General features: G+C 36.3%; 4 protein-coding genes and 1 long non-coding RNA gene across 7 annotated transcripts; 3 read left to right on the top strand and 2 right to left on the bottom strand.

Moving 5' to 3' along the window:
- Nucleotides 1-999: 999 nt before the first annotated feature.
- Nucleotides 1,000-2,697, top strand: LOC109071895. The gene is made up of 3 exons (XR_006153894.1): nucleotides 1,000-1,028; nucleotides 1,168-1,908; nucleotides 2,303-2,697. It is a non-coding gene; the product is annotated as an uncharacterized LOC109071895 (long non-coding RNA).
- A 7,902-nt stretch (nucleotides 2,698-10,599) lies between these two features.
- Nucleotides 10,600-13,364, top strand: gpr78a (G protein-coupled receptor 78a). The gene is made up of 3 exons (XM_019088207.2): nucleotides 10,600-11,615; nucleotides 11,703-11,816; nucleotides 12,675-13,364. Exons 1-3 carry the CDS (start codon nucleotides 10,945-10,947, stop codon nucleotides 12,880-12,882), a joined length of 993 nt encoding a protein of 330 aa, XP_018943752.1. The 5' UTR covers nucleotides 10,600-10,944; the 3' UTR covers nucleotides 12,883-13,364.
- Nucleotides 13,365-14,131: 767 nt separating this feature from the next.
- Nucleotides 14,132-25,043, top strand: cpz (carboxypeptidase Z). 3 transcript variants are annotated; one of them, XM_042716603.1, is made up of 11 exons: nucleotides 14,132-14,746; nucleotides 15,539-15,568; nucleotides 17,059-17,433; nucleotides 17,716-17,931; nucleotides 18,323-18,558; nucleotides 19,685-19,846; nucleotides 20,119-20,280; nucleotides 20,361-20,496; nucleotides 23,379-23,518; nucleotides 24,193-24,292; nucleotides 24,400-25,043. In XM_042716603.1, exons 1-11 carry the CDS (start codon nucleotides 14,605-14,607, stop codon nucleotides 24,744-24,746), a joined length of 2,046 nt encoding a protein of 681 aa, XP_042572537.1. In that variant the 5' UTR covers nucleotides 14,132-14,604; the 3' UTR covers nucleotides 24,747-25,043. The 3 variants fall into 3 exon arrangements, with proteins under 3 accessions (XP_042572537.1, XP_042572538.1, XP_042572539.1); XM_042716604.1 differs by having other exon boundaries at nucleotides 14,133-14,746; nucleotides 18,323-18,519; XM_042716605.1 differs by having other exon boundaries at nucleotides 14,635-14,746; nucleotides 17,064-17,433.
- A 39,259-nt stretch (nucleotides 25,044-64,302) lies between these two features.
- Nucleotides 64,303-66,430, bottom strand: hmx4 (H6 family homeobox 4). The gene is made up of 2 exons (XM_042716606.1): nucleotides 65,897-66,430; nucleotides 64,303-65,795 (listed from the first exon to the last, which is right to left on the bottom strand). The coding sequence occupies exons 1-2, from the start codon at nucleotides 66,099-66,101 to the stop codon at nucleotides 65,278-65,280; spliced, it is 723 nt and encodes a 240-aa protein (XP_042572540.1). The 5' UTR covers nucleotides 66,102-66,430; the 3' UTR covers nucleotides 64,303-65,277.
- Nucleotides 66,431-67,963: 1,533 nt separating this feature from the next.
- hmx1 (H6 family homeobox 1) lies at nucleotides 67,964-69,908 on the bottom strand. Its single transcript, XM_019088197.2, has 2 exons — nucleotides 69,126-69,908; nucleotides 67,964-68,577 (listed from the first exon to the last, which is right to left on the bottom strand). Exons 1-2 carry the CDS (start codon nucleotides 69,394-69,396, stop codon nucleotides 67,985-67,987), a joined length of 864 nt encoding a protein of 287 aa, XP_018943742.2. The 5' UTR covers nucleotides 69,397-69,908; the 3' UTR covers nucleotides 67,964-67,984.
- Nucleotides 69,909-72,089: the final 2,181 nt, after the last annotated feature.

Consider the following 72,089-nt stretch of genomic DNA (forward strand, 5'->3'; position numbering starts at 1 on the left):
AACTAAACACTTGAGGGATGTAGAGTATACAACTATCTTCAACGTCAAATGTAGTCCAATGGCCTGTAGTTTGAGACACCTGATCTAGACTGTAAATATATCCCTTTATCTCTGGTATCTTCCTTTTACAGCAGTTTTTTTTTTCTTATTTATTTTTCCCTTTTGTCAATACCAGCCACTATTTTCAGACGTTATTTGTTTTCAACAATTGAGGCCACCCTGTGGTGTTCTGATGAAATTCTAGACAATGGGCCTGGTTCGCTGATAATTTTGTATGAATACACAGCAGGTGTGTACACTGCACACATACTGTATTTGTTATGTTCCTTGTAATGTTGATGATTTCGACTTATTCTAAAAAAGAATGTAGTGTATGCCCACAGCTAGTAATTTGCATAAAACACACTCCATCCATGTCTGTAAATGCTTTCTGCTCTCTCTCCTGTTTGCTCATGCTCTCTCTCTCATGTATTACTCATGCTTGAGCTTCAGCAGCTACAAATTTTGTCATTTCATTTTTATTTATTGTTATTTGGAAAAGCAATACTTTGCTTAGTTATTCTATTTATGATAATATACACTTACAATTCAAAAGTTGGGGTGCGGGGGGTAGTCTCTTAAACTCACTAAGGCAGGATATTTGATCAATACAGTAAAAACAGTAATAATTTAAAATATTACTATAATTTAAAATATTTTTTGTTTTTATGTTAAAAATGTTATCTATTCCAGTAACGCAACATTTCTTATCAATGTTGAACACAGTTGCTTCATATTTTTGTAGATAACGTTACGTAATTTTATTTTAGAAATCCGTAATGAATAGAAGTTTCCAAAGGACAGCATTAAAAAAAAAAAAAAAAAAAAAAAAAAAAAAGAAATCTTTTGTGTTAGAAATACCATTACTTTCACTTTTGATCAATTTAATGCATCCTTGCTCAATAAAAGTATTAATTTCTTTCAGACAAACAGATTGCACTGAAAACTTTTGAATGGTGACCGTCAGCAAACACAGCGGGAACGCAAGGGTAAGTCAGTATAACAGCATGTTTATTGAAGGCAGGGGCAGGAGAAGACAATACACTAGTGAGATGGGAAGTATCCAGGTAGCGTACTGGGTAGAGCAGCTTAGCTTGGTGGAGTCATGTGTCCCTTCCTTTCTTCCAGGTGGGATCACTGGAGCAGAGGATTGTGGGAGCACTGGAGAACATGGAGTCAATCACTGGAGATCTGGCAGGTAAGAAACCATAGACTTGGCTGGGTGAGTAACACATCATAACTGCAAGACCAGACAATGAGAGTGTGGAGTGAGCGTGAACTTTTAGGGAGCTTGATTGCCAGTGACAGGTGAGGAGAATCCACTGATAGATTTCAGGTGTGAGTGATTAACAAGGGAGTGCAGGTGAGTGGTAAGAGGGATGCTGGGAAATGCCGTGCAGAGGCGGCTCAACTGGTGACTGTGACAGTGACAAATTATTATTTTTTTTTTATTAAATTTTTGTAGATATGGTTTCAGTTGGTTTTGCATTTTATTGTAATTTAGTATACATTTCAGTGTGAACATATTAATTAATCATTATTTATGCGTGAAAATGTGTACAAACGGTTAGTAAATAAGACCCAATGTCTAAGCGTATGTTGTTGTCCACTGTTGAATTTTCCTCATAACCTCAGAGGAACAGACTTTTAATCACTCACTCCTTCAGAGTTCTATTTCGGGAGGCTGAAGTAAGCACATGTGACCATTTATGCAGCCTGCCTCGCTAGAGAGTTTGCACACAGACTGATAGGGGAGAGGGAACTGCAGAGAGTGCTTTTGCACAATTGTACTCTGGCAATTACTCACTGAATCCCAGCTCCACAGAGACACTCACTAAACACTATAACAAATGGAGCATCTAAGCCAAGGTAAATCACCTTTGAAGCTAATCTGGACACATGTTATGTAAAACCATTATGAAAAATGAAATAGCAAAGGTGATGGAGATGATGAAACCAAGCAAACAGGGTGTGTTGTATTTTCCGGGCTGAAAACTGGCAGTGTTTGAAAATTTCAAATAGCAGACACATTTTTTCTTAGCACTCACCAAGATTAAAGGCCTTCCAGAAAGCATATTATATGTTTTTCACATACTTTTCCCACATATTTTATCTCTAATGCTTTATATGAAGGTATTTCTGTCTGTCTTTCAATGTTTCTGTTTTCCTTTTCTGTCATTCTGCATTATCTCCTTTTGTCCTTGTCCAGGAATGTTTTTCCAACAGCATTCTTCACATTCGTTCAATTAATTCTACTCTACAGATCTGCCAGCAGATGGAAAGAGGAAGAGAGCACTTGCTTTGTTTTTTATTTATGTCACTCCAGCAGTAGCAGACCAACCGTCTCTCAGAGCAGCAGGTGCTTGTGGGTGATAAGAACTACCTGTCAACTGGTTCACTCTCACCTGTCACACTCAGACTGCTGTGGAGTGCTAGATACAGTCAGACCGCTGCAGTGTGTGTGTGGGTGTGCACATCGAATGAGTAATACATGTATTAAATAAAATGAAAGCAAATAATAAAATCATTGCTTTAATTAATACCTCAATTCAGGTTCATTATATTTATTTTCATTAGTTATTTTCATTAAATTTTAGTTTCATTAAATAATTAAAGAGAAATAAAATCTAACATTTTTAGTTTCACAGAGTTACAATAAAAATTGACATTAGTTTATGCATTAGTCAGTATGATCACTATATTACAGCTTTTATTAACCTTAAACTTATTTTAGTTCAGTGTGCTAGCTAATGTTGACAGATAAACTTTTTTTTTTATGTATGAGTGAATGTAGAATTGAATATTGAATATTGTTTATTTATGGTTCATGTTCACTAAAAATAAAGGTTCCGAAAGAGGATTTGGCAGTGATGCCATAGAAAAACCATTTTCGGTTCTAAAAGAATTGTGAACAGTTAAAAAAAGAACCATATTTTCATAGTGTGAAGAACATTTTAATAATCAAGACACTTTTTCCACTTTAAAGAACCCTTTGTGCAATGGAAAGTTTCCATAGATGTTAAAGGAACTTCATGGAATGACTGATACGAATAAAGAACTTTTATTTTTAAGAGTGTAATGTAATTAACTAATGCTAACAAATGAAACCTTAAAGGGATACTCCACCCCAAAATGAAAATTTTGTCATTGTCCACCCTGAACATGAAAACTCTGTCATCATTTACCCTCATGTTGTTCTAAACCTGTAGAACAAAAGATATGTTGAAGATTGTTGGTAACCAAACATTATCAGTTCCCAGTTTCAGTATGGACAAAAAATACAATGCAAGTCAATGGGAACCAAAACCAGCAATCTTAAAAGTAATAGTCCTACCCATTCCATCTGTATAGTGCATTATTGTATGTTGGTTGTAAGTATTGGAGTCTATGGAGGGACTGAAATAATCCTGTGGAGCCAGCACTGATTACAGAGGTGCTGTTCGCATAAAAAACATTGCTGGGGGGCTTACACAATTCCATTATAAACAAGGCAAAATTAAGCTAAGTGGCTTGTAAAAACGGGGAGAAATGGTTTAAGGCAGGGTAAAAATGACTTAGTCACACGGATTAAATTAAGAGCCCAAGTAAATAAATATAAACCGCAACTTGCTGTTATGAATACATATAGTTGCAGTAAATTTGGGGAAGTTATGATGAAATTATAATAAAACATGCCTTTCTGCTGTAAAAATGGAATAAATATTATGTGCTTTAAAATCGACAGATAATAAAGTGTTGATAATATCTTACTGTATGATGTCAATAGATATTATGTTAGGAAACTTTTGACTTTGGGGTGTGCGTGTACTCATGAGTCATAATGAGTTGGATTTTGAGTGAACGTCCCCAACCATTTGAACACACACACGCACACACACGCACACACACACACACACACACACACACACACACACACACACACACACACACACACACACACACACACACACACAAATGGAAAGCCCAAAATCGAAAAAAGGGGAAACAAGTTCATTGCAAAACAAATTCCAGTCATTTTCGTGTAATAAGTTGCTAACAAAGGAATTAAACAGGAAGTATAGCCCATAGCAGTGAACTCCTTCAAACCCCAGAGTGCTTGAGATGCTGGAAAATTAATGGGATTTTTGTGTAGGAGTAGCGTATTTCACAACAGGCTTTGGGTTCACTCCAGGCTAGCCTGGCTCAGGGTCCACTTTCACTCAGTGTGATTAAATCTTATTTTGTGTTATTTCATCAGCATTATTCTTGCAAACTTACCCTCTGAGATGATACCAATCAGCCTCAACTTTCAGGCATAAACAATCTGGAAGTGTTTTCAGCCACCATAGTCACACGAGATGTTAATCAGCACCCACAACATTATGTAGCAAACAAGATAAGAAATGCAAACAAGGCAGTTTTACTGAGAAAAACATGTAGTACAACATATAGATACTTACACTATCAGTTAGTGACAGAATACATCCTATAGTTGTCTAATATTGAATTTGAATAATTTATGGAATGTTTTTATTGCCTCTTTCTTTACATTTTATGACCTGGTATTTTTACCTGTATGTTAGATATCAAATCTGTTAAGGTAATTTAGAGTTGTCGTCTGTGGGAAAGATGCTGTTTAGGGTGTCTAATAATATTACACATGATGAACAATACAGGTGCAACCCTTTTATATACAGGAACAGAGGAAACTGTTTCCCATCCTTCCCTCAAACTTCTCCAAACTTTAAGGGGTGGATATTATAGAGTTAAAGCATTTGAAACTAATACTTACCATTAATATTTAATCTTTAAAAACACAATTACAAATTGATATGAGTAAACATGCCTACACACATGAAATCACACAAGAACAAGAACTGCACGCAATGAGCCCAGTTCTAGACTCAGCTGAACTTCCAGCGACAGCAGTTTTAGTGAATTATTTACTAAAGCCTGCAGTGCGGAGGAAAATGCGTGTTGTTTTTAAGCGGTTTGTGTACCTAAGTGTTCAGATTTCAGTATCTGATTCTTTATTGTTCTTTAAGGCAGTAACCTTTCCTTTACACAAAAGGTTCTTTTCAGTGGAAAAGGGTTCTTCCGATTATTAAAGTGATCTTTACACCAAAAAAAAAAAAAAAAAAAAAAAAAAAAACCAAAAAAAAAAAAAAGGTTCTTAATTGCATATTAGAAGTGACCTTCATTCATCTTTTGGAACACAAATTAAGATATTTTTGATGAAATCAAAATGCAACTACAATTTTCAAGGCCCAGAAAGGTAGTAAGTGTAACGGGGCTGACGAGTCGTGAGACATGCAAATCCATGTGCAAGCTTTTATTAGACAGATGTGGTCGTAACAGGCATGGGTCAAACACTGGCAAACAGGTATATAGAGGGCAAGACAAAGAATATTCCTAGGGAAAGTGTGGGTCTTTGAGGAGCGAACAATATCCGGAGGGCTAAGCAAGAGGGGTAATCCATTATCCAGAACAAAAGGGTCAAAACACGAATAACACAGCAAGGCAAGAAAAAGACTTTAACTAAGAAAACTAGAAACAGAGACAAGACTATGAAAACTAGATACGAACATGGAAATGCTTACGTATCGCCGCTATCGCTAGGAGAGGGATATGTGCAGAACAATACTCTTGAACAATAGTTTGAAAGTGATCTAAGTGAGTGTTATATAGTGAATGTGTGATGGGTTACAGCTGTGTGCAATCAGTGCATTCAGCTGAAAAAGTGAAAAAGTGACATTTGCCAAGTATGGTAACCCATACTCAGAATTGGTGCTCTGCATTTAACCCATCCAAGTGCACACACACAGCAGTTAGAAGTGAACACACCGTGAACACACACCCGGAGCAGTGGGCAGCTATATCCAGCGCCCGGGGAGCAACTGGGGGTTCAGTGCCTTGCTCAAGGGAACTTCAGCCATGGGTATTGATGGTGGAAGAGAGTGCTGTTCATTTACTCCCCATCCACCTACAACTCCTGCCAGCACCAAGACTCAAACCTGCGACCTTCAGGTTACAAGTCCAAATCTCTAACCATTAGGCCACAGCTGCCCACGTGTATGTGTATAATCAGTGTGTGTGTAATCAGTGCCTTCAGCTGTATGTGTGTAATTAGTGCAGTGGATGATGGGAACTGTAGTCCGGGGTGAAGTGCAACAGTTAGTGTGGTGCAAGAGTCCATGTAGCAGGGATCTCCAACCCTACTCCTGGAGAGCTACCATCCAGCAGACTTCAGTTCCAACCCTGCTCCAACACACCTGTCTGTAATTATCAAGTAGCCCTGAACACCTTGATTAGCTGGTTCAGGTGTGTTTGATTGGGGCTGGAGCTGAAATCTGCAGGACAGTAGCTCTCCAGGAGCAGGGTTGGAGACCCCTGCCATGTAGTGAGCGGGTGACCTCTCTATGGTGAGTGAATGGAATTTCATAGACCAGATTGTGACAGTAAGGACATCGTTAAAATAGTCCATGTGACATCAGCGATTCAAACATAATTTTATGAAGCTATGAAAATACTTTTTGTGTGCAAAAATTGACATAGGCGACTGACAGGGAAGAAAATAATTTTTTAATAAAGTTGTTATTTTTGTTTTCTTTGTGCACAAAAAGTATTCTCGTAGCTTCATAAAATTACAGTTGAACCACTGATGTCACATGGACTATTTTAACAATGTCCTTACTACCTTTCTGGGCTTTGAATGTGTCAGTTGCATCGCTCTCTATGCAGATTTCTCCAAAATATCTTAATTTGTGTTGCAAAGATGAACAAAGGTCTTACGGGTTTGGAATGACATATAGCTCATTTTTTGGTGAACTATACCTTTAAATGTTCTTTAAGGGCACCCAAAATATATTTTCTATGACATCACTCTGAACACCTCCTTTTGAAATCTTTATATTAAGGAATGTACAGTAGAGTAATTCCACAGAGATAGAGTTTATGTGTTTGCAAATTCACATTACAGTTTCCATTTCATTTATATAAATTAGAGCCATTTACAACATTACTAAATCAACTATTCCTCCACTACACAATATCTTTTAATTATTGGGGAAAAACATTGTGGCTGTTGATCTTAACTGAAAGCACATTATTTTACATCTATACATGGATAAAAAAAAGAGTTTGATCTTTTTCAAATGCTAGCCAGCCTGCTGTGCATCAGCCTGTGGTGCAGGGAAGCCGGAGGGGGTGGATGGTCAACCTGTCTTATCATATTAACATAACATGTAAGCAATAGCAGAACCGTCAGTCTTTTCTTCCTCTTGTTCTTATATGTTTTCATGTGTGTTTACATTACTAGTTTTTAATACACAAAGAAAATGAAAGTCTGTTTACAGTAAATTCCAACAGTATTTAATGTCCCTATCGTACCTTTGATAAATATGGGGTGCAATAATGAAAAGCCATGGTTTACTTGGGTTAGATACAGCAAACAGTCTGTTGATTCTATGACATTTTATTAGGCCACTTAATTTGATAAAGACATAAATATAGCGGCAGATGTGAACCTGGATCAGACCAAATGTGGGTTTATTACTGTTGTTGACAATAAATGACAATGTGGTGTGTGTATGTCACATTTTCCTACATTACTATTCCCACAAGGATGGTGAAAGCTGAAATCACCATTGTGGGAAGCAAACCAATCATTTGTCATGAGAAAAATGGCTTATTAAACATACTATGAAACTTGTTTATTGTAGCCTGCTTTGTTTATGTGGGGAAAAAAATGTCTAGAAGTGTCCATGTGGATGTGATTCAGTTTTCTGGCTTACAGTGTACAGTACAGTACACCTCCATATGCAAAATAAACAACCTCATCCTGACTTTTAGACATCCTGTTATGCAATCTCTCTCTCTTTATATGTGAAAATAGAGAGAGGGAAAGAAAGAGCAAGGTATACCCTGACTGTTGACATCTTAAGTGGTTCTGCCATCAGCACTTTATTGCGTAACATCCACCCAGGGTCTGAACATGTGAACACAAAAAGGTCTCCTTCTTTACCACAGGACACTTCCTCTTCACATTTTGAAGAGGTTTTCCATCAACTACCTTAAAATAACTATGATCAGAGCTAATAACTAAATACATGATGAGCACATTACATCTATTATTCCATTATGTTGCATCTATTAAACATAATGGAAGTTTTCTCTCAGTATTCAATGAATAATGGGGCAGTTTGAATAATGAATAAGGGGGCAATTGGAGCAGTCGTGGCCTAATGGTTAGAGAGTCGGACTTGTAACCAGAAGTTTGTTGTTTCAAGTCTCAGGAACCCCAAAAATCTCCCCTGACGCAACAAAAAAACAGCTACCCACAAACCCCTAAATACCATGACTAAGCCAAAACACTTGAGCAAGGCACTGAACCCACAACTGCTCCCCGGGTGCCGCAGCAATGGGTGTTCATGGTGTGTGTGCACTTGGATGGGTTAAATGCAGAGCATAAATTTCGAGTATGGGTCACTGTACTTGTCCACACTTCACTTTCATAATTTTAAATTGCCATTTTGTGAAAGAAAGAAAATCCATAAGAGGAATCTTTAGTCTCATTGTGCACTTGTACACACACCAACAGCCGCAAAATACCACAGTGGCAGGTGTGTTTCAAAAATTGTCTTCAGTGATTAAAGAAGAAGAAAAAACCCTCAAAGATGGAAAAAGAACGAGTCCAAAATAACTTTACAAGTTGCCATGGTAATGATTAAAAAATAGCCCTTGATTTACCTGCTGAGGGCAGTCGTGTGTGTGTTTGCATGTGCTTGTAAAATAAACACGTGTTTTGCATTTGTTCTCCCAAGAAGGAAAGAACTGCAGAAGGAAATGGAAAATGTTGTGTGCCTATATCAAAAATAGTCTTTACTGTACTATTTACTTATGTCACAAGATGCTATGCAATATAAAAATTACAGTAGGCTTATCTCTTAAAGGGTTAGTTCACCCAAAAATGAAAATTAGCCTGTGTTTTACTCACCCTCAAGCCATAGGAATATATGACTTTCTTCTTTCAGACGAATCCAATCAGAGTTATATTAAAAACTGTCCTGGCTCTTCTAAGCTCTATCATTGTAGTGGGTGGGTGTTTCTGTTTAACAGTCCAAAACATGTTAAATAAAGCATATCCATAATAAAATGTGCCTCACACGGCTCCGGGGGGTGAATGAAGGCCTACTGTAGTGAATCCATGAAAATATTTTTTGGCCAGAAAAACATCCATATTTCAAACGTAATTAACACTTTTCTATCACTTACGCTATCTGTCTTTTCTATCACGTACGCTATACGTGGAAGCAGTTCTGGCAGAAGACGTAGGACTACGGCATTGCATGATTAGTGATGAAGGTGGAGAGAGAACAAAACGCCGATCATGAATTAGAAGCACAAGAGGAATATTTGTAAAGAAAAATGTTGGAGAATTTCAATATAAGCCAAGAGGATACTGGTTTTCCTTTGCTAAAGTAAGGACACTTTGCTTCCTTTAACTCGTGAGACTAGCATATCTCAGAGGCACGCACACGACGCATACATCCTACGTCTTCCGACGGAACACTTCCTCATACAGTCAGCAGAAGTGAGAGAAAAGTGTTCATTACGTTTGAAATATGGATATTTTTCTTACAAAAACGCATGGATTTGCTACAAGAGGCATTTATTCATGCCCCATTTTATTATGGATGTGCATACTTTATTTAATGCATTTTGGACTGTTAAACAGAAACACCATTGGTATATATAGGTAAATTACACTACAATGATAGTGTAATGATCGGTCAAAAGCTTGTGGACCCATTGTAGCTCTTTGAGTGAATCAAGGTTAACAACAGGCAATGGTCAATCAACAGTGTTAGGAATATCAGAGGCAAGGCAGAGACAGAAACAATACCAGGCAGGAGTTGGGGCAACCAGCAAACAATCAGAGTTCCAGGTAACAAGATGACAAGGGTAGGTGGCAGAGAATCAGAATAGTCAAACAGTCCAGGGTCATACTCAGAATACATTTAGAAAGGCAGGGAAAACGCTTAGAAATGGCAGCCGGGGCAAAACAAGACTTCGCAGTGTGAGAGTTTGAACGCTGGCTAAATAGGCCTGTGATGAGCAACACCTGACATTTGAATGGATACACCTGCAGTGAATGGGTACCATCAGAATGAGAGTCCAAATTTTATAAAAACATCACAATAATAGCCTACACAAGTAATCCACACGACTCCAGTCCATTCCATTTCATGTCTTGTGAAGTGAAAAGCTGGATGTTTGTAATAAACAAACCCAATTTTTTTTTTTTTTTTTTTTTTTTTTTACAAACGCGTATCTTTTCGCTTCTCAAGACGATAACTGATGGGCTAGAGTCGTGTGATGCTTTTACTCTAGCTATTGTGTATATAATCAAACTTCTGTTCTGGTATATTCATTTTTTAAATGTCACAGAGTGCAAAAGGTCCTCGGGAAAAATTTTTGCAACGTCCTTGGGCTTAAAATAATTCATATCTCCCATCTACAATCTCTCCCACTGGCCAAACTGCAATTTGTCAAGCAAACGTCACATGTAATAAACTGGCTGCATGTGAGCCGGGAGCGCACAGATTCAATGCGCATGAGCACGCGCTCCGAGCTGCGCGCTTTCACCTTACTGTCGAACGTTTTATATTACGGTGCCTAATAATAAAAATATTAATTCCGTAGATGTGGTGAACAGTTCAGTTAAAGGTGATTATGCGACGATAATCGAATCAAAGGTCTCTTCAGCACACTGGACAGCACTCATTGACAATGACCAACACTTAACGGCCGTCATTTTTACCAAAGCAGAATGGAAAGCAGCAAAGATGAGCCACCGAGGAACCAAAGGGAGATCACAGACAAAAACTCGCAACAAATCACCTGCTATTGACTTTGGATAGAGTCATGAACTTATTGGATATATTTCTAGAACTACTCATCGTTGTGATTGCAGTGGTGTCACTCGTGTCGAACTTGCTGGTGTTACTATGCTTCACCTGCAGCGCACAAGTTCGTGCACAGGTGCCAGCGATCTTCATCATGAACCTCTCATTCTGCAACATCCTCATCGCTGTTCTCAACATGCCTTCTACCCTGCTTGGGGTCGTAAAACACCAAAAGCCTTTTGGCGACCACTTTTGTTATACAGTGAGCTTTATGGATACTTTTCTGACTACCAACACGATGTTGAGCATGGCAGCTCTCGGCATAGACCGCTGGATAGCCGTGGTTTTTCCTTTGACTTATCCCAGCAAAATGAGACTCAAGAATGCTGCGCTAATGGTCAGCTATGCCTGGATTCACTCGCTCGCTTTCTCGCTCACTGCTCTCCTGCTGTCCTGGGTCGATTACAGTCCCGCGTACGCGTCTTGCACCGTGCACCTGAGAGAAGATGCTGAGAGCCGCGGTCACTTCATGGTGTTCACTGCGGTCTTCCACGCGTGTACCTTCGCCTTCTCTCTTTTCATTCTATGCTTTGCCTACCTGAAAGTGCTACAAGTGGCGCGCTTCCATTGTAAGAGGATAGATGTCATAACGGTGCAGACACTTTTACTACTTGTCGACATTCATCCGAGGTACATTTAAAACATTATAACGATTACAACATTGCAGTACATATTATAAGCATGTGTAATCGTGACGTGTTCTTTTAAACTTTTTAGTGTAAAACAACGGTGCTTACTGGAGCAGAAGAAAAGGAGACAGAGGGCCACTAAGAAAATCTGCATTTTCATCGGGTCGTTCGTCCTGTGCTTCACCCCCTATGTCATAACACGGTATTACATTATGACAATACATATTTGTAGAATGGAAGGAGAGCATAAATTAATACAAATAATTATCTGTTTGATTCAGTATTCTCTTGTTGACAGTCGCATGATGCGAAAGAAATATTATGAAACATCAATCATACCAAGACCAGTGTTGTAAATGTAATAGGTTACACAGTGCAAGTTACCCTATTTAAAATGTAATAAGTGTGATTATTTCAATTACTTAATGTAGTAGAATGGAGCGCATAAAATAATACAACTAATTGTAAACATTTTGCAATTTTTTTTAGCATGATACAGTGAGGACAGTTATTATGATTTATGATAACAGATATTATTTAAATAACAATAGTATGTTTATATGCATAGGTATAATAGTACAGGGAAAACCTGGGCTAGTTGTCACATTTTTTACTAGAGGGAATATTTAAAAACTTATAATATGTAATAATTTATATAAATAAACATATAAGATATTACTGTACTTCAATCTCAATAGTAAGTGCACTGTATAATAGTACAAAAGAGACTGGGGCTAAGTGTGTCATATTTTTTACTCCAGTGAATATTTCTCAGAGTGGGTTTATTTTTGAAAACCAATATATGTATAATTACATACCTTAAAGCACTGGATACAATAAAGCTATTGAACATTGTTATTAAAAAATACACTTTGTTGCAAGAAGAACCTTTTATATAATATGATTTTTAAATAATCCTCTGTATTAATCTGACTACTAGGTGCTAGAAAACAACAATTTAATGCAATTTGTTTACAAATTGGTCATAAATGTTCAATTCCTCCAATACAGTGCCATATTAAATGTTTCTTTATTAATACAGATGCTTCTTTTGTCCTAGACTGACTGAACTGGCTCCTTCAGTAAAAATTACCCGTTATTGGGGGATCATGAGCAAGTGCTTGGTGTACAGCAAAGCTGCATCTGACCCTTTCGTCTACTCCCTCTTACGGCAACAATATAAGATGGCCCTTTTTGGAATTTGCAACAGGATTTTGGGACGGAACTTATACACACTTTCTGGTGACTGCAGTCCCTCAGGCATGTAAAATGAACCCTACTCACAAAGGGTTAACAAGCTGATGGAGGAAACTGTCACTAGAGCAGGTAAAAAAGGCTGACAACTGACACTCTCAAAAATATGTGCTCAGCATTGGACTGGTTAGTCAGTGGCTAAATGCCACACCAAACTCCCTATAATTTCTAAAATAATGCTGTACACTGTATCATTTCTGTCTGTTAAAACCATGGTAGGTCAAAATGTTTGCCAATCACTAGATTTTATTTTATTGAGTTCAGACTATGAAGTTTTGTACACTCATCTGTTATAAATAAATGACTCTTTATTCACAACATTGTACTGTAAAGTGTATTATATTGTACATTCTGAAGAAATGTATAGGTATTTATCATTGTAAGAAGTGATGACCTGCACTTACTTTAAAGAGCTAATTTTACCTGATTAATCACATAACATTTAGTTTTGTTGTGAATTAATGTATTTAGGTTGATTCAGTAATAAAGTGCCCATTCCAGTCGAGAATGCAGTTTTTTTTTTTGAGGAGGAGGACACTTTCACTAACTCTACCCCTAAACCTACCCCTCACAGAAAACTTTCTGCATTTTTAGATTTTCAAAAAACTTAACTCTCTATGATTTTAAAGCTGTTTTTCTCATGGAGACCAAAATAATAATAATAATAATAATAATAATAATAACAATAACAATCATTTTGCAGCACGCTTTCAGAGTTCCTCTGAAACCCTCCACCTTCCCCAGCTCCACCTGTATAGATCTGCTACGGGTTATTTTATATGCTATTTGTGCAGCAGCAGTATATCTTAAATACTCACAGCACCGTATCGCTGATGCATTGGCAGTAGCAAGCTCTTGTACTTGCTTGCAGCAGCAGTTGCAATAATTTACAACTACAGCAATAACCAACAGCAGCAGCAGCGTAGCAGATCTATTCCACCAAGTACAAATACATTAACATTGTCATATCCATTACCATGCTAAAATCTTCAGAGAGTTGTCACGATAGAAATACAGTCAACTTGAATCAGTCATTCATACAGTTTAGGTTGGTTTTTACAGTGTATGTTTGGAATTTTATAAAGATAAAGTCATAAAGAAATGTGCAGGTGTGTAGTAAACATTCCCAGATATACTACATCCACAATGTAGTCATGCCCTTTGACCACTGTGTTCTTTGACCTACAACATTCTAACAACAAACAAGAAAATCTATACAACTGAAAACAAAAGGAACAACTTCTTGTTCTGATTTAAACTTAAAAGAGCCAATTCTGCTCCATTTATCAGCTTTATAACAGCCCCATGAATAATTAGCGGATTATTATTCAAATAACTTACTGCTTTTTGCATATTGTGTTAAGTTCCTACATGTCTCATATAGACAGCTACATAGATTTTGGTCTGAAACAGTGAAGAGTGGGGCTTTATATAACTAGGTGGACACAGGCCTTTCTGAAAACCATCCAGGCAAGAGAATTCACCTCACACTGGGAGACTGGGAGTTCTTGAAGATGACGAAATTCACATTAAAAAACCCTTCCGTGTTCTATGCCACAAAGGGGGTAAATGTGAAGTCAGGCTTTCCTAAAGGACTGTAATTACAATGGGTCCCAGACACAGCAGAAGAGCGGCCGCCTACCGCGGAGAAACTTTTTGCTGTAATTTGATCATTTGGCAGCGCTGCTCGTGCAGGCTCTCCTTTAAGCGATGGGGGTAGCGGAACTTTTCGGAAGATGATCAACATTGTACGTCGTAGCGACTGCCACATCATTCAGTTTATGGACAGCAAAATGCTCACGGTTTTAATACTTTTAAGCTCACTGGCGACATGCTTGAGCGTCCCAAGAAGATGTTCTCCTGAAGAAGCAGCAATAGGTAACGTTATTCATTCAGTGTTGCACAAACTTTAGTATGCTACAGTTAACAAATGCTCAGAGGTTTACAATATAGCTTCACTAACGTTACTTAGTCAAAATCTTGAACGCTCTGTTAAAATAGGTTTCGCCTGATCTTAAATACATTTTTATTTTTTTATTTTTTTGTAATCTGTGTCTTGTTTAAATAATTAAAAATCAAAAATCTCAAAATAACAAAAAATATAAATTATTATTCTATTATCAATAATAATTATAATATTAATAATAATAAATACTACAACAATAAAAAAAATAAATAATACACATTAACTAATAAAAAGCAATATTTTACTCGAAAAAGTTCTCAGCACTTTTAAATACTGTTTAGAAAGCATCCCAAGATGCACCTTAAGTTGGTTGAATGCCCAGAAATGTAATCTAGGTAACGGGTCGTTGCTTTAGGCTACTAAAAAGCAAAAATATTTGTTTTAAAACTTAATATTTGCAAAAAAAAAAAAAAAAAAAAAAAAAAAAAAAAACACCGCAAAACATGGAAATAGTTCAATAAAGAATGAGTGAGTGTGTACAAACGTTTAATTGGCAGTATAAGGTCAAAAAAATGTTTTGCTTGTTTACAAATGCATGCACCAAGTGTGTGATGATTTGAAATTGTCATGCAATGTTCGAGCAGAAAGATGGCTTTCTTTCCACTGTGTACTCTACTGCCATCTAGCCTTTAGACACCAGAATTTGCAACGGTTTTAAAACATCCTCTGTGAATAATTTATTTATTTTTTATTTTATTTTTTAGGAAGATGCAGAACACCTGCAGAAGAGAGGCGTAAGTTTTTCTTTTCATTCTGTTGTGCATACTGGGCCAGATTACAGACTACCAAATATGCAATTGTTATATCTTGTTGCTTGGTTTTCTAAAATTAAGACTGAAAAAACCTAGTGTTTCACAGCTCTAGCTTGTAAGGTATGGGGGAGAAAGGAACTCTGAATACCAAACATCACTGCAAGATGGGACTTGTCTATACATCACTGTAGAAAGGGAAAGACATGATATATTCTCAAAGACCTTAGGCTAAATTAATGAAAGATTTGAAATAGCATATACAAAGGTACAGTCTATCATTACTTTAAAAGGGACAAATTAATTAATTTGATATATTAAAGTAATAGTTCACTCAAGTATGAAAATTTACTACCATCAGGCCAAGATGTAGATGAGTTTCTTCATTGGAACAGATTTAGAGAAATTTATCATTACATCACTTGCTCATCATTGGATCCTCTGCAGTGAATGGGTGCCGTCAGAATGAGAGTCCAAACAGCTGATAAAAACATTACAATAATCATCAAGTAATTGACATTACTTCAGTCCACCAATGTTGTGAAGCAAAAAGCTGTGTTCGTAACAAACAAATATGTACATTATTAAGGCATTTTGAACTGTTACTTCTGGATAAAATATGAGTTCATAATCCATAATAATGCTTTCTTCAGTGAAAATCCATCCCTTGTTGTTCTCTCACATCAAAATCCACCAATATATTTGTTTAGAACCATTTTGGGCTGTTTTCGCTTGTAAACAGTGCTTGATATGTGCACATTTCTCTCTGCGTTCAGATGAAATGACTTCTTCTTTTTTTTTTTTTACTGAATAAAGCTATTTTACAGATACAGGACTCATATTTGAGCTGAAAGCAATGGTTTGAAATAAAAAAAAAAGTCTGCATTTGCATCTGCTTCTTAAAAACACACAGCTTTTCGCTTTGCAAAACATTAATTATTGGATTGGAGTCATGTGGATTATGACGGCACCCTTTCACTGCAGAGGATCCATTGGTGAGCAAGTAATGTAATGCAAAATTTCTTTAAATCTGTTTGTATGAAACAACAAACTCATCTACATCTTGGATGGCCTGAGGGTAAATTTTCAGTTTTTTTTTTTTTTTTTTTTGGCAAACTATTGCTTCAAACAAGCAATGCTCATTATGAGTGTCACATACTGTTATTGTAAGGAGGTACTGTATTTATTACTAAACTGTTATGAACAGGCTGAATAGGTGAAACATTTGTGCATTTCTTTCTTGAACCTTTAATATACTGTATTTCATATATTTGATACATAAGACCCTCCCTTCAAAATTTTGTATTAAAACATTCCACTGCAGATGACATTCCACAAAGTGTTCGGTCCAGGAACTGGGAGCAGATATAATAAACTTTGACTATTTCAGTTTCCATAATAAATTAAAGTAATGCTAGACCACACTGTCTGTGACACATTCTTTCTAAATGCATTTCTTTCTCTCCCATCCCTAGCACAGTGTATGGAGATGGTGCTTGGTTACTGTCAGGATGTGCCCTACAGCCACACCATATTCCCCAACATCGTGGGCCATCGTTCACGGCAGGATTTAGAGATGGGTGCAGAGTACCTGCTCTTGAGCGTGATCCATGGCTTGCTGAATGGAGAATGTTCTCCAGACATCCGTCTGTTGGGCTGCTCAGTGTTGGCTCCCCGTTGTCAAGACAACAAGTTAATGAAGCCGTGCCGCAGCTCGTGTGAAATGGTGAAAAAGAGCTGTATTCATGCCTTTGATGCCATCCAAATGGCATGGCCTTACTTTCTGGACTGCGACCGATTCTTTGTTGGCGATGAGGAGGGCTGTTATGATCCATTGTCAGAGTTAAGAGGTAAGAGTTACAAAATTACAGTTAATATAAAATTATTAACTAATAGGCTTAAATGCTTAATTTATACTTAAATAAAATAAAAAATTATTTAATAATTAATTACTACATATTTATTTAATGAAAGTCACATAAAAATCACCTAAATGCAGATCATCCTAACAGTTGTGAAGATGTTAAACAGGTTAACTTTCATAACTTCATGATGTTTTATTATCTTCAGGGATATGGATTGAATAACATACTTAAAATCTATTACATTTTCACATACTTTTCTCTCCTCAGAAAAGCAGGATGTGGCCATTGCCAATATATCTGATGGTGGTATTTTCACTGTCATTCAGTTCACTTACCACACCAACACTCAAATGTCCAGCATCCTGAAAAAGACAGCATCAAAATGCTCTCATATCTCACAAACATATAGCATTGGGCGCAGTGTGGAAGGAAAAGACTTACTGGCTATTGAATTCTCCAATAACCCTGGACAACATGACCTATGTGAGTATGAGGAACATCACTGATGCAATAAATTGATGAAAAGCAGAAGTAAAGACATGTATTGTAAAAAAATTTATATTTCAAAGAAAGGCCTTTTGAACTTTCTGTTTATCAAAGAATACTGAAAAAAAAAATATAATGTTTACACAAAAATATTAAGCATCACAACCGTTTTCAACATTAATAATAATAGGAAATGCTTCTTGAGAAGCAAATCAGAATATTCAAATAATTTCTAAAGGATAACATGACACTGAAGAGAAAAAACAAAAGAACTGTGAAAAAAAAACGCCTATTTGACCTCCTTGGTTTGAACATGTAATGTCATACTAGCATACTTTTCTTGTTATTTCTGCCATAATTCAGCATTTGTCTCTTCACTGCCCTCTAGTGGAGCCAGAGATAAAATTAATTGGGAACATGCATGGAAACGAGGTTCTCGGCCGGCAGCTGCTGATTTACCTGGCTCAGTATCTGTGTTCTGAGTATCTGCTGGGCAATGAGCGAATTCAGACCATCATCAACACCACACGCATCCATATCCTACCCTCCATGAATCCTGACGGCTATGAGATTGCCGCTTCTGAGGTAGCCGATAGGAACGACCCCGAAAACATCAACCAGGAAGTAAATATTTTGTTGTCTGAGTCTGTCTGCCTGTCTGTTTGTTGGCTGACTGACCATACCAAGCTCCCTGCACCAGAGAGTGTCCTCCGGAACAGGTCAGACCTCGGAGGAAGTCCATGTCAGGCAAACCACAGCCCTTGCTACTGTGGAACAATTGTGATGCCTATCTATCAAGTGCCTATGATATAAAAACCATAACAAAACAAGCATAAAAAGGTACAATTGGTCCAGTGATAAAGCTACGAACTAAAAAAGACAACTGGTAGAGGGAGGCCTTGACTAACCACTCTAATAGACCATTGTCCGCATTTTCTTTGTCATATAACACAGCAGTAACATTATCTTGCAAAACTAATAGTAGATAGTCTAGTCCTCTAAAACTTATACTGATCACCACGGGCGATGTTGATGGGTTGTGTTGGAAACAATTGAAAGACTTTTTATCAATAAGATTTAAATAATCTTTTATATTGTTATAATTAGTAACAATTGTTTGTTTATTTATAAAATATGAAAAGAATTCAACCAAATTATGTTGAGGATAAAACCGTGTTGGTCCATTCATTTACCACTAACAGACATAACTTTGCCTGGTTCTGATGTTTTCTGTCTTTTTTTTTTAATTTATTTTCATTTACAATCTGTAGTCTTTTAACACTTAGCCCTCTTTTTGACATTCTTTCTTAATGTCTGACTTCATTTTGACTTTCTGATCCATCCAATGTGTTAAACTTGATGTGTAGCAAATGTTTTACATGTGACTTACAAAAGAGTAATTTGTATGTTCTCAAAATTGAAAGTTCTGTCACCATTTACTCGCCTACATATTGTACCAAACCTGTATGCATTTCTTTCTTCATTTTGCCCTTTGACTTCCATGGTGGTTTTGCCCATTTGATGCAAGTCAGTGGGAACTAATACTGCTTGCTTGCCAACATTCTTCAAAAATATCTTCTTTTACATTGCACTGAAGAGCCATACAGGTTTGTAATGACATGGGGGTGAGTAAATGATGACAGAATTTCCATGCTTGGGTGAGCTATACCTTTAAATATTTAGTGACTCTTTTTGAAACCCTGTAAAAATTTGTCCATGGTTTTTGACTGATGAGATTTGTTACATTTAGGGTCATCAGTACAACGGGTGGACCAGCGGTCGGGCCAATGCACAGAATCTCGATCTGAACCGCAACTTCCCTGACCTCACCTCCATCTTCTACAATCGCCGTCGCTTCAGACATTTCCGTAATAACCACATCCCAATCCCTGAGTCCTACTGGTCAAATAAGGTAGAAGTAGGAATGCACAGCCATTTCTATTAAACATACAGCTGTACAACAAAAATACACTCGATTCATGTTCTGTGTGAATATCTGAATTATCTTTGGAAATTTGGAAAACCCATGTTACTCTAGAATGACAAATCAAATTGAATATGATTTAGAGGAAAGCATAGAGAAACTTCGAAATTTTGGGCATCTTTTTGAAATCTTTTGTACATTTATTACATATAATTACATGTTTATTTACTTTATTCATAACTCACACATTTGTTTTCCAGGTAATTGCACCAGAGACCTATGCTGTAATGAAGTGGATAAGAGCCCATCCTTTCGTTATATCTGCCAGTCTTCATGGTGGAGAACTGGTCATCTCATACCCTTTTGACTTCTCTAGACACCCACAAGAAGAAAGGATGTACTCCCCCACACCAGATGAACAAGTGAGTAAATGAATGTTCCTCCACATGCACTTAATTCTATTGCACTTACTTCCTTTTGTGATTCATTTTGGTGTGTGTAGATTTTTAAGCAGTTGGCTAGGACGTATGCAGATGCCCATGCCACTATGTCCAACAATGACACAGAGCGATGTGGAGCCTCATTTGCCAATAAAGGAGGGATAACCAATGGAGCCCAGTGGTATAGTTTTGCTGGAGGTAAACAATTTTGTTAAGAAAGAAGACCATGTTGATCATGGTGCATTTGAGGCCTAATTAGCGCTGCAGTCTGTAACTTATTTTGGTTAAAAAATATCTGAAATCAATATCTGAACAAGTACATAACCAGCCAGTACATAACCATCGCCTTACTTTAGCAGCCATTCACAAAGGTTAGCTTAGAATAGTGTTTTCTAATTTGAGTGCTACGTAGGATTTCGTGGGAAATGTGAGCATGCTGCCGCGTCATTATGTCAGTTCTGTAAACATAAAAAAGTTGTCCCGGCTACTAGACTATTGCATGTGAGGATCCTGCAGGTGGCGGATCGTTTATAGCATTTTCTCACAGCAGCTAGAATAATTAAATGTATTATTTTGATGGCGGATTGTAATCCAGAAAGGATTATGTGTTTATGAAACACATGTGAATGAAATTTAATTATATTCCAGTGTTAAATGTGCTTCTTTTTACAGATAGCCTGGGATTACACAAGATTTGTATTTTAAAGAAAACCAGTTCGAAGGGAGCAGAATTTGCTTTTCGGGTTAAAAGAATTTCTTTATATGAAATTCGAATGGTATGACAAATAGAGATTAGACTGTACAGAAATTGAAATCTACACGCTAATACACACTATAGGCAATGCTGATGTTGTTGACATTAATAATTTTAGATTAAATCACCATTGATAGCGTGGTTTATTGTAATGCTTGTTTCCTCAGTTGGTCAGAACAAACGTGGCAGTCTTGTAACTTACTTGTTCAGATGACAATATAAGGTGAAAATTCTTATTTGGGTCATATATTCCAAGACGTAGGCTATAGAATCTGTGAGTGCAAAGTACATTTAAGGTGCTGTATGTAAGTTTTTGACTCTACTAAAGCATAAAAAATAGCATAATAGGGCTTGGGCGCCGCGTTGCATTCTGGGACGTGGCGGCCATGTTGATGGCGTCGTGAATGTAAACATACAGCAAGTCGAACGAGAAGAAACAGAGTTGGGAGAAAGAAAAAATATGTTAAAATCGCGAAAAGGTTGTGGGATTTAGAGGGATATGCTAAGTAGGGATGCCAGGGATCGGTATGTGGACAAAATCGGCACTATTAACGGTTTGGATCAATATGAAAATCCCAACAAAGAGTGGAGCACCGACGACGAGTTGTTTGTTTTGTGAGCGCCTACACTTCAGAACAGTTCCGAAGCTACAAGTCATTGGAGTCTCATGTGCAGTTCACAAATGGATGGGTTAAGGAGCTGCAGATCATAAAGCCGGCAAACAGTATACAGTAATCCGGACAAAGGTAAACTGCACTCCGCCTAGTTGCAAGTTTAGTAACCGTTAGTGCTAACAACCATTCACATGTACTGTTTAACTAACTTATGGTGTTTCAAAAGTTTAGTTAGTAGCTGTCAACCCTCCCGTTTTTTTTTCCGGGGTTCTCATGTATTTGAGCTCTTCTCCCGCTGCCTTCCCGTTGTAGTATTTTCCTGTAAAATATCCCGTTAGCCCTTCCATCGGACCTGTCAGTCTCTGTGCTGTTGTCCTGTTGCTACACAGTTGCCCTTCCAGCAAAACAGATATTTTCAAACCATCGTTTTGCTTAACGTTACTTGAAAGCAACCTTAGCGTGATATTGGCCTTTTTAAGATAACAGCGTGGTTGTTGTGAGAGCAGGATTTCACACCAATGTAAGCAAAGTCACGTTAGACATAGCTTGACAATCTCACTTAGTAAATGCAGCAGTTTTGTAGTACGAATTTTTGCTGTCAGCAGAGGGACAGCAACAGAAAGATGAATGTAGAAATTTTCCTTCATCATATAATATTATCCAAATAAAATACCCCTAATTACATTTTCCACTTAAACTATATAAAATAATACTCAAATAAGGAAAGCAGTGGCAAGTTAATCCATTTTCGCCTCCAAGCAGGAAAGCAGTGGCAAGTTAATCCATTTTTTTTCAAAGGGCGATTATGTGTTGCGCTATTACACCCCACAATACAGCAACGGTTTACCATGGTTGAAATAGATTTTTAATTAATCAAATTAAGACACACGGCTGAGAGGGAGTATGTCTAAACACTGCGCAGTAGTCCGACTTAGCAGTAAAGGAGGCCATCAGCATGGCGGCCACCCCAAGTAATGACGTCACGACGCCCAAGCCCTATATGTTTGCAGATATTTAAGAAACATGCTAAGTTAACATACTTGTTTATCTGAAAAACAATGTTACAGTCAGTTATTCTCCTTTGAAAATGGCCGGAATGTCCGTCTCTGTTTTGGTTTGCGAAACCCGCACACTGCCAGTTTACCCAATTGTATTTTGGCACCACGGGTTGCCAGTTGGCGGAAAACACAGCGTATTTCATCTTATTCATCGTCAAGTGCGCTCGTTCCCGTTGGTGTCAATCTGGCAACCTGCGTGTTTGTCAACTCTGAGGGGGAGGGGCCGGGTGAAAAAAACCCTCTCCAATATTTTGAATTTGGACAGCAATACCTAGTTCAACCACTCAGTGTCAATCCTACATACAGCACCTTTAAATATCCAAACCGGTGCAGTGACTGACTGCCACACATACTCCTCAAAACATTAGATTCATCCACGCTGGAGTCGTGCTGACCACAACCCACGATCATAATTTCGCAAACAGCTGCAATTGCAGGTTTTCAAACAGAGATGGCGACAAAGAGGCAAAACTTACGGACTGCAGCTTTAACTTAAATATAACCTAAAATTGAGCAAGCCATTTATGCAATGTATAATTTCCATTTGGCTGTCCAGTTTGAGACACATTACTAAAAACACATTTCTATTTTGGCATCTTTTGTTGTTGTGCTGTCCATACGTCACACATCTTTTCCCCATATATGTTGTTTCAGGTATGTCAGACTTTAACTACCTGCACAGTAACTGTTATGAGATCACTGTGGAGCTGGGCTGTGATAAATTCCCCTCTGAAGTGGAGCTCTATCCTGAGTGGCTCAGGAATAAGGAGGCACTACTCAGCTTTATGGAGTTTGTGAGTTTGTGTTTCTATTGGGTTCTATTGGGAGCTAAGCATAAATTGCAACAGGCTGGACTTTTATGTTTGTTATTTATTTCTTCTAATTTTTAGCATTTAGCAAGGAATCTCTATTTTAGTAGCAGTTCTAATTTATTTCACATCTATATTCTGAATGTTTTTATTTATTATTTTTTTACATTAGGGTTTGTTGATATAATATTCCCTTGATTTTATCCAGCATTTTATACCTAAAAACATGCTGAACATTTATTTTTCCCCTGGGTGTTGACAGTATTTTCTGATTTATGGAGTGATAAAAAGAGATATCCAAAATCTTTAAAAACTTTGAAAAATCTTTAAAAATCTTTGATCCAATATTTATATTTCTGCATATTAGTACGTATTTAATTAGATAATGCCTAATTAGCATTTTTTACGTATCATTTCAGAAAACTTGTAATACAAAATATGTTTGGAATTCCTTATGTAATCAATTAACTAGGGAGGTACGGTGATATCTATTAATTACATTTTTACTGTATTTTCACAGGGTGACTTGGCTTGGTTAAATGTTATTATGCCTGGAATTGACCTTATTTTTTCATATTTATACTGTATTACATTCTTAAACTTTTTTCAAGCTTTTTTAATAGTAACTTCATCACTCTGAGTTGTCAAATTACTTGCAGGTCCACAGAGGTATAAAGGGCATTGTGAAGGATGAACATGGAAATGGCATAAAAGGAGCTACGATATCTGTCAGAGGGATGCGACATGACATCACTACAGGTAACTATTAATAATAAAGTCATATCGCACTTTTACAAACCTCGAGACCTGAAATGAGTAAAGCAAATGTAAATGAGTGTTGCTGCAGCCTCTGTCTCTCTCTGTAGCTGAGGATGGTGATTACTGGAGACTGTTGAATCCAGGTGTCCACATTGTGACTGCTGCTGCCTCCGGCTACACTAAAGTATCTAAGCGCATTCGTCTGCCAAGGAACATACATGTGGGCCGGGTGGACTTTGTGCTGAAGAAGGTCCCACGAGATCCTTCTCTTGACTACTTCAACATCCCTGAGCTGGACAGCTATGACCATTTTGACCCATTTAATCAGTTTGAGCAGTCCAGCCAGAGGGAGCTGAGTGAGAATGGGGAGGAGAGGACTGAGAAGCCCTGGTGGTGGTCTTATTTCAGCCAGTTAGGCATATCTGCACCTACCTGGCTCCTACGGAACTACTAGGGACCCTCCGGACACCACTGTAGAGCAACCTGATACCTAACTGTTTGCACCCAGGCCTTACTTGATGATGGTCATTATGATGATAACATTATCTCCTTATGACATGCAAAATGTGCAGCTAACCACTGGGTATGGTAAAGGCTTTACTGCTATTCCATTTTATAGACTACCATCAAAAGTTTGGAATAAGTACTTTTTTTTTAAGAAGTCTCTTATGTACACCAAGGTTGCATTTATTTGATCAAAAAATATGAAAATCTGGAACCTGAGGGTGCAAAAAAATAAAAATATTGAGAAAATTGCCTTTAAAGTTGTCCAAATGAAGTAATTAGCAATACATATTACTAATCAGAAATTAAGTTTTAATATATTTACAGTAGGAAATTTACAAAATATCTTAGTGGAACATGATCTTTACTTAATATCCTAATGATTTTTGGCATAAAAGAAAAATCAATAATTTTGACCCATACAATGTATTTTTGGCTATTGCTACAAATATATCCATGTGACTTATGACTGGTTTTGTGGTCCAGGGTCACATATTATACAGCAACAAACTGTTTTTAACATTGAATAAGTGTTTCTTGAGCACCAAATCAGCATATTAGAATGATTTCTGAAAAATCATGTGGCACTAAAGACTGGAGTAATGGTGCTGAAAATGTAGCTTTGCCGTCACAAGAATAAATGACATTTTAAAATATATTACAGTTATATATTGCATTAACGGTTATTTTAATCATAGTAATATTTCATAATATTATTACTATTAGTATTATTATTTTTAAATAAATTGCTTTGGTGTGCATAAGAAACGTATTTTTTAAAAAAAGAAAAAAAAAAGGATTATTCCAAACTTAGTGTGTTTTTTGATGATATAACAGTATCAGAATTCACCTGTACAGGTAGGAGAAACATTTAATGTTTTCTCTATTATTTTTATCCCACACTAGATCAAATCCCCCAACTGTAGCTACAAACAGCTTATTCTGATTCTAAAGTTTGGCAGCTTGACATGCGATGGATAGCATTGCATAATAAATAGTAATTGATAGCATTGCTGTGGTTTTACAGTCTGTTATCTGTTATCAGGGCACGTCTGAATATGCATTAATCTTTTCTAGCACATCAGGGATGTTCAGTGCCTTTAAGGCTGTCATCAATTTGATAAATGTACTGTTCTAATTAAGCCATAACAACAACAACAAGGTGTCCCCCCCCACCCCCACCCCTTTTGTTGAGATATAGTGCTTGAAACATGGACTGAACATCAGGTGTGCAAGATAAATAAAAGAACAAACTTCTGTGCAATTTCTGATTTTTTAAAAACATTCCATTTAGTGTACATTAGAACTGAAATTCCTAATTGCAGCAAGAAGATAATAAAAAATTAAAGGGATAGTTCACCCAAAAATGAAAAATCACGTTGTGATGGTGGGAATTACATTTTAAATATTGAATAAATATATTCTTTCAAATTATGCAAATTATGGAGTAGCCTACCATTACATACACTGCTGTGTGGTTCGATCCATACAATGTAGGCTATAAAATAAGTTTTATTCAAAGTTTCTGGTGTAGTATTCAGTGTTTTTTTTTTTCTCTCTGTTGTGGTATCCAGGTCATGTTTGTTTGTTTGTTTTTAACTTACAAATGTAGTATTACGCAGATCTCGGCCTGAATGCTTTATTATGCAGTTAGAATGCTTTCTTTCTCGAACCACTAGATGGCAACAAAGTCTGTATAATGTTGAATTTAAGCTCTATCTGACTTTAATGTCCAGGACAAGTGTATAGGCTGCTGCAGAGCACATATTTGGTTTGAGTTGAATGTATTTTGCTTGCTGTAAAACGCTTTCCTTAAACGCTGGAAATGTGGCAAGTTTTAACTTAGAAATGTAGTTTTTAAACTGGTAGTTAATTGATAAGAATTTTTATATGGCTGATGCTGACACAGATATCTACACAACATGGGTAGCCAATTAATACCATATATACCAGACTAAATACTGCTAACCCATACGCAAATGCAATATATGTACATACATTAATTTTCCATATAAGACATATGATTTTAGACGAAGTGAAACCATATGAAATTTAGAAATCTGAACAATTTTATATGTTAACATATGTATCTAACCTATTCAAATATGTACTGTTTGTTTATGTATTTGGGATACATTTTTGGACATACTGTAGATGTCATGTACATGCATATCCATATGCATATATAAACTTAGGTTTTTGTAAATTATATAACCCTTTATACAGGGTTACTGTAATTTTACTACTAAGAAGTCAATTGTGAACTACAACTGATGTCATAACACCGCAGCTGCAGCAGTATTCTTTACAGCTGAGCAGGTGTCTGTCCCAGTGGCTTTGTAAAGAAAGTCTCTAATGGCCTGTAATATGACTGCATCACTACACAACCTCCAAACACATACTGATGGAATTTTATATTCAGCAAACATCATAACTCGCAGCTGTAAGTGCCCTGGATGCATATCACACTACCCGTCCTTATTGCAGTAAACAATTTTGACACATTAGCCTGAAGAATAATCTGAGAGGGGTCAGAGTATTACAGCAAAGGCGCCTCTGTAAGTGCCTTTTCACACTGCTTTGTCAAGTTCTGCAGTCTACAGCCACTGCACGTTTTTCCTGCAGCCAGTTCATCTTCAATGGTTTTTAGTTACACTTAGTAGTCTGACAGCACACCCTCAGGAATAATTACATGGCCTATGTACTTCACCTCTGAATTAGACTTTGTCATCAGAACAAAAGAAAGACATCTGAACATGTGGCACCCCTGTACTGCCATGACAAAAAAGCAATCTGGTGGTAAGATTTTCTGCATATTTTTGCAACATTCAGCCTTACAAGATGCTTGTCTCCATATGCTTGTCAAGATTTGGTACATATAGTTTCACATCTATTTGTTGCTTTGGCAGGTTGCTTTTGCTTACTTTTTACTCATTCTTACAGAACACGTTTTTAAAGACAAATTTTAAACATATTTTCATGGTTAATACTTTTCCATTCCGACTTTCCCGTGCATAAACCTTGGTCTAGTTTTTAATTATATATATATATATATACATAATAAATATACAGAGTACACACATATTCTGTAAACAAAAACTTTTATTTTGGATATACGATTAATCGCGATTAATTGTTTGATAAGACTAATATATATGTGTATGTGCGTGTGTATGTATATACACACATATATAGACATATATAAATATATATACACATAATCTTAAAAATGTAATATTTGCACGATGTGCTCAATCTTAAACATTGTGCTCAAATTATTACTTTGCTTTCAATATTGAAACAAAATTTCCTTTATATACTATAATGGAAGGCCATCTACTTGTGAATGAAAGACAATTTAAAAAAGCATAACATTAAATTCTTCATAATAATATTGAATAATAATAATGGACTACTCTGCAAGCACTATATAGCTTAGTTTTACATCCCACAGTTCATCTTTATGACAGCGTGGCTTCTTAAATAAAACCTCTTTGTAAGAGCTGAGACCGCAAATGATTCATCCAGAAAACTAATGAACTAAATGTTTGCACATTTATCCTCAAGCTAAATGGGTCATTCCCATTTACTGCCAGTTTGTCACATGCTCATATCAGAGACGTTTTCTAACAGAATAAAATACTTTTTTTTGCTTGATTTACTAAGTCATCTGTAATTATCTCTTTCTTTCTTTTTCTAGCATTCAGTGATGATATCAACTCTTATTTTTCTCTTTCACTTTTCCTCCAACTTTAGATTAATCTCTGCTTTCTCAGTTTTTATTTTCCCATTTGATCTAAATGCAAGTCAAACCCTTCCCTGGTTGTTTTCCCCATAATTGGAGGCACAGTACATAAACAATGCAGCTTCAGTTGGAACATGTCAGCGTGGAATCCGTGGTTTAGGCCTATGCATGCATGTAAAAGAGCTCTCTTGCTCTCCTGCTTTCTTTTTTCTCTCTTTCCCGGCGGTGAGGTGTGCTCAATGTGGCAGAGATAATTTGTTTGCTTTGCAATTATTTTCCATCAGTGGAGACAAATTGATTTGTACAGCATAAAGCGACAGTGAGAGTGTAGTGCACTATAAGCAGCTCAGACAGATCAGCCTTAACTTGCTTATGCTAAAGTCTGACAGACAATGGCACTGTTCCTGTCATTCACTCTCTGTTGAGCTCAGTAGTTGGTGCACCTAAGAGAAAACAACTGTGGTGCTTTTAAAATCAGCCAGTTGTAATATGAACTCCTGTTTGCTCTATGAAAGTTACTGAGCTCTGTACACATCAGTGTATTACTACATGACAGAATAAGACAATAACCAGACCAATAACTGAGTTAGACTAGCTTTCCATTTATCAGCTTACAGCAAACCATGCAACTGATTATTTTTTTCTAAGAAATGCGTTTCTATACAGTAGGTTTAGCAAGACTTGTAAAAATAATCTTCTTCTTACCTTTGTTGATTTCTTTGAGTAAAATCTAATTTTCTTGGCTTCACTGCAGCCTGCTTTTTCTTAATTTTTGGTATTTTTATTATAAATTTTTGTTTTATGAGGGGAATAGGTTTTTGTCTTACAATACAGTTAGCATAGCCCCACAAATTTTTTATAAAAAAAAAAAAAAGTTAATATAAAGGCTGCTAAAAAATGCAAACCTTACATTAGGTGAAATGAAAAGAAAATAGGCTTTATATAATTTTAAATAGTTTTTTTATGTATGACCTTCTGAGGTTTACAGTTAACATTTTCTAAGAGTTAGGCACCATCAATTTTTTTCAGTGAAGTTAGACATTAACACACCAAACTATCTGATAATCTAATAATATCAAACTTTGGTAACACTTTAGTATAGGGACCAATTCTCACTATTAACTAGTTGCTTGTTAGCATATATAGCATTAAGATATTGGCTTTTTATTAGTACTTATAAAGCACATATTCTGCATGACGGTATTCTATATCCCTAATCCTACCCAACACCTAAACTTCACAACAACCTTATAACTATTAATAACCAGCAGATTAGGAGTTCATTAAGGCAAAAGTCATAGTTAATGGTTTGTTAATAGCAAGAATTGAACCTTAAAATAAAGTATGACCCAAATGTTAGTACAACTTTTGTTAGGTTTGTTGACATTTGATTACTTGTTTATTGATAACCCAGTAGACTTAGATTACTTATGTGCTATTGAAAAAGCAGTGCATGACGGTTATACAGAGAGCTCTAAATCTCCCTTTCCCTCTCTCACACACACTTGCTCCCCCATGTGAGCCAGAGTTCAGGGGTCACCAATTACTTGGGGAGGCTGAGAAAGTTGCAGAGGCCATCCCACGGCTGCCATGTTGAATTAATGTCTGTTTGCTTACAGGTAGAAAGAACTCACTACAGCTCAGTGAATATTTTGAATTATAGGCCAGTCATGCAATAGAAATCACTCACATGTACAAAAAGTTATATTAGATAAACATAAAAAATATTTTAGACATACATAGAGAATATTAACACATAAACATAGCATGTTTTATTCATATCATAAGACAGAAATAAGCAATATCTCACAAGCAAATTGCCTTTAAATCAGCTTTAGAAATTAAATATGACAGTATATATTTTTTTACATTTTTGATTTGTTATTAAATATGTTAATTAAATATGTGAGTTATATAAATAAGCAATTATGTGTCAATTGTTTTCTTTTTCATTATAATCCCCCTGAGCAAAGACATTATTCTCTGTACAAGCAAATGTGGAAGAGTCTGGATCTGAGCCCGAATTCCTCACATCACAGTAGCTTTCCTAACTCCAGTCACTCAGACGCGGTTTGTTCAACGTCCGAAAACTCTCTACCCACCCTGTGTAAAGGAGAAAAAGAAAAGAAAAGTGGCCATTGTTCAGGGCAGAGTTTGCAGAAGGCGAGCCCTTTGCACTTTGTGAATGATTTAAGTCTCAATGGGTCTGATTCATTGTGTTCAGCCAAACCAGCATAATTTGCAAAAACAGCACTTGATTTTGTAATAAAGGTCTAGTGTCATCTTCAATTGAGTCCTGCTGCTCAGTGGCAGTAATTACAGGGGCCTTCTCTGTCTCTCTCTGGGTCCCCTCTCTCCCTCTCTCAGCGTCAGTGAAGGTCCAGCTGAGCTCTGATGCAGAGCTAATGCTAATACATGCTGTTCAGCAGAAGCAAGACACATAGAAACTTGGGCACAAATACAAATTCACGCTGAGAGACAAGTGTTCTATTTATGCCTGTTAATTGATTAGAATTTCAATGGATGGAAAGACATGCTGATAGTCACAGTTAATCATATAAATCAAGGCTGTGAGGGATAAACTTTAGGTAACAAGAGAGGTCATATAACTTTCAAAACTGTTCAAAACAGTACCAAAAACTCTAGATATACAAAGACGCAATCATATTACTTATGAATGGGAGAACGCATGCTTTTAAAAAGCGCACTTAGGATGGCACATGCGCATTGGCTGGTCTAGTCTGAAAAATAGGCTTTTTTAAAACACTTTTTGAGCATAAGAAACTAAATTTATGAGACAGTTGTTGTCAGATTTCATTGGTGAATTAAAATATTAAATTAAATTGTACACTTGGTGAGAGAGCTCTGGAGAATTTAGTGTTTTTCCATTCAAAGAGACAGGAGCTGTACTTGCATGACTGAATATAGCGGCCTGAGAGGCGTTTCAAACATGGCTGCCAAGTGAAATGACTTGCCTTAAAGGGACTTTGACTTCTATCCCTCACAGCCTCGACTTAGTTCCTGTCAAAAATTAAAGACCCCCTGTGGTAAAAATCAAGTTTTTAATGTTGTTTACACATTTGTCTGGTGTTTTTAATATGCTTAAAGACAAACTATGTGCAATTTCATCAGTCAACACCATTGCTGAGCATTTCTTGGTTAACTGCAGTGTACAAATACAGTCTCAAAAACTCAGTTTAAAAGACTCCGTTTCCTTTCGTCACAAACATGTAACTTATCCCATCAACTTCCGGGGCAGGGCTTCATAATATTATTATCTTATTTTTGTAGCACTTAGCAATGTAGCAATTACGTTAAAAATCAACACTCAAAAAGGTGACATTTTCAAATCAAAATTGACCAAAAATAAATGTGGGATCAGATCAAAAACAGAAGAGTGATTAATGACAAAATGTTCATTTTGGGATGGACTACTCAAAGAAGATGATGTATTTTGCAAGAAGATGATGGAAGACAAAAATAAATGTGGGAGGAGATCAGATTCAGAATAGGAGGTACTGTATCTGTTTGTTCAACACCAAAATTAAAGCAATATAAAGATTTGCACTCTGTGCAGAACAGGTGATGCTTTACAAAACGGTCGCAGTGCATCTATTGACATCTCACAAAGTTCCCTTTCGAGAAATTTAACGGGACACTGAAAAAAGCATGAAGTAGCATTGCCTGATTCAAGTAGCAACCCTAATTTACACAAATGAATTAACTGAATAAAGTGTTAAATTCACAGCTCGCTAGCTTGAATTTTGTTAAAACTGTGTGCAAAACAATGAATCCCATGCCATGTTTCTGGCCCTGTTATACAGTACATGCAAACAGTATAATAATATAACATGAATATGTGTGACTACTTTAAAATTGATAACAGTATTTTTTTTGATAATTGATGTTAATTGATGGCTCTGCTCTCATTAAGGCAAAGTTCTTTATAAGGTAGAGGCATTTGACCAAGTAATGCGTGTGACTTGCAGCCCCCTCAGTTAGTGAAAATAATCACTACACAATATTAACTGAATAAAGTGTTAAATTCACAGCTCGCTTTTAATATGTACACTATTAAAATAGGTGTCTGGTCACCCTAATTTACACAAATGAATTAACTGAATAAAGTGTTAAATTCACAGCTCGCTTTTAATATGTACACTATTAAAATAAAAAATTCTGTCAAAATGGTGTTGTAAAGCTTAGTATGTAAACACATAAAAGCACCTGTAAATGAAAACAGTCACTTGCACAGATGTGTATTTAACACAACCACGAATAGAAATAGAACAACATGGTTCTTACCACACACACTGGTCTTGTATTGTTCAAACCTCCTGAGGCTTAACTGAGACACGTTTGGTTATGCCGAGGCTTTGTTATGTTACTGTGTCCAACACAAAAGAGAGCAAGAGGTGCGTGTGATGGTTTCGGGTGGTGTATATGTGTGTATATGTGTATGAGTGCAAGTCAATTTAGTCAAAAACACACTGGTGGTTACACATCCTTAAATCACAATAGCCATCAACAGTGCTTAGTGAAATTTCTCTGATTTCTCAAAAATGTGGGTATTGTTTTATTTGATTTTGGCTGTAGAGGCATGACGGTCACAGGTCATCCAACACAAAGCATGTGTAGTTAAAGCTTTGACCCCTAAAGTAATCTGACAGCTTAAGGCTTTTCATAGTCGTAGTTTCAACCAGCAGTGTTTGTTTACATTTTCCCTTCATTTTCCCTCTGTTTGTTATGATTTCTTTTTAACACTCTGTAGTCCCCTAGATGTGGTTGGTTTAAGGAGAAAAAAAGAAGTTCCTGGGATTTCTCCTTTTCTTTTGTTATGGGATTATTTAACTGTGGCTCTGATGATATTTTCCCAAGTAAGTTAAGTTCAACCAGACACAGAATTATTCTGTTAGATCTATTGGCTGACTGATTGCACTTCTTGTATTTTTTATCTCATCCGTTTCCATTAAGTAATGTATGATGTTATTACTATTTTAAGTGGTATACACTGTTCTGTTTGTAACATGTTGTAAAATTTAGTATATTACATTAGTTATCACATGACCTACCAAGTGCCTTATAACTGGATGTCCTAAAAACAAAGATGGGCACATTGTGTAATAGTAAACTGGTTGTAAACTATAAATTCTGGTGGATCTAGTGTGTCGTCTGGGTGATCATATAATGCTCAGCAGGTCCTGAATATTGGGCGAATGTGATACAGCCACACTTTGACCTATAGTTTATTGGCTGCATTTTGACACTCTTATGAAATCCTTATGTGATTCCACCTGGTTTACAAGATATAAAGAAAATGCAGTTCATGGTTGGTTTTTTTCATTTGCTTTAATTTGCGATATTATTAAGGAAAATGAGTGCTCTGTGTTCTTGTATAATCTTTTGTTCTCCACCACAAAGTGCATTTGTCAAGTTAACTCAGATGAACAGTTTGTAAGGAAATGCAGTGACTCATTCTAGGTGCATTAACTCCTCTGAATAGCTTAATGGTTTAGATGCCCGAAGGCCACTGAAACCCAGTGAAACAAACGTAAAACCTAACTCAAGCTGCTGAGACGACAACAGCATGTAAAAACTGAGTTTGAGAGGCCACTAAATAAATGTAAAAAAATAAAAATACCCATGCCACGAAAAAAAGACATTGAGATGAGGTTAAATATTTTTGAGCAGTTTAAATGCCTAAATATATGATTTATTGTTCCTAAAACTAATTATTATATAGATTTTGTATTTATTATTTTGTTATATACTAGCCATGCTTCAGCTGGTTCTATGTGTTCTCATCTTTGCTCCAAAGCAGATGTAGGGATTTCACGGATAGCTGGATGGCAATGAGAAGTGCGGTTTGAATGACTCTGAGTGTAAATGTCACATGACCTCAGTCTTTACAGATGAAGCACGGTTATTTCCCATAAGGCCATTGCAGGAGCAGGACTCCATCCTCTGTGACATTTCTCTGTCACTGGCCTTATAAAGCGGCAGGATTTGTGTGAAGCCTCTATTTATTTATCTCTCTCTGCCTTCTCTCTTTCTTCCTATCTTCCCTTCTCCATTGCATTCACTCCATTCTCATATAACTGCACCATTTGCTTAAAACAGATCAGATTTTTATATTATTTTTTTCTGAGTATGTATGTGTGTATTTGTGTATCTCAGGCATACGCCTGGACAAGTGAAGTAAATGCAATTCAATTAGATACTGCCCTCAGGCCTGTAGTGTTCCTGGGTCTCTCCATTGCACATATTTATCTTACATAACTCACAGGAACTAGTCCATCCATTACTGCACACTCACTTTTTAAGTGCTTCGGCACAGAGAATAAGAAATAAAGATGGTTGAAGGCAGCGTGTTTGTAAAATAGCTGCCTGAAAGTATTGTTATGTTGGGGGGTTTATATTTTCCTGTCAGCAAGGATTATGATTCTGGATTTAGTTGTCATCGTATGTCTAATGTTCAAACTAGCTCATCAAAAGAACTATTGATTGAGAGGCTTACTGGCTATTTAGTGATTAAATTGAATTATGATTTATTTTTCAACAAATAAGATGGTTTTAGGATATTAAAGTGAAGCGACAGACTGGCGTTTCTTCATGAGGCCATTGTCTATGCATCAGTGAACGATAGACCGAATCAGTTATCTGATTGTTTCTTTCAGGTGTTGCACAATGGTATCCATTCAGGTCAGACTAGAGAAGACTCTCAGCTACGTCTTCAGCAGGATTCTGTTACCTTAAATATATAATACTTCCATGTTAGTAATGGGGGTGAACCTTAAGCAAAGAATGTCTTCACTTTAATTGGACCAACCCTGGCAATTTTTCACTCCGCTATGATTCGTATCTTGTGTGCACTTATTTGTTCTTTCTCTGGCCTTCAAAAAATTGGGATAATATTGAAAACAGGCCATTTTGTTGCCGTATATATTTTTCTATACTCTAGCCTCATCAACTTGAGATATTACTTTTCCTTTTTTTTCTGTCTATAATTGTGTTATTAATATTAGTGTTCTTTTTCCTCTAGTTTTTATTCTTTAAATTTACACTGGATAGAAAAGTCGAAAGCTGGTTGAATATGTTGTGTGAATTAACCATGTTCCAGAATAGGGTTTCATAACCCCTGAATGGAAATCAGTATGATGGTGTATAAAAAAAAGTCACATGACACGGTATTACTGTGTAACAATTTGCTGCTTTGTTTCATCTATTCTTTTTCAAGCCGCTCATTCTCTCTCTCTTGCTCTGTCTGTTACAGTATATAGATGATTTAACTGATGAATCAAGCTACATTAAACTGAGGGGTGCACAGGCAGCAGGGCTTTGTTCCCTCTCTTGCCATTTTCTGTCTGTGTGCATCACGTTGAGTTACAGAAACAGTTCTGCCATGCATGTAGCAAGTCCCTCTCTGAGTTCCAAGATACTCAGCTGTCACACATCTGTCTGCCTGATTGCTCTGCTCTCTGGGTGAAAAGTGTAAAGTATTTCCTCAAGCTGCTCTTTTGGATGCTAAAGACACTTTATTTTGTAAACACATGTTATAGATCTTATTGCGAACAATTCGTGCATGCATGTTTTTTATTCTAATGTGACCTTGTAATGCTTAATCCAAATGACATAACTGGATCTGCAGGTGAAAACGAAAGAACGTCTGTTGACGTATGCCAGACTTCTCCAGAAATTTAGTCTGCTAAAACCATTTCTCCAGAATTGACTGCAAGCTCACATTTATTTTGAGTGCAATGCATTTCAACATACAATTAACAACCAAGACCCTGCCCCGTATATATATATATATATTTTTTTTTTTTCTTTTTGATGATGTTACACTCGGATGAACGTTGCAATATTGAAGACAAGATCTGTTGCTACTTCTGTTTCATCACAACTTCAAATGGAGAGAATTACTCCTTCGTTATCTTTGGGATCTCAAAATATCTCTTTAACTTATCTTTCAAAAAATCAAGTCAACTATTTTAACAACCAAATTTATTAAAAGTTCTGATCAGGTATATAACAATTTAAGGTAAAAATATCAGGCCTTTAAATATTTTATGTTATGCATAATGTTTACTATATTGCTGATTGGAAGTAGAAATGTTTAAAAATAACTAGCTTACAGAAATAATCAAGGACAGCATTGAATAGTGCTTACCAGAGGTCTAGACAAAAAAAAGCATAGTCTGGAGTTTTTCACTCCAGTAATTAATGACCAAGATAAATGTGACATGTAATGTTGGCTAGCAGATTATCATGAGAAGTAATATAGTAATTTGTTAAGTAATATATCTATATAATGTTAATTTACATTTCATGTTAAATTGAAAAGTTCTATCCCTAAATATTACAACAACTTTTTATTTAAAAGAAATATTACTACCGACATTGGCAATACTTGTATATTTTGTGTATTGGATTGAAAGTGGTGTTACTCATCCCTAGACACTTCCAATAAAACCAACACACAAACTGAAACTGTTGTAAAATAAGCATTGCTGCGTTAACAATGTCATAATAGTTCTGTAATATTACTACAGATACACAGTGTTACACAATTATAATACATTCCATCTCTTTACTGCCCATTACACAGACATTGAATAAAAGTACCAAACTGGCAGAACACAGAGCATGTAAAGCATATTCCAGCACCTTTGAGACTCTAACCCCTCCAATCCCCTGCATGTGACCCGTAAGCTAGCCGAAAATCTCCAGATGATCTTCTGCGAGTACATAGTGAGCTAATTACACTGCAGTTTAAATTCATGTGGTGTAAAGTCACCATGCTCAGCTTTGAAATTGAGAAAAGAGGGAGATTTAAACAAGTGCAAAGCTTTCCAGAGCTTTTTAGAGAGTGAAATATACACATTAAACCATTAAAATAATGCAGTTTAGGTAGGTTTTGGTTAAGAAAGAGTACAAATGAAATGCTCTTATGAGAGTTAATACTGGGAACATTTTGGCCAACTCAGGCTTGGTACTTTAAATGTCCTGTTACTTTTGTCACCATCAGCCGCTTTGTATTAGTCTGGGTGCACATATGCACTTCCAGGAAAGAGATGTTGATTTAGTTTTACACCAAAGCTTTTTAGTCCTTTGTATAAAGACAACAAAGAGCTCAACAATCAGCCAATCAGACTCCATTCTGTATATACAAGCATATAATTACTACAACTGAGAGGGTTTCTGTAATGGGACCCCCAGTTTAGTGTAACCGTATGGCTGTGGGCCTGAAGTTGGCATCCTTTTAGGAACAACTAGACGGCCACATGACCACAAGGGGGTAAGGCAGTGCACCATCTGTGCATCTGGACCCAGCCGTACTGTCAGAGTGAGACTGTAGAAACACATGCTGTTTTTTGCATTAGGCTGAACACACACAATTATGTTTTTGGCTTTTACTACTAATGCATTACCTGTTTCGAAAGACCTAACTAAAATAGCAGACTGTGTTTTATAAATATACTTTTCAGGGTTTACATTTAGACATCATTAGTGTAAAATGCGAAGTGAATCTGACATTTCTGATAGTATTTGCTGAAACATATTTCTCATTTATACACATTACTCATAAGAAAATCACTTAGGTGTTTCTACTAAGACATAAGCACTTAGGGTATGTTTACACGACAATGATGTACTTAAATGGGAAAGTTTTCCTTTGCATTTTTCATGTAGATGACAACATCCGTTCACACGGATCTGCAAAAATAAATGAAGACAGAATTTTATTTTTGGGGGTTAAGTGTCCCTTTTAATAAAAATGTGAAAATCCAGTTCTAGTGTTTCTGTGAGGGTTCGGTTTAGGGATAGGGAATAAAAAAAAAAAAAAAAAATCATCAGCTCATTATAAAAATGTAGAAGTCAGTGGAAATTCTCCACCATCGTTGTAAAGCAAACGTGTGTGTATGAATAAGGCACAGATGCCGAGAGAGGGAAAGAGAGAGTCGGGCCCCAGCTGGAATAGAGATAATAACACACATTAACACGCTCTGTACCACCCAAACTCCTTGCAGTGAGAACTGGGACCGGCCCCTCCGTCTTCCACCTCACTACACTCATCCCATTTAGCCTTAATCTCTCTTTACCTCCCCTAAAATAACATTGTTAAATCCACTAATCGCCCTAATAAACCATAAAAGTCAGGGCGGCAGGTATAGTTCACTAAAATATGTTGAAGTTGTTTACTTCAAGTTACCACTTGAGGTCTGGTTGTGGATGTGATTGGATCCATTTCGGCTGAATTGCTTTCTTCCTCCTTTCATTTCACAGGTTATGCTTCTTAAATGGCACAAGTCAAACGAAATACAGAATGTCATTTTCTAGGAATGGAACAGGCTAAAAATGGAGTGCACAAAAAAAGACACAAAGTGCGGCAAGAGAATATAGAGACGAGTACTTTGACACTCAAACACAATCTGTCTTTTATTCTCTCTTTCTCCTGTTCTCCATCTCCCTCTCATATGGAAATGGCTGTGTCTGCCATTAAATATGTAAAATTAGCACTTTAAGTAGAACACATTTCTGTGTTGCGCTCTGAGCTTGCTCAAGCTCAGGCATGCATACGATATGCAATTGGTCATCCCCATGGCAACCCAGATTGGATGAAAAGGTTTAGTGAGTGAAAGTGGATCAGATTGGGATGATTTTTTATTTAGTGAGTTTATTCATGGCGTAACTCACACCGAGTGTCTGCTAGAAATGCTGCATGTGTCTCTGTGGGGAGAAAAAGCTGACAGACATTAAGGTGGCGAGAGAGAGATAACTGCTGTTTTTAAAATGGCTATTTGACACTGAAGATGCACTGTAAAAATATCCTGTTAAATGTAGGTTAAAACTGGCAGCTGTGGTTGACAGAATTTCTTTTCTAAAAATTACTGAGACAATGACATAAGCAAATACACAATTATTTTCATACCCCAATGCACAGCACAAATGCTGACATGCACAAATGCAGAACCCACATACTGCACATTAGGAGTGTTACTGGCCACTGTTTTAATCTAAGTACATTACATTTAAACTACATTTATATGGATGCATTGGATAGTTATTTGCCACCATGACAAACGTCGTAATGTGATAGCAATGCCGCTGCAGCCGAGGTTTCTTGTGCTGCAATCGTGTTCTTTGGCGTCTCTGGATGAAAATAAGGAGCAGAGACTGATGCCAGCAAGTTGTGTTGATAAAGTTCAGTGATTCAGAGTTGAAGGAAAACGTCTGTATGTCACAGAGTTCATTCGTGAAACTTGTGTATGTCTGAGCACATGTGCACATTGGTCAGAGCAGAAATTGCACAATTAAGGCACTTACATGTCTGTTTATTGTGTTTAAATGTGGAATATGCTACATATTTTAATACTATTATGGTTACTATGATTATGAGCTTAAACACATCAGTTTGATTGAAGTTTTGTTTACATGTACAGTTTAATCAAAATATTGCCTAAATCCCATTATAATCACATTATGAGGGTGCATGTATAGTCATTGTTACTGCTATTACTGGACAATATATTTCATGAATATAAATATAAAATTATATATAATTTATATATAATCATATGTGGTGAGTCACACAGAGACTTCTGGGAATCTTCTTTTATGTTTTTTTTTTTTTTTTTTTTTTTTTTTGCATAAATTATAGTCTTTACTTCCAAAGACCATAAATTTGCCAGTGTTTTACAATAAAATTACATAATAAAATATTATAAATATTATACCATTTACAATTTTTCACATTATATGGTAACAGTAACAGTTAACCAGTTAAATGGTTTTTACTGTAGAATTTGTACAGTATTTTTCTTTAAAAATTACACTTTTTACAGTGTGGCATAAGTCTATTTTGAACTAGGTTTCAATGTTTTTATCTGTTTTTTTTGTTGTTGTTGTTTGTTTGTTTTTCTTTTATTTCCGTGTTTTGCAGACAATTCAATGTCTATAGTGTCTCAAAGAAAAAATAAATCACATATGCACACAGCACAAACTAAAAAAAGAGCTGTTGACTCTTATTACAATGCATGTGTTGAGTCTGACCACATCAGTTCAGATTCTGCTCTCTTAGTCCAGCTATGTCACTCGCCGGGTTTCCATTGCTTTTGCTTTTCATTGTCTCCGCTGACTTATGATTCCATGTCTTTTTACCATCCTTACTAATTTTTTTCTCTCTTTTTTTTTACATAGATGAAATGCAACACATGTGTTCTATCATGGTGGTGACTTTGCATTTTTACACTGAACAAATACATTTTCTATACCTCAACCTCTTTGCATTTTTAGATGTTCATTAAGGAATTTTTGAATTTTCCTCATGGGGATCCAACAATGTATGTGATTACATATTTTAGAATCTTTGTGGGTAAAACTTAACCCTGTGGAATGTGTTGTTTTACTCCTGATGCTATTAGACATTTATGCATTGGTTTTAATTGAGCTTGCTGTAGCCTTTTTGTGTCATTGGTTTAATATAGCTGTGAGTAAATTAAAAATTTAAAGGGAGAGTGGAGCGTGAGTAAAGCTGATGCAGCTCATATTGCTTGTGCAATTAGACAAAAATGTAATGTTGTGTGTCTACAATTCTGTCTTTTAATCTTTATTTTATTTATTTTTTACTGTTGTTAACTAAATTAATTAAGATTGGCAACAACAGCTGGGAGATAAAATTATACGTAAAAGGTAAAGTATAATAACTTTGGTGGATTAGCAGTAGCTGTTTAATTTTTTACTTAAGATTTTTTTTACTTTACTCAAGAACATGATCATCTAAAATATGAAATTCATTTTTAATCAGTGTGGCACCTCTGAAGTGATTGTGCTTTTCCTTTCTGTCTGCCAGCGACGTCTTTCTGAAGCCCAGAGAAGACGGGATACGTAAATGTAAAGTCACAACATTTTAAATGAATTTTAAATGCTCCAAAAGGACACAGCCTGTGATTTTAAAGGGTTAACAAGTATACAGTAGAATAACATTTACTTTATTGGAGAGTATATTTTAACTATGCATTGTAAAGTTTGTGAAGAGATGTATGATAAAAAATGAAAAGGTTTCTTGTTTTCTTGCATTTAAAAAAGCATTAAATTTACCAGCATGTGCTTCAAACAGATTCCTCTGGAGTCAGATTTTGTCTTGATGTTACGGCTTTAAACACAGTGATTAAGACTATCCATAGTTTCCGTGAAGTCCCAAGGGAATCCCTGGCAACATGTTTATGATTTAGCACCGTGCCTACCTTGAGCTCTGTAGTGTCAGCGATATGGCCAGGGGTTTGAAACTCTAACATTAGCCCACATGTTTCTGTTTTGACTGTGCAAGTGCTGGGAACCTCTCCGAGTTATTATGCTGCTTATTCAGTGCCTTAATCACCCCACACAGTACCTGCCCTCTGTCCTCATCCCATAATGCACTGCCTCCAGCAACTGGTGGCCATTTTGGCTTTGAACCAAGCCCTAATGAAGAGGCATCTGTTTCGATGGATGTTAAACACCGCTTTTGACTTTCATTTCTCTTCTTGTCCCTCCTCCCCTCCCTGGAGAATGGAGGGATGATAATGGATGGATGCAGGGTGCCTGGTTTTCCACGAAATGTGAATTTGACGCCAGCCCTTTCTTTTCCTGGCTGCGGCCTAATCAATCATAACCGATCACAAATTTATCAGCTTGAATCAATTTCAGACCGTTAAGATTAAAAGAAGAAAAGTTAGCAGGAGGCTGTTTCTTCCCATGCCTAATTTGTTTCATTTAGTACAAATTAACCCGGTGCCTTTTAAAGGTAACCATAAGTCTAATCATTGCGGGTCTGTCCAGTGTATGAGGTGCTGAGAATGATCAGAAGTTGCTTACTTTCACAGCCAAGTTGCTTTCAGATTCTCATAAACTTCTCAGACACTAATATATTTTAATTTACTTCATCACACACACATAAAAACATAGAAAACAACAGCAAAAAAAGCAGTGTCAACTTCTTGGCAATTACTCATATGCTCTGCCTCCACATATTTAAACACTTTAGCGTCCAGCTCTACGTCCGGAGTAGTGTATCTGTTTTGTAAATATTGATTCCAACTCAATTGCCTATGACAACTCAAAGAAACCTTTGCATTCATCAGCATTAAAGGCCCTGGGACAAATACTGTGCCTTCAAAGGCCTTCACCCATCCAGCAATTAGGGCTAATAGTTACTGCGGGCCAAAATCTTCCCCTTCCTCCACTGCTTCTCTCTTGAACAATTCGCTGCCCCCCTCCCCTCACCTTGGGGTGGTCACAACCAGGGGGCCAAGCACAGGAAGTTTGTCAGCTTTGAAGATCGGAATTGTAGGTCCAAGGAGCACTTTGAGGGGTGAGCCATGGTCAATTTGGTGTTTCATATTCATTTAAGGGGTGTGAAAGTGGAGATATCACTGCTGCAACCTCTGACCCGACTGAAGGTGAAAGGAAATATTTATCTTTGTAAGACATTCTCATTTCTTTTGCGATTTATATTATGCTGAAAAGTCATCTTAAATGGTCAAGTACAGTGAGTTGTATGAGATAAAGTAGGCCTATCCACTTACATTTTTTCCTTCCAAATCAACTTTATATTTCATCCTTTGCATTGTTAATGCTTCACAGCTTTATTCAATAAAATACATCAGTTTTACAGTTTGAAAGCCATTCTCTCTAATCCACCTACGCTAGTTTTTGACATATTTGGCCTTTGAGTCCAAGCTCATGGTAAACCTATTTCATACTAAATGAAATATTAGCTCTTCAACCTGCAGCAATATCAAATCCAGGAATACTCCGACGTGATTGTTTATTGTGTTAAAACCTGATGTTGAATTGCCCGTAGGAAACCATAGCTGCGGTCTTCCAGACCAGAGTCACGCACAACAAGGTTTGTGAATCCGGTTGGCACCGGTATGAGTTTCAGTGCCGCCTCCGTTGAGGGTGAGCAGAGGTGTCAGTTTAAACTAACGTGAAAGGGCCCGGTCACTTTCTCTCTGCTCCAGGCTCTTTCAGTCCCGTCAGGATCCCGTTTCCCCCTGGCGACCGACTCCTCCAGCACCAGACGCTCAAATCAGTCACAGATTGGCACGAAGAAGAGCAGAAAGCGCACGCAAGAAAGAGAAAGAGAGAAATGGGAGGAAAAGGAAATCCTAATGAATAACATTTGGGGTCCACACCTTGTCTGTCTAGACCCCCCCCCCTCATTTTTTTTCCATTCAAGCTTAACACTTTGATCACACATTCAATTTGTAAATGTTACCAATGACCTCAATCCCTTTTTCTTTCCCAACTTCTCCAGCTCGGTTTCGCTCGCCTCTCTTCATAGCAGAGCTCAGCCCCCGGGCCGTCGATTAGGTTTCAAAGTGTTGATCCTCATCTGAAATCTATTGCCGTTATAAAGCGGAGGAGTCGGAGAATGTCCATCACCATGCGATCCGTAATCTATGATCCCTTTGCTTTGGGAATATGATGGTATTTTGTTTCAGTCAGTGCCCTCCAAAAGGCCATCCAGCACACATTCGTGGGGGTACATATCAATTTTTCTTCGCTTTGATTTTTTCCTGCTTTCCATTTTGAATGAATTTCAAACTTCAGGGTGTTTTTGAGTTAATACTCACAAATCATGAAGGCATTTCTAAATCTGTAATTCAGCTTATAATGTTATGATGAAATGCATCAGTTTTCAAAGAGAAGATGGTTTTATCTGTCAACCGTGTCTATAGAGATTGGTGTAATTTCTGGTCTGGGAAAACACAGCCCAGATTGAACGTCTTTTCAGCTCTCTCTCAGTGTCCGGTACAACAAAAGGCCGATAACATGAATATTGGCGTCGTCCCTCAACACTTCCAATGGAGAAATTCCTGGGTAATCGTTGGCGAGGTCCACAGTGATTTTGACTAGATTAGTCCTTCCTTCTTATCCCCATTTAGATATACTTTAATGGATTTAGTTATTCCTAAGTGCTGACACATAACTTAGACGTTGTCAGAACTTGCGGAGAGCTCATTTTTATTTTCAGATATGCTGCTCTCCATGTCAGTGTTTCTGTTGTTTGCTGAAACACTGAGTTTAGTTTTTTTTCTTTTTTACTCATTGATATGGTGTTTTCTAAAATGAATGAAAAAAATAAAAATTATATATATATATATATATATATATATATATATATATATATATATATACACACATATATATTTGGCACTTCTCCCTTACGAAGCAAAAACATAAATATACAGCAATATAGGCATGGACAATATATGGCTATATATTGATAGATAAAAATATAAAAAATAAATAAAATTTTCTTTAGGGCTGTCAAATGATTAATCACGATTAATCACATCCAAAATAAAAGTTTTGTTTACATAATATATGTATGTGTACAGGGTATATTTATTATGTATATATAAATACACACACATAAATTATTAAGAAAATATTTACATGTATATACATTTATATATTTATATTCTTAGATATATAAATATATTTACATAAAACATAACATATTCTTCTTAAATATATACATGCATGTGTGTGTATTTATATATACATAATAAATATACACAGTATACACACATATATTATGTAAACAAAACTTTTATTTTGGATGTGTATTGAATGTTTTAAACATTTAAAATCACTAACACTTACTAAATATACAGCAATATATGCACTGACAATATATGGCTATATATTGATAGATACAAATATGCAAAATAAATATACGTTGTTTGATCCTTTAATGAGTATACATTGCACATTCATGCAATGAGTTACAGCAGATTTCTAGACTGTTAAAGGAGAGTAAAAATCTTAAAGTTAAGTGTTATTTCATGTGTTTTTGCTCAGTTTTAATATAGGGGGAGATCTGTTTTGTTGTATTATTTTGAAATGTAAAATGATTTCTGGTATTTGTAAGTTTGTGGGGTTACCATTGTGCAGAAGAGTAGAACTGTGGTTAGGGTGACGACTGGCCAAACACACTTTATTCACTTTATTTAAAAAGTAATGGAAGTGCACTATTCAGTGATAATCTGTTAACTGTGTTAAGTGTTTAATGTGAGCAGGTGTGCTTATGCTATTGTAAACTAGCTATATTTTAAAATATGTAACATTTATTTAATTTATATCCATGTGTGTATATACTGTATGAGTTAATATATGCTTAATATATTTTAAACATGCAGTACCATATCTATATTTTATAAAGTGTATTACCGAATATAAAATTACATATATTGTGATATATAAGTAAATATATTGTCACATATTTTACAATATATGAAAAGCAGCAATTCCTTATATATTATGCAATATATTGTAATATATTTACACAATATATTATCCTGTATAATTTCTAATGACCATTATGTCTTTAATATATTGATCATTCATATATTAGGAAATATATTTTCTTTGCGTAAGGGCTAATTTAGGTATTCAATGTTTTTTTTTAAAAAAAAGTACATCTTAAAAGATAACAGATGACAATGGATACAGTTCAAGCCGATAGCTCAAGCTGGGTTGGCCATGTTGTTAACAGAACTTAATCAACAATCACTCACAAACCTCTTTACTGGAGTCTCTATGTCAGGTATTTCTGTGATCAGTGTTTTCCACAGCAAGCCGGTACTCCAGGTGCTGAAAGAGAACTAAAGAAGGGGGTTTGTACCGACCTTATCAACATCTAACCCCTGTCATATCACAGCCTTTAGAGGCACACACACATCTCAACACCATGCCAAAACACACACATAACACATAGACACTCGTCAGCCATTACGTGAAATCTGCCGCTCTTTTTTTAGGTCATGATATTTGAACTATTTACAGAATGTACCTGATGCACTGTAAGATCCCCTGAACAACTTTTAGAAATCCATAGGAAACCAGCTACAATGAAAATCAAACTTTTATTATGATCTGCATATATAATCTAATATAAATCCTTAACATTTGTTTTAAAATTGTTAAGAATTCTGTTCCAAACCCATATTTGTTCCAAAACCATATTAAGAAATTTGTTCAGTGGAACAACACTAAAGGTGAATTTTTAAAAGTGAGTGAGGAACTGGGCAACTTGCGTCCTATATTCCAAGTTCATCACACAAAGCTGTTGTGTGGCTATAAGATAAAGTCTTATAGACTACTTTTATGATAGCCTACATTTTTGGTGTTTTGCTTCCTTTTAGAAGCTTGAAATCCACATTTATTACACTCTATAGAAAAAAAGAACCTCCTGATTTAGAATGTCTTTTTCTAAAGATTTTTCGTAGTTGGTTGTACTTACAAATTAAAATTATGATTCCCTCACTAAAGTAGTTTCTGCATCATGAGACATTTGCATCACTTAGTCTCACATATGGGATGAGTAACCACTGCTGTGCTTTTCTACACACCATAGTATCACTCACGGCAAGAAACCCCCTCTATTAAAAGCATTAAACGTGTCTCATATAAAGATAGAGCGATGGTGAACACATTTTAAAGTGAAATGTGCATGATTAATTGAAGAATCTGCTGAAGGGGTGTTCATCTGTATATTAAATGAATTTGTCTGAGGGAAAGACCAATTTAGAATAAAGCAAATTATAGAAAAAACATTTCAGTGAAGCTACTATATTAACGTCCAAAAATATAATATGTTTGACAACTAGTCTTTCATTCCAGCCAATGCAAACACCTAATTGGGCACCATGGAGTAACTGTTTGCAAAAAGCAAATATAGCTACCACAGTGGGGTTTGTGAAGAAACATCCGCTCATATATGTGAGGCGAAAGACGCACATTTAGAGGGCAGCCCACTGGAGACGTTGCACACACTCAAACACTCCTCAAGATTGCCCCCAATAAACGCATTCACAGACATTCATGCGTTTCGGCATCTGCAATATTGATCATGTAGCAGAGGAGGGTCGGAGGTTTGAAAGCTTTTACAGTGAAGGGAGCTAAAAAAGCCTTGTGGGCTCCTTAAGGTGAAATGCTGCACGTCGCTTCAAAACGAGCCTTTCCCATCCCAGAGGCCCCAAGAGCCACAGCAGCAACTCTACACGAAATGCTCAATTAGAGCGGCACATCCAATATTTATCCAGTACACTGCCAAACTCGCAGCTCAATTTACTAGACACGATTTACAAGGCATGTCCTGGTTCAGGCATTCCTGAGAATTTTTGAACCGGTTTGTTTTTGTTTGTATAAAAAGTGAATTTGTGTTTGCTTTGCTGTTATTGTACATAGATACTTAACTCATTGAATCAATTATTTTTGGAACTTAGTAATACTATCAGCTCTTTGCATTTTTGTTATTATTAGCGCTAGGTTTTTGTCATAGTAACTTACTTATGTGTGTGTGTGTGTGTGTGTGTGTGTGTGTGGGGGGGGGGGGGGGGGGTCGTCTTCAGTCGTCTCCAGTCTTTCGCCTATTTTTATTCTTCTGAACAGTTACATCTTCAACTGTGAAATCTAAATTGCACCTCTGTCCAAAAAATGTTGCAGAGAGAAGAGGGGAGTAATTAGTTATTTTAATAAGCAATAATTCATAGCTCACTCTGCACCCTGTCAGATGTAGAGATGGAGCAAGCCACCGTTTTGCCTCGGGGACTGAAGGCAATCTCATTAAAAGTGCATTAAGTGCTCTCACACACACACACACACTCACATGTGAGCATGGAGTTATTTAGTATTTAATGCACTCTCTCATAGATACTAATAGAAGTATTTTTCATTGCGTGTATGCATTGTGACAGCGCGGTTACAGTTATAATTATAGTAAGTAGTTTGTCTGGGATGAACTTGTGCACAAATGAACACATTTGTGTTAGGACCTCCTGATCGTTATTCGATTGGTCTGTGGCGAGGAAGAGTCTTTTGCACTTGCACACACGTTTGTGTGGAAGAGAATGCGGCAATCCAGGACTGTTCCACTGAGCGCAGTGCTGACGAGAGCTGAACAGACAGGCCAAAGCAGGAAGCCCTCAAGTCATGCAAAATGCAACACAAATGCTCCTCCATGAAAGCCCACTGATGGCACAGACACTAATATGCTCACGCAATCAGTGAGTCTCAAACACACACAAATATTCTCCCTTTCTTGTAGATCTAAACACACATGAACAACATGATGATTCTGAAGAATTTTACAATGGTACTGAACTGAAATGAACCAACACTGAAATGACTTGAGCTTACTAATGACACTATTGTCTTTTTAGAGCTGCTTTACTGCAGAATCTGGGTTGTCTCCATAATTGAGTTTCCATAATTGATTCAGCAATTTTACAGTTTATTACTGTAAAGCTGCTTTTAAACAATCTGAATTAAGTGCTATAGAAATAACGGTGACTTGACTTGCACACACACATACACATGTACAAAGTTTGTACTGATTCATATTAAATAAATATGACACTTGCCATGTACATAAAATCCTTAGCTTAATGCACATTGTAAAATGCCTATTTAGACTGCTACACATTACTCAATGAAAGGTCAATATTCAACAATTGGGGAGCTGCAGAAATGGTTAGTGAGGCTGGAGAAATTAATTCAAAGACATGAACAAAGCATATGCCTTTCAATCTCAGGGGTGTCAGTTTGGAACTAGATACAGTTTGATTTTTAAAAGCATTTTATATTCATCTGTGAAGCTTACATTCTTGAGTTTTCATAAAATAACTTGTTTATATCATTCCAGGTATGTGCTAGTAATGCTGAAAGGTATAGTTGATGGTGAGTAATTAATTCTGCCATAATCATGTCATTCCAAACCTGCAAGACCTTCGTTCATCTTCACACAAATTAAGAATTTTTTGATTTTCTGAGAGCTTTCTGACCTCCAAGACCAACACAACTGAAATGACATTTCAAGGCCCAGAAAAGCAGTAAGGACATTGTTAAAAAAGTCCATGTGACAGCAATGGTTCAACCTTAATTTTATGAAGCTACGAGTAACTTTTTGTAAGCAAAGTAAAACAAAAATAATGACTTCATTAAACACTTTCTCCTCTTCCAGGTCACTCTACACCACCTTCAGTACCAAGACACATGCTATTTAACGTTTCTGGGCCCTTGCATGTGTCAGTTGCATTGCTGTCTATGAGGGTCAGAAAGCTCTAAGATTTCATCAAAAATATCTTAATTTGTGTCCCGAAGATGAACAAAGGTCTTACGGGTTTGGAGCATGATGGTGAGAGTCAATCACTTGGTTTCAAAACCTAGCAAGCTACCTCACTCCCAAATATAAATGGGCAGTTTTACTCAAAAAATAAAAAAAGTCAATCACTTGGTTTCAAAACCTAGCAAGCTACCTCACTCCCTACATTGGCATCCTATCATGAGGTCTTATAAGTGAATGATTTCAAACACTGAATGAGCAGCGACTTTGCATACCACTCGCATTTGATTTCAAAGGCCAAATATTTTGTGCAAACCTAAATAATGGGTCAAATATATTATTTTTTAATTACAACACATATTTTTATCAATACACACTTTCACTTTTTTTTTTCACTTTTTTTTTACATTTGAGTGTTGAATGGATCTTGGATTTATTTCTGCACTGAGCCCATCACAATGTCGTCTGAGTTTGCCTTCTCTGCAGAGGATACATGTAAAGATGCCTGACCAGAACAGGGTATTGTAAGAGTTAACAAATGACCTCAAATGCCTTAAAATGGTATGTATGCAATACAGTATGTTATATAACTGAGCAAAAGGCTTTGTTCCTTCATGTGTCACATTCATTACCCTCAGCCTCTGTATCGCTCTCTCTCTCGCACACACACAAATAACCACATATATCCACTTCTCCTCACACTTTCATTTGGCTGGAAGTTGTGGTTTCCACACATCAGTATCCGGTGGTGTCTGTTTGTGTGTCTGAAGGTGTTTGAGGACGTGTCCATTGTGTGCAGCCCGTAATGGAGAACATTAATGATTTAGACCCACAGAGAGGCAGAGAGAGTGGGTGGTTATGGCTTTATAGTTAGCACTGAAACACAGTGGGATATCTATAATCTCTATTGTAGATTTTGGTCAACTGATTGCGATGAATTATGCATTGCTAAAAGCCTCCAGCTTCCATGGTAAATCTCCTTTTTTTTCTTCTGTTGTTGTTGTTAAAAGGCTGCACTTGCAACAACCACTTTATCAAAATCCCTGAATCCCAACATTCTCCTCACTTATTCACTACAACATGCAAACACACAGATAAAGTTAAACAAACAAGAATCTTATACATACCAAACATGGGCCTACTCTTTGATGGTAAACTTAAAAGTTCTTCAAGACAGTTCTCCTATATACAGAGTTCTGCTTTCCTCACACCAGCAAGGCTCCTAGACATCCACTCCAATCCTCAGACTGCTCTGAACTGTGAATCTCAGCTGAAATCAAAAAGTTGGACAGAAACACTCCCAATTGTTACTGTTTAGCACCTACAATTCATCTGGCCCACATGCTTTTGGACTTTGGGCAGTTTATCGGTGGAGAATATGCAAACTTCACACTCTCAGAAAAAAAATCTGTCACTGGAGCGGTACCTTTCCAAAGGGTACTTTTTTTGTACCAAAAGGGTGCATATTAGTACTTTAAAGGTATATATTAATTTCTTATAGTCTACAGCCACAATGACAGCTTTTGTATCTGTTTTTCTCAGATTGACAGAAAGACCACTCAAAATCAGGACTCAAACCAGTGACCGTCCTGGACAGTGTGTACTTTTTTTATTTGTATATAAAAATGTATTTTAACCATATGCTACATTTAATCCCATGGCTTTATGGTTGAAACATGAAACATAAGCAGAATGAATTTTGTGCAAATTGTTTATAAAGCTGTTATGATGTAAATGTTCAGATTCCTAAAAGTGTTTGTTTTTTTCAAAGTGCTAGTGGGTATGAAGAAATGCACAACTGCTCCCAGCCCAGTAAATGTTATGAAGAAAAAAAAAAAACATCTATAATGCTTTTATAATTACCATAATAATAATTTAACTAAGACCATAATAATAAATTAATAACAAAATTATTTAAACTAAGCTTTTGGTTAAATGTTTTTTTTTTTTAATGATTATTATCAAACATGATTAAAAGCAGTTGCTTAGATTTACTTTATTATTATTATTATTAATATTCTGACCACCAGTAGTATATGAATGTAAAACAACTTAAAACAACAACAACTGGTTTGTTTGTTTGTTTGAATAACTGAATAAGTTTGGGCATGTAGCCAATTTTTATTTTATGCTATATTCTGGAGCCAAACCTGAGAATGAATTCCAGAAAATTTGACATAATTCCTGTGAACGTAATTCACATGGTTGTAATTCATAGACGAGGAATAAGTGTGCACATCCTATTTACAAATGACTGGAATTCATTAATATACACATTTAACTATCAAACCTAAGGTTTATAATGTGTCTATGAACCTGGAGGAAAGGTTAGGAAAGATCCATTTTATGTGCAAATTACTCCAAAAATATTCAAATATTTACAAATGTTTCATAAATGAGGCCTATTATGTGCATGTTCAATTTAATACAATGGCATCCATCTGAAGTTGTTTTGAATTTATTCAAATCAATTTTTATGTAATTATTAGTATTAATGCTTGTTGGACTGGCCACCTGTCCAGGTTGTTTCACTGCCTATGGCCTGAAACACTGGGATAGGCTCCAGACTTGTGACCCTACATTGGACAAGCGGTTTGGAGAATTAATTGTTAAATGATGAATAAATGAATAGGATCAAAATATTATTTAAAAAATAAGGCAGAATTACCATACAATGCACAGTATACTACATACAGTAAATACTGCATATATAGCCTACTGCAGAAATAGTATGAGTATGACACGTCGTTTCTTATGGCACGTGGTTGTCCTCAGGTTTGACGAACTGACAGTAAAGCTGCAGTGCCTCAAGAACTGAGATGCTGGGGAGAAAGGTTAAGCCTCCAAAGTTCCAACAAAACCATTTAGCAGAGACCACTTCACCTCACACCAAATTAATATTTCAGCATTCAATCTATATTCATTATAGAACATGCTGCCTCCGACTGCCTGTTCTGCGGCGCGAACACAAGCTTTTATTTCTGCGTCTTATTTATTTATTTCGTTCCCTGAAGCAAGTCGACATGCTGCAATTATTGCTGACTATTAAAGGGCACTTAAAACATCTCAACCGTTGCTAAGGGCACAGCAGCGATGTGAACTGAAGAGACTCCTTGATAGGGGCAGGTGGGTCTGATGTGAAATGACAGGTAGAAGTGCACTTCAGTTTAACTCTTCAAATGTATCTGCTTGTTCACCTGATGTGAGTTTATCTGTTTCTTACTGATCAGGTTTAGATATGATTTAGACATGAGACTTTTAGAGTCCAAAATTACCTGTATAAAAAAACAATATTTGTGTTTTTATTTTTATAATATTTCTAAAACATAACATCAGTCACAATTAAATCAAAATTGACAGTTCTTTTTTTATGGAATACTGCATTGTTTATTATAAATGTTTATTTATGCATATTATTATTTTAAATTAATTGATCAATTAATTAACTAATTAATTAATGTGCCCTTGTAATCTTCAGTCAAAAACATTAACTTCTGCTCCCCTCCGCTCTACACTTTTTTGGTCCGAGAAGCTGTTTCACTTTGATACACATCAGTTTAGAAGAAAAGAATCAACAGGTGTTAATGCATCTGTTCAGACCAAGAAAATTGGCCAGTCAGTGATATTTGCTCTGTTAGTCACATGCCCACAGATCAACAGGTGTTAATGCATCTGTTCAGACCAAGAAAATTGGCCAGTCAGTGATATTTGCTCTGTTAGTCACATGCCCACAGCCACTGCTGTTTTACATATAAATACAACTTGGTAAATCTCACAAACAGACTGTTCTGTTGTTTAATAAACAACATAATGAATACGAAAATCTGAAAGGCTAATTAAAAATATGTATACATTTTTTGACTTCCTTTCTTCTCCATAAAAAACTGATGCAGATTTTTAAGCATCTTTACAGATTTTTACGCATCTTTACCATCTTCTCCACTTTAGATTGTATTCTTTGCATTCATTCATTGGTCACACATACAAATTCCCAGGTCAGAATTAATCAAACTTAAACTTAAACTATGGAATGCAACAAAATTTGAATGATTTTGCATTTCCTGTCTTCTGCCTTTAAATGCATATAAATGGAAGTCCGTGGAACAAAAAGTATGGTGTGACTTCTGCAATGCTGACCTTATACGTCATGCTCCCGGAACTGCTTCTGTGTACAACTGTTGGCACAAGCTACATTAAAGTGATTATTACATTTGGAATATGGATATTTTTCTTACAAAAACACATTGATTTGCTACAGGAGGCCTTTGTTCACCCCCTGGAGCTGTGTGAGACACTTTTTTTATGGATGGGCACTTTTTATTTCACTTCTTTTGGACTGATGCACTGCAACACCCGCTGAGTGCCATTAAACAGCTTGAAAGATCAAAGACAATTTTTAATATAACTCCGACTGGATTCGTCTGAAAGAAGAATGTCATATACACCTAGGATGACTTGAGGGTGAGTATAATTTATCTGCTAATTTTCATTTTTGGGTTAACTAACCCTTTAAGGACTTAACTAAACCCTTTCCAGGCTTTTCTCAACAAACAATCATTTAAAATGAACACCCCTAGTAAACATCCTGCAGTTTCTGTTTGTAAAATTAAACCTAAATTGCTCCATAGTGTTGAACTTGTTGATGTTTTCAGGGTAAATATGACACCCTATCTTCTGTGTATTTTTTACACGGAGGTGTCTTAGATCGGGCTGCAGGGAGTCTCTCACAGTTGAGCTAATCCCTGATCAGTGCAGCAGACAGTGACACAGTGCAGTGTAAGCTGTCTCTGGGGCCTCTTTCTGGAGCCTGTCACAGCTCTTGCATTTGGGTCACCTTTACTACATGCACATTGGCTTTGGCCATCACTTCTGCTCCATTGCCCACCCTAGTACAAGCCACAGCAAGCCGAGTTTAGTTGGCAACTCCCACTGGTTTATTGCTCTGTGTGTGTTTGCATGTGTGAAAATTATATGTGTGTATTTGTTCTTGGGTGCTTTAGTTTTTACATGTGCATTCAGCATATTATTCTCTTGAAATTATTTAATACATGGTTTCAATAAATTGTAAAATTATATGCATCATTATATGCAAAACATTTGCCATTGCCAACGTCATCCAGATTGTCAGGGTAAACTTACATTTCCATCATATGTTTATATTTTTACAGATTATTTTGAGGCCTTTGCATGAAGAATGCTTAGGGAAAGTTCACCCAAAAATTAAAATAAAAATTAAAATACTCACCCTCGACCTAGTACAAACCTCTGTGAGTTTATTTCTTCTGTTAAGCAACAAAAGATATTTTAAAGAATGTTGGTTACCAAAAAGTTGAAAGATAACAAACCACTCATTATAAATATTAAAAATTTTTTCCAAAAACAAAATTATTCCTAAATAGGAATAGTTTGCCCCAAAATTTAATTCTGTCAAAATTTATACTCACTCTCATGTTGTTCCAAAACATGCATGACTTTCTTTTGTCTGTAAAAAAAAAAAAAAAAAAAAAAAAAAGTACATATTTTTTTTTTTTTTAAACTTACAAAAAAAAGTTGGTTTCTCATGGCAATTTTCTAACTATTTGACATATTGGCGATCTCATTTGTACATTTTTTATTTTTTTTTGCAATCTGTTTACACCCCAACTGAGGGTTGGCTTAAAGGGTTGGACCTTCATGCTTACTTTTTTACAACTGGCAAAAAAAACAAAAAACAAACATGAAATAGTTCAGTTTTCTCATTAGAGCAGGTTATTTTGGACACCACTGACCTTCACTGTATGAAATTTCATAGAGTATATGTATGTACACTGTATGGATTTCTTCAAAATATCTTCTTTTGAGATCCACAGAAAAAAAAGAAAGTTATACTGGTTTGGAACAAAACGAAGGACAGTAAAATGATGACAGAATTGTAATTTTTGGGTGAAATACATCTTTAATTGTTGTCAGAATAACTAAGGATCAGCTGCTTATTAAATATGCCATCGTTTGTCTGTGTGAAGTGATTATGTTAACAACCAAGTGCTAATAAACTTTGATAAAATTGTTATAGCCATATAAATCACTGCTCACTCTATCTATCGCTTATAAACACACTCCCCACACACCAAGAAGTACACAAACACTCAGACACACGCACTGTGATATTGTGAGTTTGAATGAGCTACTAAAAGCAGATTATTGATCAATGAGTGAGAGCAGAAGAGGACAGGAAGGGTGAGAGGAGACGGATTAGATGGTTAATCTCTAGAAAATAAAGAAGCCGCCGCCGGATCATCGACCAGGAATGGATGAGTGGAGGAATGAAGGACCTGTACTAATTATCATGTGAGTGAGAAGTAGCCATGCAGATCTATAAGTCCAGACACTGTCCAATGCCACTTGGGGCAGACTAATGCTAATATTCACTCAGAAAGAACAGCAGAGTCAATACACCTCCATTAGTACATAGACACCCCTTTACTCCTCTCCTCTTTTATCTCATGCTCTTTCTCGCTCTTGCAAGGCCAAGGAGCCCCTTCTCCACCCATATAAATTTCACCCGTCTCCCTGCTGTTCACACACACAGTCTTACTCACAAGCACGCTAGTCACTCAATTCATTCCCCCATTAGTCTCAAGTTTCAGCACTGCTGTGCGTGGAACATTGATTTTGTCTTTTCTGTCACACTAAGTGAGCAACAGACAGCGCTACTGCAATGGGTCTGTGTACAGGTTCTTAGTATGAACATATTTGAAACATCAGACCATAACTTTGTGGCTTCATTTGATAGTTGATGTTTTTTTCTTTTTGAGAGCATCAACATATTCTGTATATGACCTATTGCTATTCATCACATATTTCTGTAGCTGTAGTAGAGAATTTCTTTTTTCAGGTCACCATTCACTCTCTCAAAGTGGTCGCTAAACTTTCTGGGGTTTGCTTATGCATTAGATTACAATTAAATTTTAAATTAAATAAAAAAATAGGGATGAAGCTGCAATAACTCAAATCCCCAAAACTAAATTTCAAGTGAACTACAAGTTCAATTTATAAGTAAAATTGTCTATTATTTCAACTTAAAATAAATTAAACTGACTTAAAAATTACGAGGTTAAACTTAAAATGTTAAATCTCATATAACTAATAAATAAACCTGAAAAATTGTTTACATGATTTTGATGAGTTAAAGAAATGACTTTTTGACTCTTTAAAAAAAAAAAAAAAAAAAAAAAAAAAAAAAAAACTATTAATTTGTAAGCATATACAGTCATGGCCAGAAATATGGGCACCCTTGGTAAATATGACCAAAGAAGGCTGTGAAAATTAATTTGCATTGTTAATCCTTTTGATCTTTTATTTAAAAAAAATCACAAAAATCTAACCTTTCATTTTAAGAATTTAAAATGGGGGAAATATGTTTATGAAATAAATGTTTTTTTCAAATACACGTTGGACACAATTATTGGCACCCCTATAAATTCTTATGAGAAAAACATCTCTTAAGTATATTCCCATTCATATTCACAATTTTGAGCACTCCAGGGTGATTATGAAACATGAAATTATCCAGCCGTGGCTTCCTAATTCACAAAAATATAAATAGTAGGGAAAACAAAGGCCTAATTCCCTTAATCATCCATCACAATGAGAAAAACCAAAGAATATATTTCTGATGTGCAGCAAAAGATAACTGAGCTTCACAAATTAGTGAAGTGGCTTTAAGAAAAGAGCTAGAGCAGTGAAAATTCCCATTTCCACCATCAGGGCAATAATTAAGAATTTCCAATCAACAGAAAATGTTACAAAACTGCCTGGAAGAGGATGTGCTGGAGAGTCTATATTGTCCTAATGCATGGTGAGGAGGAGAGTTTAAGTGGCTAAAGACTCTCCAAGGACCAAAGCTGGAGAATTGCAGAAAATAGTTGAGTCTCAGGGTCAGAAAACCTTAAAAATAGCACCTACATCACCACATGTTGTTTGGGAGGGTTTCAAGAAAAATTCTCCTCACTCATCCAAAAACAAACTCCAGCATGTTCAGTTATCAGACACGACTGGAACTTTAAATGGGACTGGCTTCTATGGTCAGATGTACCAAAAAAAAAAAGCTTTTTAGCAGCAAACACTCAAGATGGGTTTGGTGAACACGGATAAAAAGTACCCCATGTGTACAATGAAATAAACTGCTGTATTTTTGAACCGTACAATAATCCAAACGCAAACATCAAAAATTTTATCAAATACCAGCAGATAAAAAATCAATAAGTGACTGACTCTGTTAGAAATCTTATAATGGGCCATTTTTGGATCTTCCAACCGTACAATAATCCAAACGCAAACATCAAAAACAACACAAAAATGGGCCACTGAGCACAAAACCAAGCTTCTGCTATAGCCATTCCAGTCCTCTGACCTGCACCCTATAGAAAATGAGAGGAGTGAACTGAAGAGGAGAAGCACCAACATGGAGCTGAGAATCTAAAGGGTCTGGAGTGATTCTGGATGAAGGAATGGTCTCTGATCTCTTGTCATGTGATCTCGTCAGGCATTATAGAAGAAAATTTAGAGCTGTTAAACTGGCTCAAAAAGAGGTTTCAAAAAGTATTGAATAAAAGGGTGCCGTTAATTGTGGCCAATGTGTATTAGAGAAAAATATTTTTTTTCATAATGATATTTCCCCCCATTTTAAATTCTTATTATCCAATGAAAGGTTAGATTTTTGTGAATTTTTTAAATAAAAGATCAAAAGGATTAATAATGCAGATACATTTTCACAGCCTCCTTTGATCATATTTACCAAGGGTGCCGAGATTTTTGGCCATGACTGTGTGTAGATATTATATTTTTGAATGAATATGTGATTTTTGTTTGTTTTATATTCTGATTTGTTATTGCATGAGTGAAGGACTAAGTTTTGTTAGTTTTATGTTTTATGTTTATGTTTATGAAACTTTTAGTGCTGCCATTTTGGCCAGGACTCCCTGGAAGAAGAGATTTTGCTTCTCAATGGGACTATCCTGGTAAAATAAAGGATTACAAATATATATGTATATGTATATGTATAAAAAATATAAAAAATATATTGGTGGGAAGCATTTCCCAAGCTGCAGAAGCTCTTTATTCATAAAGTTTGTCTTTTGACACTGTAAAGCCAAATGTCTCATGCTCACTTGATATGTTTTATACATCAGTGTATTAGATCAAAATAATTATGAATATAAAAAATTGTGCACTGAATATATGGATGATGTCATGTCCTTTCCTGACATATTTGGTGGAACCTAATGCATAACTCAGACACCCGAGCTCCCCAGATAGTCTAAACACATTTAGCTTTTCACCCTCTCCACTTTCAACTAACACACACACGTGCACACAGTAACAGATAACTTACAATCAGACAGAGAAGCTGTGCTGCTGGTGTTCATACACACGTGCTCCTCCTCTCTCTCATTCTTCTGCTTCACTGATCTTCTTTTCCAAAAGGCTCATTGTTCACTAACCCCCATTCAATTTCCTTAAGCGCCAAGCATCGCCCAGGCCACAGAAGTCTACTAAATTAGTAGATCAATAAGCTATCTGAAACTCTTTAGGGGGTATTGAAAAGCCCTGTTCTCTTCTCCAGTTGCTCGTCCTAACGAATAGGATGTTGTTTATGTTGTAATGTGCTGTGTCATGGAGTTCTTGTTACAAGTGTCCCCCTGGACCACTGGCCACTTCAGGGACTCACTGGCTCACTCTCAAATTCAATCTCATATTGGTTTAATGGTGTAACAATGTTTATATAATAACCCTGTACAGCACATTTGTCATTTATATATATATACATATATATACACATATTGCCAAAGCATTGCAGAGAGAAAATAATAATGATGAAAAAGCAAAACAATAACAGGAAGCAAAGAAGACAAACAAGAAAACAAAGACAATTTGTGATATGGGTTGAGATTAAATATTTTTGGGAAGTTAACGTCCTTAACTTGTTAATGGATTAATCACAAAGTGAAGTCCTTCTTTAGCGATGGTTACAAACATGGCACGATTAAAAAAAATAATCGATCAACGCTCTTGACTTGGTAGGCAAATTTGGAGGTGTTGTGCCAGCCTAAACTGAAGTCTCATTGGATCGGACAATCGCAGTACCATATAACACGCTTCATGGCTTTAATCCACAAATATGGATGACGAGGCACTGACTGCGGAAGAAAAGAAACATTGGATATTATTAGGCCTATTTGACAAGTTCCACAGGGAATACTACAGGAAGCCATTTGGAAAAGCATCACAAAATAAAATAAAGTAGGCATGTGTTTAGCGAATTGTAGTGCGTTGAGAGTGCATGAGAGCATGCAAAGAGAACTTCTTGATTGGCTGTGTTTTTTTATTCATTGTAGCGCCTAGTGAGTGGTTGCTTGGGTAGGACAAGATGTAGCCTATTGCTTGACATTGCTGCTAAATGTGCCTTATTGTAAAGACAAATGGCTTTAGTTTGTCTCGCTTTCTGTCTAACTCTCTCTCTCTCTCTCTCTCTCTCTCTCTCTCTCTTTTACCTTTATCAGATCTGTATTTTCACCACATCTTTCATTCTTCATTCAATATGTTTTTATACTGTGTCTTCTCAACCTTATCTCTTTGTTGTAACCTGTTCTAATGTTATATTTTTCTTCTTATCCTCCCCCAACACCATATTAAGGGCCCTTTGTGCAATGAGTGGTCTTACCCCCAGGCCAGAGACACAACCTCTACTCTCTGTGGACCCCAAACTCCTGCACACTCTGTCCGACAAAGTCTGGCAACCCTTTTTCATCTTCTTCAAATCACATTGTCTTCAATTCATTCTGACGGTTGTTTTTGTTAAAAATTACACCCATTGCTGTGAAGTCAAATATGATGGAGTGTGTGCTTACATAAGCTTCAAACTCAGTTAATGATTATGATTATTTGATTATTCTTTGTTGATGATTATTTAACACAGTCTTTGGATGAGTAAAAAATATGTACTTGTGGAGGTAAATAGATGTCTAATGCTGCAATACGCATATGCACTGTAGAATTAGTATGCAAGTTAGATTTTTAACAAAGTTAATCTAACGTGAGATCAAGGATCTAGTGAAGTGGTAATCAGCCTTAAAATAAATGGCTAAAGGAACATTGTGTGCCTACAGTATTTAAGGTGCTTTCCTTCAGATCTTCTACTTTTTCTGGTGCTTTCCTTCCAGTTGCCAATGACAACGACCTCTGTTAGAGAACTGAGAAAGGCCTTGAGGTCAAAGTATTTGGATGACCCCCAGAAACACAGGCCACTTCCTAGTCAGGCAGAACGGTACAATCACACACATGCACACAAAAAGTGGAACAATGAAGACAGATGAACAAAGACGCAACCACTAACCCCAGCTGAGGCTACTTGACCCAGAACTGTGTGGAACAATGTGGACAATGGAAGTTCATAACAGAATTGCTGTCCACACTTCTGTCCAGTGTCCACTTTTAATTAAATTTTTTTTTTTGTATGTATGCTTACAAGTTTGTGTGGATATATGAGGTAATAATTAATAATAATATATATATATATATATATATATATATATATATATATATATATATATATATATATAAATTATATTATTGATACATGACATTTCCTTGGTGAAAGTTCATTTTGTTTCGATTTGGCAAGTGACTACATAATTACTTCTAAATGGTCAGCCACACCTCTTCCTGTATCAGCTGTCAATCATGCAGACAGCAAGTCTGCTTCCAGAGCTCAGGTGCCTTGTGGACTGCTGTTGTCAAGCGCAAGCATCAGAGCACTCGGAAATGTGAGAGTCTCTGGCGGCCGACAGGAGGCCACTTTAGGAGATGCTATCTCAAGGACCCAAACACCCGACACACCTTTATACAGACACTGACATTTGCACCTATGCGCACACACATAAATGCTCTTGGGTGTACCTGGATAATTCATCTTAAGTTTTAAGGGTTCGAGGTATTAATTGCATATTCTAGCATAAGACCAGAACTTCAAAATAGTATGTTAGCCTTGGTTTCTTTCAGATTGTGTCTTTTTAGAATGCTGTTATGCGTAACAATAAAATAAACCCTAAAAGAAAAAATTAAACCCTAAATTAAAAAATAACAAAAATATTAAATATATATAAAAATATAAATATGTGTAATATATCCGTTATATATATATATATATATAATTGTGTGTAATATATCCGTTTCACATGAAAACATGCCACGTGACTAGTGAAACTCGAACCATCAATTATTCTACAGTTAAAGGTGCCATCAATCAATGATATAGAGACATTCATAACTTGCTGTAGTCATTGATACCCTTAAACCTGTACATATGGCATGTTTGTGTTGTGGCCTCTTTGATCGGGCCTTGGTTTTAATGGATTTTTATCCTCCTTTTGGCCATGGGACCAGAGAGGGCAGAGATATAAAGTGGTGGGGTGGAAGGTCATTTGAACCTTGTGGTTTTGGAGCAAAGTGCAGGGCGACAGAAGGTGTTCTCGCTGTATTGAGACATCACTCTCTCACAGAGACAGGAAGTCTGCCCCCCCCCCCCCCACACACACACACACACACTTACACATATACGCAGACTCTTCTAGACCATTAACAGATCCCATGCGTTAATGGGCAGGATTGTAGCAATTGATGGATGGAGTTAGGTATCCAATACTGAAATCACAGTTATTAGCTTGCCACCTCAGAACCAAATCGGAGTGCCTCCCTGGTTGAGTGGCCAAAAAATGGCTTGAGTGAAGTGGAAAGCATCACTGTACTTTGGCACTTTGGCCCTTAAGGCCCCAAGTGTTTAGTTACTTCAGAACCTTATGCAGAAATATTACTGTGTTTATGAGATTGACAGTGGTGGTCGTACAAGTCACTATTGGCCAGTGGTAAACCAGTATGACTTTTTCCATAGAGTGCCGTATTCAAAACCACATTTTGATTATGTGGTTACATTATTGATACAAAGCATTCAACCCATTAATGCTTATGGGTATATATAGACATATATAAAGATTGAAGTATTAAGCATTTTTCCATGTGTGAAATGGTTGCATGCTGTAAAATGTCACTTTATCCAGCAAGTTGTCAAAAGCTTCCAAAGTTTTATTTTCTCCAAAAATATGTTCAAATGGTAAAGGGTATTGAGCCGTCAGTAACTTTAATTTTCCACTTTAAAATCCATGATATACACAACATTCTATTTAACTGAAATCCACATTTACAGTAATGCAATTTATCTTAATCCAGGTTAATATGTATATAGTATATAAAGTAACATTTTTCCTTCTAATTTATAAAATAATTTCTAATAATTTTCTTAATAATAAATTTATAATAATTTTTTTAATTACTTGAATTAGTTGTTTTTCAACTTTGCTTTGCTATTGTAAAAGTTCAGTTTCATACGGTTTGAAAGTGTTCTGTGAGAACTATAATTTCAGTGACAGAAAACATTAAAAACTTTTTATTAATAATCATCCCAATATCTGTGCGAGTTTTTAAAATGCTCATGTTGTTTGAGAACCTGTATTGGGCGGTCTTGCTTATAAATAAAGCAACAGTCAAGACGTTTTTATATATATATAGGCTATATATTTTTCTTACATGTTTAATTTGAAAGTCAATCTAGATGTATTGTTTATCTTTAAAAAAAATTCTAGAATAAATGTTTGAATGACATCGCTGTTTCCATATTATTATATGACTTAATTGTTTTGCTAATTGTTGCATTCAAGAGTAGGCTAAAATGTAAACCGGAATCTGCAATGGTTTGTCGGTGTAAAAGGAGAGTTTTAGCTTGTTTACAAACAACTAATTTTGCTGTTAACTATCTTTGCTGTTATTTAATGTTTAAGAAAATTAGTCAATTAACCTTAAGGTAGGACTGGTTTCTTGAGCAAATAGCGTATGTGAACTCTATTCCTTTTCGGAAGAACAAGTATCTAGCTTTATAAAACTTTAATAATTACTTACCTTACTTATTTAATAACTTGTAGTTATTATTACCACTGCGGGAGAGAAAGAATAGCAAGACCTCGTTTGCCACGTTTTCAACTCCGCGGCTGAAAGACTTAAATTAGGTCAAGAAGCAGTGAATCACAGAGCTGACGAGCAGGACCCAAATGACAACAGACACCTTCTTAAATTTCATTCTTTCAGTGGAAACTGTACCTTGGCCTAACATGACCTCACTAGAAATTAGAATTTGTAGGCCTAACTGTGGTAATGACAAAATTATACTTTTCAGAGTATAGGCCTAACATCGCTGTTTAAACTATTTACTACACTCGCGTACATGCAAATTATTCAGACAGTTTAGGCCACAAATTAAAAATTTGGAAAATACTTTTTTTTTTCTTTAAAAAGTATTACTGTTGAGCTCTCACAACGATTTCGATTAATCTGAGGTATTCATTTTAAAATGTAGGCCTATTAATGGACACTGAGTAAAGTTTAATCCAAGATTATGACGTGAAATTAGAAGCAGGCTGATTTATAATAAAGCACTATAAATCTGCATGTAAAATACACGTTTGTAGAACTTTGCGATGCAAATTTGCACGAACGTTTATTGGCACTTTAGTTCACTTATAGGCAATAGCCTAGGTTTTTTATTTATTTAATTATTTTTATGCAGAGTTAGAGGATATATGCTTTCCTCAGGTGGAATAAGCCGCCCGTTGGGGTCTGTAACCCCAAGGCTTGTTCCCAGTATAATAGGCTTGGTCTTCGGAATTTACTTTGTTTTTCCGGTGAGATTTTGTTGGCTTGGCATAGATAATTCCTCAAGAACATGAGACTCTAAACATTGTTAATGAGACTCACGTGTTTAATAGAAACCTGTGAGTCTGACCTAGTTTGCAATGATATTTATAACTAAAACACTATAACATTCTTAAATGGATAAAACCCAACAAGTTACTAATACAAAAAAGCCAGGACACAATTTTTTTCTTTTGAAGCAAGTGTAAAACAGAATATTTAATGACACTCTGGTAGTATAGCCTACTTAATTGGCCAGGTTATGCTGAAAATGATAAAAAAAAAAAAAAAAAAAAAAAAAAAGATTAAACATACAAACATGCGTTAAATGTAAAATAACCAATACATTCACTTAAATACGTTGTAATTGCTCATTTTGAAATTAGAGGGCCATTTAAAATACAAATGCATGCATCAATAATCGATCTTTGGCGGAGATGTAAAATAATAATAATAATAATAATAATAATAATAATAATAATAATAATAATAATGTAAACAGTAAAACATTTGCGTTATAATGGCCTGCCATGTGTAGACAGTGTGATTGGCACTGGCATTTCTGCCAGTATGGCTACTGACTCTGATGCACTGTAATCGGGGTATAATATGCTAGGTGTTATTATTTAGGCCTATATAAAAGTTTGTACAGCATACAATAAATAATATAGGCTTTTGCATAGAAATACAAGCCAGCTTCTTTACTGGCCGATAGCTGAACAATGTTCTCAGAAAAACACACAAAAAGGCCGATAATGCTTATTAAAATTTGAGTTGGGCCGTGTTGTCGATTTTTGTTATTAGAGATACTGCGTCCCCTGTGCGAGGGTCTTTTCTAAGTCACATATCTCCATCAAACAGGCTGAAATACTTGCTGGCGTTTGAGAAATAAAAGTAAGGCGCGCTACCTCCAGGATACACGACTGGTAGAGGCATTGGAAGCATGCACCTTCCGAGCAGATTATTCTCTTTAGTATATAAAGTTGGCAGCGGTACCGTCTTTCCAACATCACTGAAATCGCTAGTCGGTCCCTCCAGTTCAGTAGACAGTTGTCTTTTTAATTTATTCCGTCGATTCTGAAACCAGATTTTGACTTGAGTCTCGGTGAGCTGCAAAGAGTTCGCCAGGCACGCGCGCTCCGCGCTGCTCAGATACCGTTTCATGTCAAATGTAGATTCCAGTTGGAAGATCTGTCTTTTTGAAAATATAGTGCGCGTTTTCTTTTTCGTCATTAGTTTATTCTTCTTGCTGTTGTTCTTTTGTTGCCCGTCATCGCAGCTGTCCGCGCTCTCGCTGCGCGTGTCGACGGTTTTGAGCGCGTCCACCACAGTCCCATCTCCCTCTCTGTTGACTTTATCTGAAAGCCAGTCAGATGCTTTTGATATTCGCTCAGAAATTACAGTACAGCTAATAATAAATCAATGCATATTTGTGCCAAAGTTAAAAGCAATATCTTACCAATGGTGTGCAGTCTTGCATCTGACCCTTCTTTGCATGGACCCTCGCTCTCTCCGGGATGATGCAGACAGCCATCCCGACACACTACGAGCGATGTCTTTGAATGACAGCTGTCAAAGTTTCTGCTGCTCGACTTAGAGTTGAGGATATTGTCAATGGTGAACTTCAAAGAAGCCGGTCGACATGACGCTTCCTCCTTGCTCATATTCTCCGTTAGTTGCTGGGTCTTTGCTTGGGTCTCCTTTTTGCCGTTTCATTAACTAACGTCTCGATTCTCCGAGCACCATCGCTTCACGACGTGCAGTGCTGCTGCTCTCGCCTAGACCGTTAGTCCACTGACCGGAAGAACACGATTCTCCATCGTTTATTGGTCACTAGAATCAGACAGCGCGGCGGCCAATGGCAGAGGAGGGTGGGAGCTAGAGCTCAGACCTATCCAGACATCTGGCACACATACTTCGATATGTGAACAGCACTGCTTACTATTTTTAATGAGAGCTCTTAAGAAAAGGAAAGAGATTTCAGCTTTTAGTAAGAGGCGCGTATTTTGCCTCTTTGGCCTTCTTTGGCTCCTTTGACGCTTGCGGGGTGTCAATTCGAGAACAAATGGAGGTCAATGTAGCTTACGCTATGACTTTTTTTTTTTTTTTTTTTTTTTTTTTTAGAACTTTCAGTTCTATCAACTTTATCGTTAAAATTCTGATTTTGCCTCTTGCACTTCATATGTGTGCGAAATAATTCAGAGTGCTGAAAATGCCTAGCCTATACTCTGGTTGTTAACAAAGTTTCGCTGTCTTTTGCATTTAGCAGGCTATTTCAATAATTGTTTTTATTTTGTTGCGGTTTTTGTGACTGAAATATCCTGTATTATTATTTTGAACTATATCTTGGCCTTGCAATGACTATTACAAAAAATGTAACGATGACCTTTACTCTTTTTTTTCTTTTTTTTCTTTTTTCTATTAGTGATTTTCTAGTTAAGTTGTTATTTCTGGGGCATTTCATAATTTATATTATTATTGAACACTGAGAGCATTCATGGAATATAATTTTGTAATAAATATTATTTTACTGAACCTTTAGTCCGTCACCACAATTAAGATTTCATTGTCTTTTATGCATATTCTCATCCAGGACTTGCAAATGGACCATGAAATACATCTGAAATCAACTATATGATATGATTTTGTATGTCTTAATGTAATAAAATGATGTCCTAAAATTGCTTAATCATATTTTCTTATAATTATTATTTCTGTTGTTAAATAGGCAAGCAAATATGCCTGATATAGTTGCGGGCCTAGATGAGTATAGCTTTTCATGGGATTTATTTATATATGTAACCTATATATTTTGATATTTAAGATTTATTCATTATTTTGTGGTTAATTGTGTTAATTGTACATATTGTTGTGTTCTTGTATTATTCTGCAGTCGGACTCTTCCATGCTTACCTGGACATATCCAATTCAACAGACTGTTTGAATTTAGTACCGCGTTTTCTGTTGTGTTCTGTGTGCAGATAAGAGGGCCATTTAAACCACACCTTTTTGTTTGTGAATGATAGTGTTGCACTGATTTACTGTGAAAATGTAACAATTTAAATTTCGAAAAGTAATCGAGATAATCTTGACACCTGCGGAAATATTTTGCTTGATACACGAATTAGGCCTATGGTTTTCCGCTGTCCCGTAAAGTCTTGTCGTCTTCCAAGCATCCTATAAGTAGAAACTATGTACAGGAAAACCATACTTGCTTTAAAGTGAATCGTTTATTTAAATTTATAATGTGAAAAAGTGACAAAACTTACAAATCGGTGGTTCTGAATAAAATATAGCTATATTTGCATAAAGCAATTGTTGCCCTTATATTTACATGGTGAGGGCCCATGCACAGAAGACTATATTATAGACAGGTAACAGTGACAATTAACACAAACTTGTCATTTCTCTTGTGATTTTGTGATAGGTGTGTTCTTTCCTTTCTACACACAAAACATAAATAACCATCAAGAAATAAATAATTTAACCCACCATAAACAATAAAATATAAATTTAACCAAACCACTTGTCAATATACGTCAGACAATCAGACAAGGCCTGTCATTTGCGATGCCATTAAATTCACTGAATGAGCAAAAGATGATAAAGGATAGTTCACTGAATTTGAGAAGCCCATGATTGGTGGCGAGACTTGAGACACGTTAAAACTGAGAGTCGACATGGGTGTCGTTTTATCGTGGTACAAGATGGGCACCCGTACAATCCGTTGAGAGCAGTGGTTAAAATTAACAGCCTCTAAATCCGCGGCCAGTTGTCGTTTCCATTTGTTTCTGCGGTTCTGGAACCAGATTTTCACCTGTGTCTCGGTCAGGTGCAGGGAGGCCGCGAGGCCGGCGCGCTCAGAGGTGCTGAGGTATCTCTTCATGTCGAAAGTGGATTCTAGCTGGAAGACTTGGCTTCTACTGAACACAGTTCGGGTCTTTTTCTTCCTGGCCGAGCCTGGCTCCGAACTGTCGGGACCAGAGCGCTCGTCGAAAAGCTGTCGAGCGTCCTCACCCTCATTAACCACACACTCGCTGGTTTTTCGGTCCACTGCTCTGTCAAGAAGCTCAGAGGCCACGGGGCTGTTCCTGTCCCTGCGGCAGTGTTCACTGGAATGCCGGTTTTCTCCTTTTGGACCTGATAAAGTAATGTTTAAACGAATTATAATTTATCAGACAGATGTTTGCCAAAGTGATATTAAAAATCTGCTCTAAATCTGGCACGTTCCCATATGTGCAGTATTGGTGTGTCTTCGCAGCCAACTCTCTCCCTGTGGCTTTCACAGCTTTACAGAGAATCAGACAAACCAATTGCACTCTTAAGCCTTTAACGAGTTTGTTAAGTTTTCATTGCGGCTCGGCTGTTCCGCCCTTTCGAGTTGCTTTTGTTGGTTTTACCTAATGAGGCTTAAAACTAATGTGAACCTGCCAGTAGCGTAGATTAATTGATGCTGTATACCAACAGGGAAAATAATTATTCAGCTGAGAACTAATAATGCTCAAGTCATCCTATTCCATCTAGGAAAATCACAATCCATTGGAGTTGTATTTCATTTAAATTAAATAGGCCTATTTAATGTAGGCCTAGATATCAGTTCAGACTAAAAATAAAATGAATTATTTTCATTTACGATTTTTTAACATAATTATGAGTTTTATACAATGTCTGTGTTTTCCGCAACTTACTCTCTGAGGTTTCCCGTTCATACCACTCCAGAGGTGATTGTGTGCTCCGACACATGTCTGTCTTGAAGCCTGTGCAGGATGCTTGGCTGCACATTTCCTTGCGATGCGCTTTAGTGCCGCGCTTAAGAACCATCTCTCGCTCCATGCCATCGTTATCCTTTAAAGGACGGACGGACTTTTCTGTCCTACAAGAGCCAAGTAAATTCTCGATAAAAAACGACGAGCCCCTGGATGTGGTGGAAGTATGCTGTTGTTGGCTTTTGTCATGCATTTCTCGTACAAATATAGCCTACCAGTCACAGCAATAGCCGGGTGATTCGCGAATAGGCTACTTCTAAGCAAAAAGTAACGAATCCTTCCTCTCCGGATATCCCAGCTCAACCATCGCTTCAGCAGGATGAAATCCTTCGTGCGTCCACGGCTCAGTTCAGAGAGAAGCGGGGCTGTAGTAAAGAAAAATCCAAGTCAAGTAAAATACTCAACGAGCGGATGGCATTCTGCTATTGGACGAGCACAATAGCAAATGGGATTACTCGTGAAAGGATATTACCGGCTCCAGTTCGACTTGCTTTTGATCGTGCCTCAGGGTCGGTGGAACCCCTGTCACAGAGGGCTTTATTTGGGTCAATTAGGGAGCAAATCAAAATACAGATAGTGGTTCAGCGCATCGCGTCAGCCGGGGATCTCGTAGAATCGGATGCTGCTCCGTCTATTGGTCGGATCGGTAGCTACATCACAACGTTACAGCAAACGCCACTGTTTGGCAATGAGACAGCCTTCATCGGGACATCCCAGGATATGCTGTGTTTGCATAATGTATTTAAATATGTCAAATGATATGTTAAGCCACAATTAAAATATTCTTTTTTTTTTTTAGCTCATCTGTAAAACAGCTTTATAGATCAAGCTTAGCCTGTTAGATTTATTTACTGACCCATGGTATTCAATTTTAAAATATTTTTTTCGAGCGTTAATAGTAGGCCAAATTGCAATAAATATGCTCCTGGCCCTGACAGCATAACTGGATAAATATCCTACATTGATGCCTTTGGTTTTGTTTAAATCGAAGATTAGAGAGCATAGCCTATGGCATTTTCAAGCATTTGTAGTCATAGAAAATAGAAAAACAGAACAGTTTGAAATAAGGAGGTTTATTAGTAGCTATAGCCTAAATATAGCCTTTTTTACGGTTATATCGAGTTTTTTGGCCTGATAATCGCTGAAAGCATGAAAACATTATGTAAAGTCTAATTTTCTTTAAAATTGTAAATGGATTGCTGCTACCTGATTCTTAAAAACGAGCATACTTTAATTTGGTGTAACGTGATATTTGTCTTGCTTCAGTTATATTAAATAATATATTTATCTTAAACTTGGTTTTGAAAACTGTGATAACTTAGACATTTTTTGAGCTATTTGACTAAACATTTTACAACATCGTTTGTGGATATCAAAATGTACAGTTATTGCCTAATAGCTATATGAAAATAAAATATAATTATAAAAAAAAAAATTCTGTTTTATTTTGTAGTTTAATTTTCTTTTTACTTGTTCTATCTGTGATTTGACGTCTGTGCTCGTTACCGTTTTTGGAGAGCAAAACCTACGTAAATATGCTAAATAACGTTCTGGCTTAAAAACCTAACACAAACTTATTTCAGTAATTCTTTAGTGGGTATACACGCCCTAATCCTCTTCCGTACGTTTTAGTAATTTTTAATTTTTAATAGAAATTTAGAACTGTAAATCCTGTAATGAAATTGAAATGTGTTAGCACTAGAAGTATAAAACATATATAAATACATAAAATTCTATATATACATATATTTAAATATAGCCTATATTTTTTCGATTCCAGTGTTTTGAAAGTGAGCTTATGTACGATTTCTTGATATCTATGAGTTTTGTTTTGTTTTAGATTTTTTTTTTTTTCCGGCTGTTTTATACTGCGACCTGTTAAATTAATTTTTATAATAACGGTTTGACATTATTGTTATTGGGATAGGCTTTGTATAGTTTCATATTTATTTCAGGAGCCTTTTTGTTGTCTTTGTTTGTTTTTGTTATGTTTTTTTTTTTTTTTTTTTTTTGTTAGGCCTACATTAAGGTGAAAGGTAATTTCAATAATAATAATAATAATAATAATAATAATAATAATAATAATAGGATAAAGGTGCCAGCTCATCACCTATTCTGTTAGTTATAGTTTTAACTAGACTATAGTTTAATTATTTATGACGCTTTTCAGTTTATTTCGTCTGATGACAAAAAAAGTATGAAAAAAAAATGTGTACACATTCATTTTAAGATTTTCGTTTACATGGACACGTAACAAGCTTCACACAGTTTTCAGTACCTTAAATCATATTGAAACGCTAAATCTTCCTTTTTACCTCACTGCTATTGATTAATGGTTTTATTAAACAGATTTTAGAATTTGCTTTTTAAAGTGCAGGTTTCTATTTTCCTAAAATGACCAAATTTAGAAGAATCTAACTTTATATACACTAGTTATAAACATTTTTGTCAACGGAGTGGCGTATATGCTTTTCTTCTCTTTTACAAAAAAATATATAATATGAAAGTATAGCTAGTTGTTGTATTCGTTAACAGTTTGTAGTCGTTGTGAAATATTCGTTTCAGCAAAAACTTTTTCTTCTTTATTATTATTATTACTATTTAAAAAAAAAAAAAACATACAACCTGTTAAGCAACTATCTTGAAAGATTAAATTAGTCCAAGAGAAAGACTTAAGTATTGTATACACTGTGATTGGAATGATATCCTGCAGCAGGCAACAACAGCAAAGCCAATATCAAAGGCACTTACTGTAATGAATCGAGCTTCAAGTTTGAAAATCCACAGTGTGATACTTAATTGTAAAATCATGTCTAGTGTGTACTTTGTGGATAATGATGCCTGTTTGCCTTTTGGAAAATGGACAAAAATCTAACCCGCTTACTG

The sequence above is a fragment of the Cyprinus carpio genome, chromosome B1, assembly GCF_018340385.1.
Source record: "Cyprinus carpio isolate SPL01 chromosome B1, ASM1834038v1, whole genome shotgun sequence".
Lineage (NCBI taxonomy): Eukaryota > Metazoa > Chordata > Actinopteri > Cypriniformes > Cyprinidae > Cyprinus > Cyprinus carpio.

Bases quoted from the DNA above. Each gene is read 5' to 3' on its own strand.
- gpr78a (XM_019088207.2), top strand. From the start codon at position 10,945: ATGAACTTATTGGATATATTTCTAGAACTACTCATCGTTGTGATTGCA. The intron at 11,616-11,702 runs GTACATTTAAAA...TAAACTTTTTAG, and splicing joins CTTGTCGACATTCATCCGAG to TGTAAAACAACGGTGCTTAC. The intron at 11,817-12,674 runs GTATTACATTAT...CTTTTGTCCTAG, and splicing joins ACCCCCTATGTCATAACACG to ACTGACTGAACTGGCTCCTT.
- cpz (XM_042716603.1), top strand. From the start codon at position 14,605: ATGATCAACATTGTACGTCGTAGCGACTGCCACATCATTCAGTTTATG. The intron at 15,569-17,058 runs GTAAGTTTTTCT...TCCCATCCCTAG, and splicing joins AACACCTGCAGAAGAGAGGC to CACAGTGTATGGAGATGGTG. The intron at 18,559-19,684 runs GTAAATATTTTG...TGTTACATTTAG, and splicing joins CCGAAAACATCAACCAGGAA to GGTCATCAGTACAACGGGTG.
- hmx4 (XM_042716606.1), bottom strand. From the start codon at position 66,101: ATGAGCAAGGAGGAAGCGTCATGTCGACCGGCTTCTTTGAAGTTCACC. The intron at 65,796-65,896 runs GTAAGATATTGC...ACTGGCTTTCAG, and splicing joins TGCAAGACTGCACACCATTG to ATAAAGTCAACAGAGAGGGA.
- hmx1 (XM_019088197.2), bottom strand. From the start codon at position 69,396: ATGCATGACAAAAGCCAACAACAGCATACTTCCACCACATCCAGGGGC. The intron at 68,578-69,125 runs GTAAGTTGCGGA...TTACTTTATCAG, and splicing joins TGAACGGGAAACCTCAGAGA to GTCCAAAAGGAGAAAACCGG.